Source organism: Caretta caretta, chromosome 9 (assembly GCF_965140235.1).
Source record: "Caretta caretta isolate rCarCar2 chromosome 9, rCarCar1.hap1, whole genome shotgun sequence".
NCBI classification, from domain to species: Eukaryota; Metazoa; Chordata; order Testudines; family Cheloniidae; genus Caretta; species Caretta caretta.
In genome coordinates, this window is record NC_134214.1 from 9151282 (window position 1) to 9223215 (window position 71934).

Sequence of the window (71934 nt, forward strand, 5' to 3'; positions counted from 1 at the left end):
CAGGACCGATCCCCAATTAAATCATCGCAGCCAGGGCTTTGTCAAGCCTGACCTTAAAAACTTCTAAGGAAGGAGATTCCACCACCGCCTTAGGTAACGCATTCCAGTGTTTCACCACCCTCCTACTGAAATAGTTTTTCCTAATATCCAACCTAGACCTCCCCCACTGCAAAGTGAGATCATTACTCCTTGTCCTGTCATCCGCTACCACTGAGAATAGTCTAGATCCATCCTCTTTGGAACCACCTTTCAGGTAGTTGAAAGCAGCTATCAAATCCCCCCTCATTCTTCTCTTCTGTAGACTAAACAATCCCAGTTCCCTCAGCCTCTCCTCATAAGTCATGTGTTCCAGTCCCCTAATCATCTTGCAGCTACCTACTGCTCCTGCAGTGTGTCTGACTTTCTATTCCCATCATACGCTGAGGGCTTGTTTGACTTGAAAGTTAATTCGGATTAAGATAGGGGGTGAATTTAAACTGCAATAGCTATTTCTGAATAACTCGGTATTTGGACACTTTTATACGTAGGGCCCTACCAAATTCATGGCCATGAAAAACACGTCAGAACCGTGAAATCTGGTCTCCCCCCTGTGAAATCTGGTCTTTTATGTGCTTTTACCCTGTACTATAATGATTTCATGGGGGAGACCAAAGTTTCTCAAATTGGGGGTCCAGACCCATAAGGGAGTTGCAGGGGGATCACGAGGTTGTTTTAGGGAGGGGCGGTTGAGGTATTGCCACCCTTACTTCTGCGCTGCCTTCAGAGCTGAGCAGCCGGAGAGAGGTGGCTGTTGGCCAGGCGCCCAGTTCTGAAGGCAGCTCCCCGCCAGTAGCCACCCTACCATATCATGCCACCCTTACTTCAGCGCTGCTGCCTTCAGAGCTTGGTGGCCAGACAGTGGTGGCTGCTGACTGGACTCTCCAGTGGCCAGAGTTTACGATGTTCCTTTTTATTTTCCTCACTAGGCACCTTTTTAAAGGATGCCTTTTTGCTTCTGACTGCCTCTTTTACTTTGTTATTTAGCCACGGTGGCACTTTTTTGGTTCTCTTACTATGTTTTTTAATTTTTGATATACGTTTAAAGTTGAGTCTCTATTATGGTGTCTTTAAAAAGTTTCCACGCAGCTTGCAGGGATTTCACTTTTGGCCAGGGGTGGGCAAACTTTGTGGCCTGAGGGCCACATCAGGGTTGCAAAATGGTATGGAGGGCCGGGTAGGGAAGGCTGTGCTTCCGCAAACAGCCTGGTATCCGCCCCCTCCCACTTCCCGCCCCCTGACTGCCCCCCTCAGAACCTCCAACTCATCCAACGCCCACTGCTCCTTGTCCCCTGACCGCCCCCTCCTGAGACCCCCCACCCCGGGACTCTCGCCCCCTATCCAATGCCCCCTGCTCCCTGTCCCCTGACTGCCCCAACCCCTATCCACACCCCTACCCCCTGACAGGCCCCCTGGGATCCCCAACCCATCCAATCCCCTCCCCCACTCCTTGTCCCCTGACCGCCCCCATCCCGGGACCCCCATCCCTAACTGCCCCCCATAACCCCACCCACTACCCAACCCCCCCCTGCTCCCTGTCCCCCCACTCTCAGGACCTCCCTGACCCCCAACCCCTATCCAACCCTCCCTGCTTCCTGTCTCCTGACCGCCCCCCCCCAAACCTCTACCACATCCAACCACCCCTCTGTTCCCTGACTGTCCCCCGGGACCTCCTGCCCCTTATCCAACCACACACACCCCGCCCCCTTACCATGCCATTCAGAGCGGCAGGACAGGCTTATTGGAAAGCCTTGGAGGTGGGTGGGCACAAGCTGTGCTGCCCGTGCGGCAGCATGGCTACGGGGGACGGGGACAGCGGGGGAGGGGACGGGGTCTAGCCTCCCCGTCCGGGAGCTCAGGGGCTGGGCAGGACGGTCCTGCGGGCCGTAGTTTGCCCACCTCTGCTTTTGGCACTGTACCTTTTAATTTCTGTTTAACAAACCTCCTCATTTTTGTGTAGTGCCTCTTTCCGAAATTAAATGCTACAGTGCTGGGCCTCTGTGTTGTTTTCCCTGCCACAGGGGTGTTACATTTAATGATATTATGGTCACTATTACCAAGCGGTCCAGCTATATTCACCTCTTGGACCTGATCCTGTGCTCCACTTAGGACTAAACCAAGAATTGCCTCTCCTTTGGTGGGTTCCAGGACTAGCTGTTCCAAGAAGCAGTCATTGAAGGGTCTCTAGTTCACCCATCTTATTATTTAAACTTCAGCATTGGTATATAGCACTTTAAAAACATGTCACTTTTTAGCTGTCTCCCACTACATGATGTAATTGAATGAGACTTATTTTCATTTGATCGTTTCTCATCAGATCCTACCTGCATTTTATCATCTTACATCCTCTCCTCTTTACTAGGATATAGAGAATCTCCATTAGTAGATCCTCCCCTAAGGAATGTCTCTGTCTGAACCACGTGCTCCTCCGCACCTGTCGGCTTTCTCCCAGCCCTTAGTTTAAAAACTGCTCTGCGACCTTTTTAATGGTAAACACCAGCAATCTGGTTCATTTTGCTTTAGGCGGAACCCATCCTTCCTGCATAGGCTCCCCCTTTCCCCAAAGTTTCCCCAGTTCCTAATGAATCTAAACCCCTCCTCCATACACCATCGTCTCATCCACGCATTGAGACCCTGCAGTTCTGCCTGTCTAACTGGTCATGCGCGTGGAACGGGAAGCATTTCAGAGAATGCTGCCATGGAGGTCCTGGACTTCAATTTCTTACCTAGCAGCCTAAATTTTGCCTCCAGAACCTCTTTCCTATCCCTCCCTATGTCACTGGTACCTACATGTACCACGACCACCGGTTCCTCCCCAGCACTACACATAAGTCTATCTAGATGCCTCGAGAGATCCACAACCTTCACACCGGACAGGCAAGTCACCATGCGGTTCCCAGGTCATCGCAAACCCAGCTATCTATGTTTCTAATGATCGAACCGCCCATTACTAATACCTGTCTCTTCCTAATAGCTGGAGTTCCCTCCCCCAGAGAGGTATCCTCAGTGCAAGAGGATACCACAACATTATCTGGAAGGAGGGTCCCAACTATGGGATCGTTTCCCTCTGCTCCATTGGGTGTTCTCCTTCCCTGAGGCTTTCATCTTCCTCAACAGCACAGAGGCTGTCAGACTTGGGGTGGGACCGTTCTACTATGTCCCGGAAAGTCTCATCTATGTACCTCTCTGTCTCCCTTAGCTCCTCCAGCTCAGCCACCCTGGTCTCCAAAGGCTGTACACGGTGTCTGAGGGCCAGGGGCTCCTTGCACTGAACGCACACATACGCCGCCTGTCCAAAGGGCAGGTAATCATATATGGTGCATTGGGTGCAATAAACTGGGTAGCCCCCACTCTGTTGCTGGACTTCTGCCTGCATTCTCTTTTTACTCCTGATCTTAGTTCCTTTGTTGAGGGTTTGTTTTTATCAGGGGGTGTTTTTTGCCTTAAGTTTAAAGGAGTTTAAGGAATGGTAAGTGTATCTAGCCCCCCACTCTGCCACTCCCTCGCAAAACTCCCCTGTTCGCTAGCTCCTCTGATCGCTTAGGAGCCGGCTTTTTCCAGCCCTGGTTTTCCTGAGTAGCCCCGCCCCCTGGTTAAGGGTAGATGAGTGCTAAAAGGGCTTAGGGATCAACGCCTTCTTAAGAAGCTCTCAGCTCTCAGCCTTGCCTAACAGGCAGCTAGGCTCAGCACCCAAACGGTCAACACGTGGTCCAAACAAACAGACCACACGGTATATTTCAGTCCAGCAGCAAGCACACCACAACAAACACAAACACACACACACACAACAGACAACAAACTTACCTCAGGTCACGCCAGTCGCCCCTCCTTCACCTGGAGAAGTCCCTCGCAAAACTCCCGTTAGCTGCTCCTCCTGTTAAGGTTTGCAAACACACTATGGAGAGGGAAAGTGCCAAATAAATACCTACTGTGATTATAAACAGGCTGCTCATAGTATTATAAGGCTACTTTATTACTTGGTTTACTTTTAGAGAAACAAAGTGGGCAAGGTAATATCTTTTATTGGACCAACTTCTGCTGGTAAGAGAGACACTTCCGAGCTTACACAGAGCTCTTCTTCAGCTCTTTGTTTACCTTTGACATCTCTCTAATTTGACTCTTCGGTTTACACTGGGGCTAACAAGTTGTACACTATTCACTAGCTCAGGGGTGGGCAAACTTTTTGGCCTGAGGGCCACATCGGGGTTGCAAAACTGTACGGAGGGCTGGGTAGGGAAGGCTGTGCCTCCCCAAACAGCCTGGCCCCTGCCCCTATCTGCCCCCTCCCACTTCCCGCCCCCTGATTGCCCCGCTCAGAACTCCTGACCCATCCAACATCCCCTGCTCCTTGTCCCCTGACCACCCACTCCCAGAACCCCCCCCCCCCGCCCCTAACCACCCCCCGGGACCCCATTCCCTATCCATCCCCCCGACTGCCCTGACCCCTATCCACACCCCCACCCCCTGACAGGCCCCCGGGACTCCCACCTCCTATCCAACCCCCCCTGCTCCCCGTCCCAACTTTCCTCCCAGAACTCCCGACTCATCCAACCCCCCCCCTTGCTCCCCATCCCCTGACTGCCCCCTGGAACCTCCTGCCCCTTATCTGAACACTCCCTCACCTGCCCCCGTCCCCTTACTATGCCACTCAGAGCGGCAGGACTGGCTTATTGGAAAGCTTGGGAGGTGGGCGGGCGCAAGCCATGCTCCCCACGCGGTGACATGGCTGTGGGGGAGGGGGAACAGCAGGGGAGGGGCCAGGGGCTAGTCACCCCGGCCAGGAGCTCAAGGGCCAGGCAGGATGGTCCCGCGGGCCAGATGTGGCCCGCAGGCCATAGTTTGCCCACCTCTGCACTAGCTGCTTAGGATGGATTGTGATGATGGTTTATTATTTAGATTGCGGTCACACCCAAAATGTGCTAGGGTGCTGTCTAAACACAGATGATACAGGCCCTGAGGAGAGCGCAACCTAAAAACATCTTCCATCATGTTTACTGCCTGTTCCCTACCTTTCCAGGGGACAGCAGGAAAAGTGTACTACATGGATCTGGCTGTGCTAGAAAGCAAGTATTGTACCAGGAGCCACACACCCTGGGGGGACTGTGAAGTCGGGCCTTTCGTCAAACAGTAGGATACTTTCATATATTATACACAATATACCTGTTGCTTGGATTTTGCTTTAATCCTTGATTGTTGAGGCAGAACTATTCAGGTTAGCAAAGCCACATATGATGACAGGCCTGATAGCTGGCGCTGTTTGAAATCTACACAGGATGCAGGAGGGGAGGGAATCATAAAAAGAAAAATGTTTCTCCCCCTTCCTGCACAATGGCAAATGGTCCAGGTTTATTCTTGTTGAAAGGAATGTGATGTCTCAGTCATTGCGTTGTCTAATGAGATACCAACAACATCCATCTGTCATCAGCAGCATTATTTGAAATGGCCTCTAATGACACTAGGTATATTAACACACTGACCCCTGCCCCCCTTCCCCCCAGCCCTTGGTATTTCAGAGTTCAAGTCCTGGCTTAATTACTCTGAGAAGGAATGTGATGTGGTGGATCACAGCAGTGAAGTAATAACAATCTGTGTCCGCGCTGGTTTCTTTCTTTCCGAGGGGATGCAGAAATCCTGGTAGATGGAATTCTCCCCACCCTCCCGCTGAGGATTAGCACTTCCATGGAGTGGTGCTTTACATCCCCAAAGCCCAAGTAACTCATCTATTCACCTAGCGGTCATCAGCCTGCCCCACCTCTCCCATCCTAGAGAACCAGGAAGGCAGTATTAGAAGTCAGAAGATGGACATTGACAATAGCTGGTGAACAGCCTTTTACTCTACCACCTCCACCCTTTGTTTGAAGATCTGTGGTAAGTGGTGTTAGCGACCCGGTGTTGTAAAATTAGCTTTAAATTTTTTTATTTTTCAACACTGAACACTCAGTTGTGACACTGAGGACATAATGTAAACATGCCAAGTGAGATAATGCAGGTCAATGGAAAATGTCTAGCTAAATCCCCTGTGCTACTTCAAAAGTCTTCACCCTCATCTTCCTCCTAAAGCAGGAATGGGCAAACTTTCTGGCCCGAGGGCCACATCTGGGTATGCAAATTGTATGGCGGGCCATGAATGCTCACAAAATTGGGGTTGGGGTGTGGGAGGGGCTGAGGGCTCTGGCTGGGGACACGGACCAGAAATGAGGAGTTCAGGGTGCAGGAGTGGGCTCCAGGCTGGGGCGGGGGTTAGGGCTCTGGCTGGGGGTGTGGGCTCTGGGGTGGGGCTGGGGATGAGGGGTTTGGGGTTTAGGAGTCTTCCAGGCTGGGACCAAGGGGTTTGGAGTGTGGGAGGGGGCTCCGGGCTGGGGCGGGGGATTGGGCCACAGGGTGGGTGAGGGGTCCAGCTGGGGGTGCAGGTTCTGGGGTGTAGAGGGTGCTCCATGCTGGGAACAAAAGGTTCAGAGGGCAGGAGCAGGATCAGGGCTGGGGTAGGGGGCTGGAGCACAGAAGGGGCTCAGGGGTGCAGGCTCCAGGTGGCACTTACCTCAAGCAGCTCCCAGAAGCAGCAGCATGTCTCCCATCCGGCTCCTACGCGGAGCCGTGGCCAGGTGACTCTGCATGCTGACCTGTCTGCAGGCGCTGCCCCTACAGCTCCCTTTGGCCACAGTTCCCAGCCAATGGGAGCTGCGGGAGCAGCGCTTGGGGCGGGGACAACATGTAGAGCCCCCTGGCTGCCCCTATGCATAAGAGCCAGATGGGGGACATGCCACTGCTTCTGGGAGCCTCATAGAGCCACGGCACGTGCGCACGGAGCGGCCCCTGCTCCCGCTTCCCGGCTGGAGCTTGGGAGCTGGGCAAGCCCCAGACTCCGCTCCCCAGCAGGAGCTTGAGGGCCAGATTAAATCGGCTGGATGTGGCCCCTGGGCCATAGTTTGCTCACTGCTGTGGCTTCAGGACAGAGGGGAAGGGAAGGCGGGGCCTTGGGGAGGAACATGGGCGAGGCCACAGCCTGGGTCATGGGAGGCTTAGCCTGCCCTGGCCTTTGACACCCGCCACCCATGGTACAGAAGTCTGCTGCTCCAGGCAGGAACCAGGCATTCCTCTGTATTTTGTAAAGTGTCAAGCATGCTGTAAGTGCTACATACATTGCTTATATTCCATTATTTTACAAAGCAAGTTAAAATGATGCACAAGGTTTCTGCTTGTCCTTGGTGTCACACTCAAAGTTCATTTGGAGTAAGACTGTCCATCTCTGCTTTGCACTCCAATATTCATACACAAGTGCTCATGAAAAACCTGGTCGCACAAACACAGATGCCCTTAAGGGCACAGCCTAGGCAAATGTCTCATAAATCAAGAAGCAGACAATTCCAAGTTACACAAGTCTACAACCATGCCATTATAGATACTCAGAGGCAACATGATTAGAGGTGGGTCTTCAGGAGGCATCTGAATACAGACAGGGTAATGGCCTTAGTGACATGCTCATGTGTGTTGTGTGTAAAAGGCACAGGGATGTTTGTCAGAGAACAAATGGTCTGACAAGGCATCAGTGACAGAGAGGAGGAGGTGTGTGGGGGAGGATGGGCAATGTGGACAGACAAAACAGATGAGTGCAGATGTGTGGAGTCACTTGTGGCTTTGAAGATAAGGACAGAAGCTTGAATTCAGTGATTTTGAGGAAAGGGGAATCATTCAGAGAGAGGCAGGATATGGTAACAGTGACAGGCTAGGGAGAGGAGATTAGGTGTCTGTGGTTGGTAGGGACTTGAGAAGGTCAACCCGGGTGTCAGGAGGGCCAGAAGAGGAAGTTGCAGTAATCAAAACGAGAGGCAATCAGAGGTCTGGACAAAAGAGTTATAGCTTTAGTTACAGAGTGAGAAGATATGGGGTTTAGAGATGTTTTGGAAGAAGAGGAACAGGATTTGGACATGATTTGGGGTGGGTGAGACAAGGTGAAAGAGGAATCAAAGATGGCCCCCCACAGTCACAGGCCTGGTGAGCAGAGAGGAGGATGGCACCATCAGCAGTGACATAATGGGGGGTAGGAAGATAAGGAACTCTTTTAGGGCACGTACAGTTTAAGATGACGGCCAGATATCCAAAAGGAGAGCTCGAAGGGATAGGCTAAGATGTCTATTGCCAAGCCCTTGAGCCTCACAGATGTGGCTCTGGTGATGTATTTTCTCTCATCTTATTCAGAAGCCAGTGAGCATAAAAGCAGTGGCCTACTATTGCCAGTTATGTTCATTTACACATATGCTCTCTGTCATTATAGTTGGTAGAACCTAACCACTCTCAGTTTCTGCATTTCTGGCTGAACAGTGCAGATCTCATTTACCAGATGTTACAAGATTTAACAAATTACCAATTCTGTACAACGAAAAGCAGGTGATGCCCCTCTCTTTGTACAAACGCAACAGTACATGGTGCTTCAAATCAGCCAACGGTACTAACACCTGTGTCTCCTTTTTCTGTAGGTACTAAGGAGGAGGTCACCAGTGTCCGCTCAGAGTGCCTCACGTTTATTGCTCTAGACAGCCTGGAGTTCATGTCTGCTGTTATTCGGACTCTTCATAAATTCAACATGGAAAGCAACACGTCCAATGACTTTGCTGCAACATGAGTCAGAGCTTTAAATCTGGCATGTGAATTTTCTTAGGGAATTCACTAAACAAAAAAGTCAATATGGAAATTAAAAGCTATACTAAGCAGAAAAGACTCACTTTCCCTAACCCCCAATGGACCCTAAATATTTTTTTAGACAACAAAACAATCCCCGCCCAAGGAAACTAAAATGTTCCTATAACTTTTATTCTTTTTCTTTTTTATTCTTAGTTTTTTCCAGCCAAATGGCTGAAGGGCAACCAAAAGAGCACGTGTGTGATGGAGGAGTGGGACCCACTCTGCACACTTTCCCCTCCCACTACAAAACTAACTCTGCCTGTAGTACTTTTAAACCAAAATCCCACTTGTGAGAACTGTGTAAATCTTGTACAGGGGTTTTCATTTGGGTTTATCATGTCCTGCATGTGGTTCCCCAGACTAAGGTGTTGCCTTTTTTAGGGTGGGAATCAGGAAAGAAAAAATCCAGCTTTACCATCCTTCCTGTGGCCATCCACCAGCATTGCTGTCTATCCTGTCACCGCAGACTTTAACAGGATGGGACCTCCTATCATTTGTATGTGCAGCTCTGCATGTGCAAATTGAGAAGTTTACAAAAGGGGCCCATTGTATCTAAGCAGCAACAACGTATTCTTATGAGTAGTTTATTTCACTTAATAAACTAAGGGTCAAATCCAGCCCAGCAATAAAAGTGCATTGCTCCTCCCATTGACCTCAGTGGGAATGACACCTGCTCAAACCAGGGTTGAACTTGTTTTCTGGTCTTAGCTGACAATGTGTGGTTCAATACAGTGCACTAGGTTTCCCTAACACTGTTAGTAAATTTCAGGCTTTGGCTCACTAAGGCCAAGATTATCATGTAGAATTCACCATCAGAGACTGACTGCATCATAAGACATGACGGCATCCATGTAAATTGCACATTTAAGTCTCCTGAAACTGCTTTAAGTAGAAGAATCTAACATTGTATTTTCAAGTGTCCTGAACACTAATCTTCCTCTTTCAAATGGGGAGATGAGTCAGTGATCTGTGGATAGTCATGGAGTGACAGTATGATCAATAGGCCTTATGATGAGTGGAACTTTGGAAACCTTCCATATTTTGAAACAGGGTGTTTCAATTTAAGGAGCTGCAAGTCTCTTGGGACATCACTGCAGCCAGTTTTGTTCACAAGTTGTGTGATTTTCCACATTTGAAGGTTCTCTTGCATTTTCATGGGCTGCTATGTTGTTCAGTGGGAGGGGAGGAGTGCAGTTTCATCCATGGGTTTTTGTTTGCTTAGCTGGTAGGCATGTTTAGTTTGGAGGGCTCCTTTATGTAATCTGAAGATTTGCTGGATTTGTTTCAATGCCCCCTCTGCTCTGCAATCCCTTTTAAAGTCATGTTGCATGTTACTGTACTAGACACTGGGATGGTAGGCAACTGTCAATATTGGCAACCATGAAGGCTGGAAACCCAAACTGTAGAATAAGGACTGTTGATGGTCAGCCTAAAGACTGACTTCAGCCTCAATAGGCAGACGCGTGTGTCTGCTGCCATAATTGCCACTCATCCTATTATGGATGGAACTTGCCCTCTGTCCTTCAAGTTGGACAAGCAAGACTTAATAGCACCCTGAAATACCTGCAGGGCTGATGCAATAGCCATGGTGATGGTTGCCCTACAATGTGGCATAAGTTGCATGGCAATGAATGCCTCGATGACAAGGTTGAAAAGGTTGCATTTATAGTAAGGAAACCAGAAGGACAGGACCTACATATCAGGACAGAACGTGTGGCAAGACTCAATGAGGAGTTGGAAACCCCCAAAAGAAAATATGTTATTGCTACTGGCTGCAGAATCAACACATGCCAGAGAAAATGAGGAAATGGGAAGAAAAAAGTCAAAATCAAAAACCCAAACCAGACAACCTCATATGATTTTCTCACTGGGAAAAAAAGGAGAATCGCTCAGGACAAGTGCCAATCATGTTGCTCAATGCCTTTCTGGAAGGTACTCGGATAATTCTGATGAGGGAGGGATAAGTGCAGGAATTGAATTGCTCTGCATACTTTCCTAATGTAACCAGACAAAAACCACTCCTCCCACAGAGTGACTCCTAATCATAAGGACATGTATGAAATTCTACAATTATTTTATGTATTATTTTTAAAGCTCCCAAGTCCCTCGGATCTAAAAGTGGGAAGGTGACCTCCCCACACGTCCCCACACACAGAGTTTAAACCAAAACTGCACTAGGCCGGATAAAAAGGGCCAACAGAATCTGGTAAAGAAAAAGCAGTCTCTAATGCAGGGATTGGAAGTGTTCTATAGAGCAGGAGATGGTCCAAGTAGTTGATTAACCACTTAATGCGCTGTTGTTAAACTTCTTTCTACTGTACACCTCATATTGTGTATGCCTGGTTTATAAAAAGTTACCATACTTGAGGTAGGAAGCATCACCCAATGATTCAAGCCTGGTGTCTTAAGCCTCCCTGCCCTGCCCTCTGCTTCACACAAAGTCTTCCCCTGGGCCGCTCCCTTATCTACCCTAGAACTCTACTAGGTCATATGACCAACTAGAGCCATGTGACCTTCTTCATTTTCCCCCCTTGTAGAGGAGAGCTGGCTATCATTGGTGGGACTGAGGCCCGTCTCCCGTTAAAGAACTAGCCACCCTGTGACAGGCACCTATATTGACATTTTAGAAGTTTGAAAAATAAAATAAATGGACAGTGCATTGAAGATGTAAACCACCATATGAGTGGTAGGGGCTTTATCATTTTACTTATATGGGCCCATAATATCTGAGATAATATTTTACTTCTATGGGCAGCATAATATCTGACAATTTCACAACTGTTATTGATTTTATCCTTGCAACACCCCTGAGAGAGGAACTGACACACAGAGACCAAGTGCCTAATTCCCACCTATTTCAATACCTTTACAAATCTGCCCCTAAATGACTTAGCCAAGCTCAAACAGGAGGTCTGAAGCAAAAGCAGGAACTGAAGTCAGATCTACTGAGCCCTGGTGCACGGCCTCAACCACAAGACTATCTAGTACTTCAGACACAATAGCTGTTTCAAAGGGGGTTTAGAATAATCTTTATTTTGCTGTGTGAACTATTTGTTTTATGTATCCATTTCAGTTTCTATCTGTGAACATCAAAAGGAAGGTCTGTCCCAGGTTCTTGGTGCCCAACAGAATAGCTAAAATACAATCAAACCAGGACAAAAACAGCAGTAGCTACTGTTGGGGCCTTTCTTTGCATAAAAACAAGCTGCCCCCAAACGTTTCCCCCCTCAGTTTCTACAAATGCTGGTCTCCCCATAAAAATTCCCCATCCCTATCCAGCCCCCACAAACCTCAGGCCTCCCCCAAATGCTTGCCCAAATATATGGGCTTTACAACATGCGGGAAAGGTCAGCAGATTCAAGCCATTCAGACTAAGGTGAGGCCTGAAATTCAAAGTCTAAAGGACCCTCATGGAGATGGGAAGGGGCCATGAAGAAGGGGCCTTGTCACTCAAGCACCTCCACCGATCTCCACTGTGGCAGAATCAAATGGTAGAAAGAGAGGTGTGTCATGCAGATAGCTATCAAGCCATTAAAGGGTGTATAGGTCAAAACCAATACCTTGCTTAAAGGTGACCGTCAAGAGACTGGCTGGGACCAATGCTCTGTGCAGTGCCACCCACACACTGTGATCCTCCTGGACTCAAATATTTTCCCATTTGACTGCATATTAGTTGTGATGTGAATATGTTTGCACTCTGTCTCAAAGTTTGTTTTACTAAGCTGGGTACATTCGGGGCCGGCTCCAGGATTTTTGCTACCCCAAGCAAAAAAAATTTTTGGCCGCCCCTGTTTTTTTTTTCGTGCCCCCCCCCCGCCCCCGGCTCCACCCCAACTCCGCCCCGTCCCAACCCCTTCCCCAAATCCCCGGCCCCGCCTCCTCGCCTGGGTGTGCCGCATTTCCCCCCCCCCCATTGCTTCCTGCGGCTCCCCCCCTGCAACCCCCTGCCCTAGCTCACCTCCGCTCCGCCTGCTCCCCTGAACACGCCGCTGCTCTGTTTCTCCCCCCTCCCTCTCAGGCGAGGGAGAGGCAGCGCATTCAGGGGAGCAGGCGAAGCGGAGGTGAGCAAGGGTGGGGGGGAGCACAGGAAGTAACAGAGGGGGTAGAGGAACCGCTCCCCGCCCCAGCTCACCTCCGCTTCACCACTGCCACCTCCCCTGAGCGCACCGCCACTTGGCTTCTCCTCCCTCCCTCCCAGGCTTGCCACGCGAAACAGCTGCATTCTGTATGCTAAGGAGGGAGTTGTTTAAATTCCTCCTGTTGGGCACCACAGACTATGACAGATTAACAGATATGGCAAGGTTAATTCACAAGATTCACAGATTCCAAGGCAAGAAGGGACCCCTGTGGTAGCCTAGTCTGACCTCATAAAACAGGCCATTGAACTGCCTCAGAATAATTCCATTTGAACTAAAGCACATGCTTTTTTTTAAAAAAAAAAGTCCAGTCTTGATTTAAAATTTGCCAGTGATGGAGACTATTCTTACATGACCTCTAGCCCAGTTTTACAGACCTAGCAGATTCAGCTAAGCACTCAGAGAGATTTGTCTGAAGAGAACAGAATGAAATTTTTGAACCTTTTGAAATCCACTCCTCATGTGTTTTGATTCTAAAGCTAATTAGCTAACTCCTTAAAAGGGTTTAATGGACATATAGATTATTACATTTTAAAGCCACAAGAGACCATTATGATCATCTAGTCTGACCTCCTGCATAACACAGGGCATGAAAATGCATCCAGTTATTCCTACCTCAAGCCTATAACTTTGGTTGAGCTGGAGCGCATCTTTGAGAAAGATGTCCAGCCTTGATTTAAGGAGCTCAAATCACAGAGGATCCACTACAACCTTTGGTGAATTGTTTACAAGTTTAATTATACTCACCGTTAAAAATGTCTTCCTTATTTCCAGTTTGAATTTGTCTAGCTTCACCTTTCAGTCATTGGATCTTGTACCTTTACCTGCTAATATTTTAAGAGGCCTAGTATGTCCACACCTAACCACCGTTTATGGTTTTTGTTTGCTAGAATTACGAGCCCTTTGCTGCTAGCATATAACACTCTTCAAAGAATACTTGGTTCACCTCACCACAGATAACTCCACACCCCATTTTACATCTAAAGCTATTTGTCTAGTTTATTATTCTGCACCTATTACTGTATAATCTGGGCCTCTTCCTACACTGTTGATAGTGTCGTGTTTTTGTTTGGCTTGTATATCTTGGGACTTGATCCTGCCATCCTTATATGTTTAGTCCCACTAATTTAAATGTGACTATAGATGTGAGTAATGATTCCAAGATTTTGCCCTTGGCTTGTTAGCATAGAGGAAAGGGGAACACGTCTTACTCCATGGGCCAAATCCTCAAGTCTGTATTCCTTATTCCAATAAAATTTCCACTGAAGGCACTGACTCGGGATCATAGTCTGCTTTCATTTACATCAGAGTAAATTTAGAGTAACTGTACTGAAGTCATTGGCATTATTCCAGGTTTACCACAGGATAACTGAAATCTGAATTTATTGTAATCGATAGAGTTAGGAACCTATGTACCGATTGCTACTGCCATTGAAGTCAGTGGCAAAACATACATAATAATTTAGTTCATCTCTGATTTTGACCCCATGGAACTGATTTTGATTTCATTTATGCCACGCTAACTCCACTGATCTTGTTGGACTTACTCCTGATTTACACCAGGGTGATATGAGCCTCACACCTCAGGATTTCAGTGGATTGGGCCCATATACAATACATCTGAATTCTGCAATATAACTCAGCAGTAGGACTTGTTTCTCTCATGCACTGCACTTCACGGTAAACAGAGTTCCTAAAACTGTCTTACATTTTGCTGATGCTGTCCTCTTTTTAACAGATTTTGCAATGTCCTACCTGATAAATGTACTTTGGCTAATATTAATCAGCAAGTTTCATGTTCTAACATATTTACTTTTCTTTTTTCATTGTTTGCAGTAGCTTCTTGGAACTGGGACAAATATTAATCCTGCGCTTATGCAAATTTTTGTTGTGGTATATTATATAAACGAGACTCTCCTCTAGCTTCTTCTATCTTGCCATTAGAACATTGTTCCTAGCTCTGTTATACTGAAAGGAAGCAGCTTTGCTCATTGTGCCATGAAGGTGGTAGCAGCTTTACTGTTGCTTGTTCCGCTCCTAAGCTGCAGAGCTGTACCCCTGGCTCCCTTTCATCCCCTGGACCCACGGGTCATTGACTGTGATGACCCAGAGTCTGAAGAAGCAGCTGCCATAGCTCTGAACTACATCAATGCCCATCATCCTCATGGATACAAGTACGCACTGAACATCATTGAGAAGATCAAAGTGTTGCCCAGGGTAAGTGCTACACTAAAAAAAGGAAAAAAGGTTGTCTGGGAAGTTGAATGCTTCAGACACAAAAGGCTTAGAAATGGTTGATGAGATAAATATAGGTGAGGTCCTCAGCTGGCGTAAATCGGCCTGGCCTCATTGATATCAATGGAGCTACATTGATTTACACCAGATGAGAATCAGGCCCATTATCTTTCGGATGAAATGTGTCTTTTTAAAAAGAGAGACAGGTGTTGAGTGATATTAATATAGTAATATGAGGGGCCCAATTTACAAATGTGATCTCCTTGTTAGGGCAGATTGGCCTTTAGACACATAAAATCCTCATTTATCTGCCTACTAGTGAATCTGGGCCCCCACATTGTGAGGGTTAACCTTGTGAGGTATGTAAATGTTTGGTTAAATTTATTCCTAGTGTAGCTCCACTGACATTAATGGTGTTACTCCAGGTCTGAATTTGGCCCAGTATCCTCCCTGTGCAGACAGGGAAACTGAGAATAAGCAGTTGTGGCCTGAATTTTCATTTATGTGACGGGCCTTTTACATCACTGTAGCAGTATCCACCCAGGCCGTTACTGCGCAGCAAGCTGGTGCTCTGTATCTTCACACCCTGGCTTTATACACACAATAATTCACTGGGCCGGCAGGGTCTAATTCTCCTCTCACTCATTCTCGTTTTACACCAGTATAACCCCATTGGCTGTAGGGGAATTACTCTTGGTTTACACTTGAATAAGTGAGAAAAGAATCAGGCCCCAGGTATGACCCCCAGTACCACAGATGGAGTCAGTTGGCAGAGCCAAGCTTAGAACTCAGGAATATCTGAGGCCTAGTTTTGTGCTCAGGTGACTAATGCTGTAGCTGAAAAGGTATAAGTGTAGCTGAAACAGATCCTGCAGTCCTAAGGCAATGGGGGTATCTGAGCCAATGCTCAGCAGCTGCAATTCAGCATCTCTCCATTGAAGTTAAAGGAACTGGCTCAATATTCACCGGCTGATGACATGTTCTTTTGCCTGAGTGAGGCCAGCAGGATTGAGCCTGTCCTGGCATGCAGTTTGTCTGGTACCTTGCCTAACACTATGGAATTACTCAGCTGTAGTTTTTGTGCCAGCAAAGCTGCATGTCACTTTTAAAGGACTGTCGGACAGTAGGAAACTAAATGACTCAGGAGAACTGGGTTTGGTTTCTGGTTTCTTCTCCTTACAACCCACTATATTCAGATTGGTCACTTTAGATACGTGGGGCCAATTTCTGAGCTGGTGCAAATCAGTATGGCTCCACTGATGTCCATGAACCTATGTTGATTTACACCAGCTAAAGGTCTGGCCCATCTTTCTTATAGAGTTCAACACTATGGGGCAGTACCTGATCTCAGCTACCCTAGTGAAAACCTAGAGTTATTCAACTGAAATCAGTGACAGGGACTAGAATTTAGCTCAGTGGGAGAAATCTGGTGATGTTTATGGAAGTAATGAGTGAAAATAATTTCTTTTCCTTCCAGAGGCCTTCTGGAGAGATATTTGAGCTTGAACTTGACTTATTAGAGACTGTATGCCACATCGTGAACCCCCTGCCCGCTGAAAATTGTACCGTAAGGCCACGGACAGATCATGTAAGTGTCTGAAATTATCATTAGCTCTGTGGATAAATGTGAATTGTATGTGTTGATTATAGCAGGGCAAGACAAGCTTTGACTGGGGATTTCTCTTTTTACAGGGCAAAAGTATCCTCTGAGATCACCTTTGTAAAGCTCATATTGTAAAGTTCAAAGCTGATATTCTGCTCTCCTTACATGCATAGATAATAATAATATTTGGCATTTTACTTTTCTCTAATGGCTTCCATTCAAGAAGATGGATGCACTTCTCAAATACTAATTAGTTAAACCTTCCAATACCTTTGTGAAACAGATTAATATTATCCTCATTTTACAGGTAGGGGAAACTGAGGCACAAAGAGATTAAAGTGACTTGCTGAACAACCCACAATAACTCAGTGGCAGAGCCAGGAATAGAAGTCAGTTCTTCTGCCTACAGAGCTGCCCTCCTTCCTCCAAACAAAGGGAAAAATCAATGGCAAATCCACACACATCAGAGAAAAAAACACAGCTGATTCACAAATTTGACCATAACCATGCATATCCGACAGCAGGACAGTGCCCTAAGTGAGCTAGTGCAAAATTAGAGCCCTAAGAAAGACATTTACATATATCCACATCATGACACCATGACAGAGTGAGGGAAAGCTGGCTTTCTTACTGCATGAATGGGCAGACCTCTAGTTTACTTCCCAAAGTCAGCAGCAAAAGCAGTTGATGTCCTTGTAGCGCACTGTAACCGTCCAGGGAGCCCATTCTGTGTATCTTTTGTTAAGTTCCTCACTTAAAGTAGCAACGTGGATGTTCTGGCTCAGGTTTTCAAGTCCACCCGACCCCCTAGGCTTCATGGCCCAAGCTGCAGCCTGAGCCGGAACATCCACACTGCTATTTTTAGTGCACCAGCTTAAGCCCTGCTAGCATGAGTCTGTCTAGCCAGGCTGGGAGGCTTGCTCCCAGCTACAGTATAGAGATACCCTAAGAAAACACACAGTGGCCCTATCCACCTATGGTTAAACCTGTGAACTCAACCAAAATGTTTCTAGCGCCCTTCCCCTGAAGGGCTCCCCCCTCCACACACCCCTCCATGTTATAACTGCGGAAGTGTCAAGGGGTGTGGAAGGAGGTGGAGAATAGATGGCTAAACTATAACATAGTTCTCTGGAAAGGATCTCTGTTTGCACAGGTCAGGGAGTCGGTGCTGCTGGTGCTTCTGGAATGGTTTCAACCACAGCCTGTTGCAACACTGGTGGGGAACCATGAAGGATTGCAATGCAAACATCACTTAAAAGCGTGGTGCCCTTTCTTTCTCCCAGTCATTCAAATATGAGCAATCAACCCCTTCATGCTGAGGCTACCTTCTCACCCTCCCTCACCCCCTTATAATTCCCCCCCTTGCCCCTGATTATCTCCTGGATTTCCATCTAGTCTTGTTATGCCACCTTTCAACAGGAGGGAAGGCACTAGAGTAATTTTGATAAAATACCGATCCAACCTGGGTGAAACTTTCCACATATGGCCTGTGCACATTCTAAGGCTTGCATGCGCTCAGGATTCAGCCATCAGTAAAACCCTAGTTGTAGACAAGGGAAACTGTGATTTGCACCAGTTGAGCTCACCTTCACGTGATACTAAGGTAAGCTTCACCAGTGCAAACCAAGGCTTTCCTTGGCTGCACCTGGGGCTTGTACTGGTGCAGGTGCACCTGTGGCTGGCCACCCACGGTGGAATCAGAGTAAATCCCAAGTACAGACAAGGTTAAATTCCTTAAGTAAGGCTCAATTGAATCTTAAGTGACCCTCTGCATAGGGGTGAATTTCACCTCTTATGACCATTGGGCCCAAATTAAAAACCTTTCTGAGCCAAAACACTCATACAAGTCAATGGGAGTTCTGCCTGAACGAGGGTTGAGTGGAAAACAGAGCCAGAATTTCGCTTGCTGTTTCTAGTGATGGGCCCAAGCAATACAGTTCAGGGCTGGGTCTGAATCCACAGTCAGCACATTCCGTTGCCACCATGCCATTGACCAGAAGAGGGTTATGCGACCGTTAGTGGCGGCTCTGCAGGAAGCCTTTGTTTACAAATAAGTGTGTTGAAATTAGAAAAGGAGGACTAGTGGCACCTTAGAGACTAACCAATTTATCTGAGCATGAGCTTTCGTGAGCTACAGCTCACTTCATCAAATGCATCCAGTGGAAAAAATGCATCCGATGAAGCGAGCTGTAGCTCACGAGAGCTTCTGCTCAAATAAATGGGTTCGTCTCTAAGGTGCCACAAGTCCTCCTTTTCTTTTTGCGAATACAGACGAACACGGCTGCTACTCTGAAACCTGTGTTGAAATTGTTTGCTTTCTTGGACCATTTTTATTCGAGAAAGACTTGAACTAAATTCCTGGTCCTGGAGACCTCTTAACTACCAAGAATTTTGACATCTGGATTTGGATCCAAATTTTGCAGCTCAGGGTCTACCTCTGCCTTTTATAAACCATACACCCTGGGAATGGTTTAGCAGACACTCAAGCAATCAGACTGGGTTTGCCAGGAAAACACTATGCCAAGCCTCATTCCCCTGCACTCACTAATAAAATATCTGTCCCCTTCTAATCCTGCTTCCTTTCTGAGAAGTTGTTAACTTATGTAAATGATGTAACCTTTTGCTTTTGTACCTCCAGGTTGTTGAAGGCGACTGTGAGGTTAAATTGCTCAAGTTGGAGGGAAGCTTTTCTGTATTATCTATCAAATGTCACTCAACTCCAGGTAAAGTCTTTGTTCTTTGTCAGGGTTGGGGTTGGTGATGAGGAAACAGGAATATTATCATCATAAACTCTGGGGGTATTTATGGTTCTCTAGTCCTTCTGCTTCTAAAGTGTTGCAAAGTGAGGTGTATAAGCATTCTGAGATTGAAGAACATGCCAATTAATGGGCTTCCCAAGACTGGCTATCTTAGAAGTCCTTTTTTTCCCTGACGTAAGTCCACTAGCAAGGAAGGATGGCTCAGTGGTTGGGGCACTGTCTTAGGCTGTGAAAGACCCACATTCAAGTCCTTGTTCTCCTGTGATCTTCCTGTGTGACCTCGGGCAAGTCACTAACCCTCTCTGCATCTCAGTTCCACAACTGTACAATGGGGCTGATAATGGTTCCTTACCTCAGGAGATGGGCACTGCTAGGAAAGCTTGAACTGATGCTCTATGGACGAGGTAATATCCTTTAATGGACCAACTTCTGTTGGTGATAGTTTCAATCTTACACAGAGCTCTTCTTCAGGTCCTGTGTAAGCTCCAAGGAGCTCCTACAGTGCTGCTCCCCTGTATTAGAACTGGGTGTTTTGTGAGAGGGAGAGAAGAGCTAAGAAGCTGCTCTGGAACTGGGTGTTGAGCCAGAAGGAACAGAGCAGGGTCAGAAGCAGCAACCAGAACAGCAGCAGCAGAAAAGGGAATAGAGTGGGAAAGCAAGTTGCTCCTTGATCCCACTGCCTGGGCTCCCTGTGGTGGTTCTAGTTACCTAGAGATTTTGTTGCTTTCTCAGCCAGAGGTGAACCATCTCCTGCTGCCCCATAGTGACCCACTCCTAGGTTGCAACCCACCAGCTGAACAGCACTTTCATAGGACATTCTTGGCCAAATTCTGTCCTCATGTAGACTTGTGCAACCCCAGTGAAGTCAATGGAATTGGACAGCTGTAGTTATGGACAGTATCTAGTACCTTTTTCCCCATCCACTCATTCTCCTACCCTGGCAAATTTCATAAGAGAAGCACTAATTTTAGTCGGGGAGAAACACCCCCATCCACCCAATTTCCAGTAATTTAGAATCTCATTTAATTAATCTCATTCTTTCAGCAGTAACAATGGGCTAAATGCTGAAGCCCACTCATTTTCACTTAGACAAACTCTCCCTGGTGTCACCGATAGTTTGTCTGAGTGAGGATGGATTAAACATGAGAACCTGGAGAGCTACTGAAGATCAGAAGGAATTTTTTAAAATAAAGACTTAAGGAGCTGGCATGCAAAAGCACATCCCCCCATCTGTGAAAGGTTGCCATCTCTGGGCCAGAATTCAGTGATTCTTTCCCATAACATAACAACACCAGCTGCGCAGTTTGGAACAGGGTATAAAAATAATACCGTATCCCACAGACCAGATCTACAACGCATTCAAGTATAACCTGTAATCTTGTCAAAATATAACCTGTCTTGTTTCATCTACAGATTCAGTTGAAGATATTACTCAAATCTGCCCCGACTGTCCAGTATTAGCACTTTTAAATGACACTCAGGTGATAAATGCAGTTGACCTTGCACTCAGTGAGTATAACAGAAGACCAGATGGTGCCTACGTTAAACTCCTTGAAATTGGACGAGCTCAAATTCAGGTAATTGTTGAAACTCTGATCCTTTGCTATATTACAGAACAGAACATCCCTCCTGGGTTATTATGCAACACTTATTTGCTTGTGTTTGCAAACAAGTTTGGCTTGTGCTAAACATGGTGTTATTTTCCCAAGAGTTCTGTGACCTCTAGCCATGTGATTCCCACAGACTTCAGAGGGAGACGCAGAGCTAAAACCTACATGGACCTCTTAGAAAATTCACCCCTTTATATTTCCTTGGCAGTTCTGTAGTTTCATGCTACAAAGACAATTAAATAGTATTAATGTTTTATCAGCATTTCCCGGACATTGTCTCTGTTGAGTTTGCCGTTGTTGTCACAAACTGCTCAGCAAAAGATGCCCAGGATCATGCGGATGACTGTCAGCTGCTGCCTACGGATCTAGCTGTAAGTATGCTGAGACTTTAGTCCTGATCAATCCAACTCAGAGGTTGAGATGAGCCAGCTTATATTGGACCTGATTCTGTACAGGATTAGACCCTACATGGAGATAGGGTGCAAAGGGTGTATCCAGTGGTAAGCTGGAGCCAGTTTGCACCGGTTCGCTAGAACCGGTTGTAAAATTTAGAAGCGCTTTTAGAACCGGTTGTTCCGCGAGGGAGAACTGGTTCTAAAAGGGCTTCTAAATTTAACCGGCCAAAAGCGGCACCTTAGACGCCGACTCCACGGGTGCTCCAGCCCTGGAGCACCCAAGGGGAAAATTTGGTGGGTGCAGAGCACCCACCGGCAGCTCCCCATCCCGCCCCTGGCCCCAGCTCACCTGCGCTCCGCCTCCTCCCCTGAAGGCGCCGCCCCGCTCTGCTTCTCTGCCCCCCCAGGCTTCCCGCAAATCAGCTGTTCGTGCGGGAAGCTGGGGCAGGCTGAGAAGCAGGCCGCGGCTTCCCGCTCAGGCCCAGGGAGGCGGACGTGAGCTGGGGCCGGGGGGTGCAAGGAGGGCCGCCTGCACCGCAGCAGGTAACCAGGGCCGGGGGGCGGGGAGTGCAGGGGAACCGCTCCCCGCCCCAGCTCATCTCCGCCACCCTCGGCTTGAGTATGAAGCCACGGCCTGCTTCTCAGCCCTCCCAGGCTTCCCGCCGAACAGCTGATTCGCGGGGGGCGAGGGGGCGCGGATAACCAGAGCGGGGCGGCGCATTCAGGGGCGGAGGCGGAGCTGAGGTGAGCTGGGGCCGGGCGCGGGGTGTGGAGCTGCCGGTGGGTGCTCTGCACCCACCAATTTTCCCCGTGGGTGCTCCAGCCCCGGAGCACCCAGGGAGTCGGTGCCTAAGGCACCACTTTTGATGTGATCAGTGGGGGAGCGGCCGCTCCTCCTGCTCCCCCCCAGCTACGCTCCCCCACCCCTACGAGCCAGAGGGACCTGCCAGATGCTTCCTGGGAGCTGCCCCAGGTAAGCACTGCTAGGTCTCCCCACCTCGCCCCCTGGCAGGTCCCTCTGGCTCTTAGGGGCGGGGTGGGCACCCACTACGGTGGCCCACAAGACCCTCCTGCCCAGTTCTGGGGGCAGTCAGGGGACAGGGGAGAGGGGTGGATGGGGCAGGGATCCTGGGGGCAGGGGCGTCAAGGAACGCGGGGGGGTTGGATGGGGCAGGAGTCCCGGGGGGCGGGAGTGGGCAACGACCCCCTCGTGGGGTGAGGAGGGAACCAGTTGTTAAGATTTTGGCAGCTCATCACTGGGCATATCCTGTCCGTGACATGATTTCCAAGACCACGTCAAATCTTTACCTCCCTTTATCGTACAGGAGTTATACGTTGATGTACTCTAGTGGAGACATTTTCAAAGGGTGAGGCCAGGGGATCATTCGCACGGAACATTTTATTGAACATGGTGCATGTTATCCTTTCTTAGCTGTACTGCACGAGCACCTGGAGACCCAGCCCTGTTGTGCTCAGGCCCTGTACAAACACACAACAAAAGAACAGTCCCTACCATAGGTGCCGACTCCGGGGTGCTTCGGGGCTGGAGCACCCATGTGAAAAAAACAGTGGGTGCTCAGCACCGCCCCCCCAGCCACCCGCCGATCAGCTGCTTGGCGGTGGCTGGGAGGCACTGAAAGGGGAAGGAGGGAGCGGGTCGGGGGGGGGGAAAGGAAGGGGCACAGCAAGGGCAGGACGCACTCGTGGGAGGGGGAGGAGCATGGGAGGGAAGAGGCGGAGCGAGGGAGGGGCCTTGCAGGAAGGGGCGGCGTGGGGGCAGGGCCTCGGGGCAGGGCGGGGGTGGAGCACCCACCCGGAAAGAAGAAAGTCGGCACCTGTGGTCCCTACCCTGAAGTGCTTCAGATTAAGTGTTGTTAGTGCACTTTATTTTGATACCTAAGCTCCCTAGCACCTTAGGATCAACTACTGTGTGTACTCAGCTCTTCATCTTTCTCATCTGTATCAATTAACTGCAGTTTTACAGTGTGGATCTTTTAGCTGGCTGTCCATGCAACCTTCCTTGCATGCACACACGGACAGTTGGGCACCGCACTGGAAGAGCGCTAACAGGGTGTTAACACATACTCACTGAGGCCTGGTCTACACTGGGGGGTGGAGGGGTGGGAGGGGGCGAGCTAAGTCGGTCTAAGTTATGCAACTTCAGCTACGAAAATAGCGTAGCTGAAGTCGACGTACTTAGAGCTACTCACCGCTGTGTCTTCACTGAGGTAGGTCGACTGCTGACGCTCCCCCGTTGACTCCACCTACGCTTCTCGCTCCGGTGGAGTACCAGAGTCGACGGGAGAGCGCTCGGCGGTCGATTTATCGCGTCTTCACTTGACGCGATAAATCGACCACCGCTGGATAGATCACTCTGGAGGTAAGTGTAGACATGCCCTGATTGTACATTTAAAGACAATTATGCCATTCACTTCGATCGGAGCAGAACCGGCCTCAAAAGTAAGCATTTTACAGCTTAAATATGTAAATAATGTTTAGGTGTTAGGTGTTTTTTGCAGACTGTACTATCCCTTTGGTATTGTAATGCAACTATCTTCCACTTTCTAACTATGGATTCTTTAACTAATTGTCTTCTAATTTTGACAGCAATTTGGCTTCTGCAATGCAGCAGTTTTAACCAAAAACAACATCACAGTGTCCTGTGCAATTTATGAACATCAGGTACCAACTCTAAATACATTCTTTATTTTCAGACTATTTCCACAATCTTAAAACTATTTGGAGCACCTGTCCAGGAGCGAGCTCTTCCTCCATTGATTGCACTAGTTTCTAGGTGCAACACCAGGGGTTAACTTTAATCTATTAAGCTTAGTCTGAGTTCCTTCCCAGCTGCCTTAAGGTGTTCTGTGCTGGAAATTGAGCCACATTTGTCACCTGACATCAAACATAGTTTCACTTTGGTCCCCTTCACTGTGATTGAATATGGTTATAATTATGTGCAAACTGGACCAACCTGTGCTTAAGGTCCATTGTTAAAAAGCATGATCAGTCCCTCATTCTAACAGGTGTCTATCACACTCTCTGAATTAGTTGTTAAATACTCTTTGGTCCTGTCCATACCAGTGGACAAATTGAGTTCAACTAGAGTTGAGGCGTGACTAGCAGTAAACCATATTTGACATTAAAAGGGCCATGAGATTGACACTTCTACTTGGAACCATCTCGGGAGATGAGATCAGCTGGGATGCTTTTGCTAACAGTCCCTAGATTTGGTTGAATAAAATCTATATTAGATATTTTCTTAAATTTTACCATCACTGCTACCACAGGTGCAGCTTCACTGATAGTAATAGCGAGAGTGCCCATGTAGACTGGGGCTCAAGCGTCTTCTTGTGTTTTAGCCACATTGTTGCTCTGAGCAGGGTTAAATGACATGGCGGTCAAAATGCTGGTCTCTGGCCTCGTATCCCCATCATTGATACCAGCAGTAGAGCTGTACCAGTGGTAGCAATGGCAGATGTTTTATGGGGAGGGGTGGGGAGGGGAGGGGAGGGGGGGAAGTAACGTGCAGGTTAGGGCAGCATCTGGATCTGAGTATTTCACTGACTTCATAGGAATTGCTCAGGATTTATTCTGATGCAACTGCAAGTAGACCCCACAGAGCTACTGATTATTAAAGAATGTGCAATACCAGGTCCCATCTTTGCGTTCGAATCTGGAGTCAACCTTTTCCAAAGTTCAGGGATGTTTTGGATCTGGGGCTTTGCTTCTGGGTTCATCTCTAGTCAAAACCATAGTACCCATATATGATAAACTCCAAGGCACAGAGCACACAAACAGGACAGATGGGTTTCTTTTCCAGCCTGGAGTGACCCACCATCAGCTGATTCACAATCACTTGGGAGGACAGCTTCCCACCCTGGTACAAGGCTTCAAGCATCATGACCTCAGGCATTTCTACCATGGCTCAGTCGATGATACATCAGAGTCCAGCTCTGCAGAAGCTTCTGTTAGTCCACAACCAGCAATTCCTGTGGTCAAAAGAGCAGTTGAGGCTGTTCTTGATCCAACCGTCCCTCCTTCCCCTGTAGGTTCAGGTCCTACACACCCTCTGTGTCCCGGGAGGATACGACATTTCCAAGTGTAGGATAAGGTACATTAGCCAGCTGATAAAGGGGTAGCTGGTGGCATAACCCACTTTCAGAACACACTGCCAAGAATAAGTGTCTGAGTGCACTCAAATCCCTGAGCTCCAATGGGTTTCAACCCGATATATGAAAGTGATTGAAAGCTCACAATAATCTGCTCTGAAAAGTAGGTGACCACATACTGTGGCTGCTGTAAAACCCATAACTTCATGATACGAAAACCAAACAAAGGTGTTTTACAAATAAAACTTTAAACATAAATGCCTCTTTGCCTTCTTTCTATCCATATGCATTATCTACATCGCCTCTCTTAATTGCTCAGTAACCTGCTTTGGGGGGTGATGAGTCATATATTGGGCTTGATTTTCAAAGGCGCTGAGCACCTGCAGCTCCAATTGACTTCAGTGGGATATGTGGGTGCTCAGCACGTCTGAAAATCAGGCCAATACAGCTCTGAATCCACAGGCAGAAAAGACTCTGGGGAAAATGGGAAGTGTGGTCTTCCGCTTTCCCTCCCATCCTTTGTCTATTTTAGTTCACAGGTTCTTTGAGGCATGTGCCTGCCTTTAATATTTGTTTAAAGCACCTAAATTATTTTTGGGCATGACATCATGAGTGATGACATCCGTGTTCGTTTACAAAGACAAAGAGATGGACTCTGTAGCCGAATGCACTTAATGTAACAATAAGATGGCCAGGCTTCCTCCTGTTCCCTAGTTAAATAAATAAAAATGCAAGGCCTTGAGTCTCTTAGACACACCTTGCATTTGCTGCAGGCTGCTCTGCAGTAGTGCCACGTGCTGGCAGCATCTGCAGTTCAGGAACAGGCACACCTGATGGTGCTCGCTCTCCTGGCAGGAGATTATGATGTGCTGTGTCTGTGCAGGTATGCGAGGGGATATCTATTTAAAGTAAATGCTATCTGCAGGCAGCCCCGTGTGACCGTAACAGGATCGTGCCTGCCATTTACTGTTGTGCTAATAGACAAGGGGTATGTCTACACTACGGAATAAGGTCGAATTTATAGAAGTCGGTTTTTTAGAAATCAGTTTTATATAGTCGAGTGTGTGTGTCCCCACAGAAAATGCTCTAAGTGCATTAAGTGCATTAACTCGGCGGAGCGCTTCCACAGTACCGAGGCTAGAGTCGACTTCCGGAGCGTTGCACTGTGGGTAGCTATCCCACAGTTCCCGCAGTCTCCGCTGCCCTTTGGAATTCTGGGTTGAGATCCCAGTGCCTGATGGGGCTAAAACATTGTCGCGGGTGGTTCTGGGTACATATCGTCAGGCCCCCGTTCCCTCCCTCCCTCCGTGAAAGCAAGGGCAGACAATCGTTTCGCGCCTTTTTTCCTGAGTTACCTGTGCAGACGCCATACCACGGCAAGCATGGAGCCCGCTCAGGTAACCGTCACCCTATGTCTCCTGGGTGCTGGCAGACGCGGTACGGCATTGCTACACAGTAGCAGCAACCCCTTGCCTTGTGGCAGCAGACGGTACAGTACGACTGGTAGCCATCATCGTCATGTCCGAGGTGCTCCTGGCCACGTCGGCTGGGAGCGCCTGGACAGACATGGGCGCAGGGACTAAATTTGGAGTGACTTGACCACGTCATTCTCTTTAGTCCTGCAGTCAGTCCTATTGAACCGTCTTATGGTGAGCAGGCAGGCGATACGGATTGCTAGCAGTTGTACTGTACCATCTTCTGCCGGGCAGGCAAGAGATGAGGATTGCTAGCAGTCGTATTGTACCATCTTCTGCCAGGCAGGCAAGAGATGAGGATGGCTAGCAGTCGTACTGTACCATCTTCTGCCGAGCAGCCATGAGATGTGGATGGCATGCAGTCCTTCTGCACCGTCTGCTGCCAGCCAAAGATGCAAAAGATAGATGGAGTGGGTCAAAACAAGAAATAGACCAGATTTGTTTTGTACTCATTTGCCTCCTCCCCTGTCTAGGGGACTCATTCCTCTGGGTCACACTGCAGTCACTCACAGAGAAGGTGCAGCGAGGTAAATCTAGCCATGTATCAATCAGAGGCCAGGCTAACCTCCTCGTTCCAATAAGAACAATAACTTAGGTGCACCATTTCTTATTGGAACCCTCCGTGAAGTCCTGCCTGAAATACTCCTTGATGTAAAGACACCCCCTTTGTTGATTTTAGCTCCCTGAAGCCAACCCTGTAAGCCCTGTCGTCAGTCGCCCCTCCCTCCATCAGAGCAACGGCAGACAATCGTTCCGCACCTTTTTTTCTGTGCGGACGCCATACCAAGGCAAGCATGGAGGCCACTCAGCTCACTTTGGCAATTAGGAGCACATTAAACACCACACGCATTATCCAGCAGTATATGCAGCACCAGAACCGGGCAAAGCGATACCGGGCAAGGAGGCGACGTCAGCGCGGTCACGTGAGTGATCAGGACATGGACACAGATTTCTCTGAAAGCATGGGCCCTGCCAATGCATGCATCATGGTGCTAATGGGGCAGGTTCATGCTGTGGAACGCCGATTCTGGGCTCGGGAAACAAGCACAGACTGGTGGGACCGCATAGTGTTGCAGGTCTGGGACGATTCCCAGTGGCTGCGAAACTTTCGCATACGTAAGGGAACTTTCATGGAACTTTGTGACTTGCTTTCCCCTGCCCTGAGGCGCAAGAATACCAAGATGAGAGCAGCCTTCACAGTTGAGAAGCAAGTGGCGATAGCCCTGTGGAAGCTTGCAACGCCAGAGAGCTACCGGTCAGTCGGGAATCAATTTGGAGTGGGCAACTCTACTGTGGGGGCTGCTGTGATGCAAGTAGCCCACGCAATCAAAGATCTGCTGATATCAAGGGTAGTGACCCTGGGAAATGTGCAGGTCATAGTGGATGGCTTTGCTGCAATGGGATTCCCTAACTGTGGTGGGGCCATAGACGGAACCCATATCTCTATCTTGGCACTGGAGCACCAAGCCGCCGAGTACATAAACCGCAAGGGGTACTTTTCGATAGTGCTGCAAGCTCTGGTGGATCACAAGGGATGTTTCAACAACATCAACTTGGGATGGCCGGGAAAGGTACATGACGCTCGCATCTTCAGGAACTCTGGTCTGTTTCAAAAGCAGCAGGAAGGGACTTTATTCCCAGACCAGAAAATAACTGTTGGGGATGTTGTAATGCCTATAGTTATCCTTGGGGACCCAGCCTACCCCTTAATGCCATGGCTCATGAAGCCGTACACAGGCAGCCTGGACAGTAGTCAGGAGCTGTTCAACTACAGGCTGAGCAAGTGCAGAATGGTGGTAGAATGTGCATTTGGACGTTTAAAGGCGCGCTGGCGCAGTTTACTGACTCGCTTAGACCTCAGCGAAACCAATATTCCCACTGTTATTACTGCTTGCTGTGTGCTCCACAATATCTGTGAGAGTAAGGGGGAGACATTTATGGCGGGGTGGGAGGTTGAGGCAAATCGCCTGGCTGCTGGTTACGCGCAGCCAGACACCAGGGCGGTTAGAAGAGCACAGGAGGGCGCGGTACGCATCAGAGAAGCTTTGAAAACCAGTTTCATGACTGGCCAGGCTACGGTATGAAAGTTCTGTTTGTTTCTCCTTGATGAAACCCCCCGCCCCTTGGTTCACTCTACTTCCCTGTAAGCTAACCACCCGCCCCTCCTCCCTTCAATCACCGCTTGCAGAGGCAATAAAGTCATTGTTGCTTCACATTCATGCATTCTTTATTCATTCATCACACAAATCGGGGGATAACTACCAAGGTAGCCCAGGAGTTGTGGTGGAGGAGGGAAGGAAAATGCCACACAGCACTTTAAGCACAGCACTTTAAAAGTTTACAACTTTAAAATTTATTGAATGACAGCCTTCTTTTTTTTGGGCAATCCTCTGTGGTGGAGTGGCTGGTTGGCCGGAGGCCCCCCCACCGCGTTCTTGGGCGTCTGGGTGTGGAGGCTATGGAACTTGGGGAGGAGGGCGGTTGGTTACAGAGGGGCTGCAGTGGCAGTCTGTGCTCCAGCTGCCTTTGCTGCAGCTCAACCATACACTGGAGCATACTGGTTTGGTCCTCCAGCAGCCTCAGCATTGAATCCTGCCTCCTCTCATCACGCTGCCACCACATTTGAGCTTCAGCCCTCTCTTCAGCCCGCCACTTACTCTCTTCAGCCCGCCACCTCTCCTCAAGGTCATTTTGTACTTTCCTGCACTCTGACATTATTTGCCTCCATGCATTCATCTGTGCTCTGTCAGTGTGGGAGGACAGCATGAGCTCGGAGAACATTTCATCGCAAGTGCGTTTTTTTTTCTTTCTAAGCTTCATTAGCCTCTGGGAAGGAGAAGATCCTGTGATCATTGAAACACATGCAGCTGGTGGAGAAAAAAAAAGGGACAGCGGTATTTAAAAAGACACATTTTCTAGAACAGTGGCTACACTCTTTCAGGGTAAACCTTGCTGTTAACATTACATACATAGCACACGTGCTTTCGTTACAAGGTCTCATTTTGCCTCCCCCCACCGCGTGGCTACCCCCTCAACCCTCCCCCCTCCCAGTGGCTAACAGCAGGGAACATTTCTGTTTAGCCACAGGCAAACAGCCCAGCAGGAATGGGCTCCTCTGAGTGTCCCCTGAAGAAAAGCACTCTATTTCAACCAGGTGACCATAAATTATATCTCACTCTCCTGAGGATAACACAGAGAGATAAAAAACGGATGTTGTTTGAATGCCAGCAAACATACACTGCAATGCTTTGTTCTACAATGATTCCCGAGTACGTGTTACTGGCCTGGAGTGGTAAAGTGTCCTACCATGGTGGATGGAATAAGGCTGCCCTCCCCAGAAACCTTTTGCAAAGGCTTTGGGAGTACATCCAGGAGAACCGCGAATGCCAGGACAAAGTAATCCTTTCACATGCTTTCTTTTAAACCATGTATAGTATTTTAAAAGGTACACTCACCAGAGGTCCCTTCTCCGCCTGCTGGGTCCAGGAGGCAGCCTTGGGTGGGTTCGGGGGGTACTGGCTCCAGGTCCAGGGTGAGAAACAGTTCCTGGCTGTCGGGAAAACCGGTTTCTCCGCTTGCTTGCTATGAGCTATCTACAACCTCATCATCATCATCATCTTCTTCATCCCCAAAACCTGCTTCCGTATTGCCTCCATCTCCATTGAAGGAGTCAAACAACATGGCTGGGGTAGTGGTGGCTGAACCCCCTAAAATGGCATGCAGCTCATCATAGAAGCAGCATGTTTGGGGCTCTGACCCGGAGCGGCCGTTCGCCTCTCTGGTTTTCTGGTAGGCTTGCCTCAGCTCCTTCAGTTTCACGCGGCACTGCTTCGGGTCCCTGTTATGGCCTCTGTCCTTCATGCCCTGGGAGATTTTGACAAAGGTTTTGGCATTTCGAAAACTGGAATGGAGTTCTGATAGCACGGATTCCTCTCCCCAAACAGCGATCAGATCCCGTACCTCCCGTTCGGTCCATGCTGGAGCTCTTTTGCGATTCTGGGACTCCATCATGGCCACCTCTGCTGATGAGCTCTGCATGGTCACCTGCAGCTTGCCACGCAGGCCAAACAGGAAATGAGATTCAAAAGTTCGTGGTTCTTTTCCTGTCTACCTGGCCAGTGCATCTGAGTTGAGAGTGCTGTCCAGAGCGGTCACAATGGAGCACTCTGGGATAGCTCCCGGAGGCCAATACCGTCGAATTGTGTCCACAGTACCCCAAATTCGAGCCGGCAAGGCCGATTTAAGCACTAATCCACTTGTCGGGGTGGAGTAAGGAAATCGATTTTAAGAGCCCTTTAAGTCGAAATAAAGGGCTTCATCGTGTGGACGGGTGCAGGTTTACATCGATTTAACGCTGCTAAATTCAACCTAAAGTCCTAGTGTCGACCAGGGCAAGGTCTCTCTCTGCCTCTCTCGCATATATGAGGGCTAAATTATACCCTGCCTAATGCAGTGACGATGATCAGAGAAAATGGCCAGTGTGCCATTTTCTGTAGGAATCCTGCCAACCAGGCCAGGGTTCCAGAGGCCTGGGGGGGGGAACGTGCAGGGCACACACTGGTGCCTCTCAGAAGAGGAGTGGCACTGGCTGCAGCGTACGTGCTAACCAGCTGGACGTGCTGCCAAATCTGCAGACCACATGTCTATTCCATTCTATACTTTGCTCAGAGTCATTGCCTTAGTAGCTGAGCACCGTCTAGTAGTGCATTAAGCAACACAGCTAACACCTGTCCTTGGTGACCTGGTGCACTAGTGAGTGCACCAGATAACCATATCTCCTGCTATTTCCTTCCAAGAGATTCTGCCCTGCTGGTTTTTGGGGGTGGGGGGATTCCATATGCCTTCGTCACACCCACTCATTTCTTGCACATCAGTACAACACAGTGCAGGCCCTATCTAGATTGTTACTGTTTTATTTACATTCACATAACCTCAGCACCAGGACTATATTATTATATTTTTACATTCTGGATTTCTCTTCACTAAACTCCAATGAGGAGTCCTGAGTAGGGTGACCAGATAGCAACTGTGAAAAAACAGGACAGGGAGGGAGGGGTAATAGGAGCCTATATAAGAAAAAGTCCCCAAAAACGGGACTGTCCCTATAAAAACGGGACATCTGGTCACCGTAGTCCTGAGCATAGTGCAGCGTGTATTACCCTACCGAGGGCACATATAATGCTCCCTGTGCTCGGGAAAAGCTTCCCTTCCTTAGCAGGACTGAGCATGTGTTTGTAGCTGGAATCTCTGCAGGTCCCTATGCAATCATATGGTAGCAGGAATCATTTTCTTACTGCATTTTCTTAGTAGCACAACAAGGGCACAAAGCAGATTTGCTGCTTCCAGGCTCTGAACTGCTCCCCTCCTCCTCCTGACGTACACACTCACTCTCCTTCCTATCAGTAAAATGGAAGAATCAGAAAATGGTTTGTGTTGATCTAATGCTGCAATTAATAACCACAACTTCTCTCCCCTCTCCTTGACATCTGCCCCCTTTGTAAACCACTGGCTTTAAACACTGTTATTCTCTCCCTCTTCAGCATATAGTCCTGCGTGTACGCACCCCAACTGCTTCTAGCTGATGCCCTTGTGCTTAGCATCACGTTATGGTGATGAGTGATCTAGAAACGACAATTAACAAATCAACCAAAACTTTTTCCCTTTCTTTGAATAACAGAGCGAACAGCTGTGTCAGATCTGCATCATTAACTCACTGCACTTTTCACCAGTTTCAATTGCCAGGCTGCTTTGTTACTGCCTGGGTATTCTGTGTGAATTCCAGCAGGAGGTGCTGAGCTTTGCTATGTCTGTGTTTCTGTTGGTGTGCTAAGATCAGCTACTTAACAGTAAGGAAAAAGCTGTTTATACCCAGTTAAGTTTATACCTAGCTAAGTTCATTGAGGATAGGTCCATCAATGGCTATTAGCCAGGATGGGCAAGGATGCAAAACCATGTTCTGAAGCGTTTCTAGTCTCTGTTTGCCAGAAGTTGGGAATGGGCGACAGGGGATGGATCACTTGATGATAACCTGTTCTGTTCATTCCCTCTGAACCACCTGGCATTGGCCACTGTTGGAAGACAGGATACTGGACTAGATGGACCTTTGGTCTGACCCAGTATGGTCGTTCTGATGTTCTGTTGGGAGGGAATGAGAACAGAGCCAAGAATGTAACTATTCCCCACCATAAGAGCCAAGAGCACAGCCAGCACTAATTGGCAACCCTGTCGGCAGTGTCAGCAGAGAGGCCAAGAAATTCATGGAAACAGAGAGTGAATTATCACCCTTTGCCCATGAGGGAGGACTGTCCAGGACAGGGTGGAAGCAAGATGGCAGGAGGCAGCGTAAGGGAGTTTGCAACGCTGCTGCTGCCTTCACTTGCCGGGACCGTTTCTCTGGCACTTTTCACCTGCACCAAAATCATTTTTAAAACACGTTACCATTTTTGTCTTTCCCCTTTCATAGCACCCTTCCTTCCCAGGATCTTACAAACATAAGGCTGGCCACACTGGGTCAGATCCATGGTCCATCTAGCCCTCTCCAACAGTGCAGCAATGTAAGGGCTAACCACAGTCGACTCCTTGGTCATTTCAAACCAGTTTTGCTTTGGAAAGAATTTCTGTCACCTTCTTCTGTTTGTATTTTGAAACTCACCTGAGAGCTAATAAGTAACTAGTGAGCAACTTCTGAGGCTGATGGATAAACCTCAAAAATCAGTAACGGGGGAAACAAGCCCGTAAGTTTTTATCTGAGTGTTATTGCAAAGCCAGTGCATTGATCCGTGCTGACACTTAAAACTAAAGTAGTACCATGGCAACAGCAATCTACCTGATCCCCTGGCTTGTAGTCTTATAAACACCACAAAGCTGTGATATTCCTTTTGCATCCTGCAGCCTAAACTGGGATAGGCAGTGTCAGTGCCTGGGCAGAGGGGAGAGAGGTAGTGGTCTTTCCTGGGAGCCAGTCTGCTGATGGTGTTAGGGGGGCAATCATGCTGTCGTTGAACACCAAACCTGGTGTCAGGAGCTGCCACTGCTATTTGGCCTGTGGGCCAAATTTAGTGGGGACATAAACGGCAGTGGTAAATTGGTCAGAAAATGAGTGAAAGTGCAAAAGTCATGTTTGTTGCACCAAGACGGCATTAAATGAGCATGTAACACAAGTGTAATTTTCACAGGCACCAAGGGGGTGTGTTAGCAGGATGCCACTGCCTAAAGGCTGTAAGATAAAGCAACCCCTCCCTCTAGTTTATCCTGTGCTCTCCTATTAGTTGATTTTTCTGCTAGCTCCACCCCAGCAATCCCTGGGCATGGAAGTTTACATTCATCAATGCCAGTTAGACAGTTTACCATGTACACCCTGTTTCTGACCAGCTCACACCTGATGTGTAATTTATAGCCGTATCAGCACTGGGTTTGGCCCATGGTTAACAGAAATCTCGCTGTGTTTTTATTAGTATAGGGGTTATCTGGTGTCCTGCTAATAGGCACCTGCCTCCACCTCAGCACCACAATGAGACAATTCCAGGTGCCTGTTCACATGTGGGGAGCGGAGAGGAGGAAATGGGAGCAGTCTTCACAATCAGCAGTAATGTGGAGGGGCGGGGAACTTGTGCTGATTGTCAGGGGTAGGTACGGCATGTTTGCAGGACGAATTGCCTGGGGTGGTCACTGGAGTGAGGGTGGAGAGTGGGATGGCAGGAGAGGACGGGGTAAAGCTGGAGGTTTTCATAGTGAGGAGAGGTGATTGGATGCTGACAGAGAGAATGAGGGATAAGCAGGGAAGGCCAGGTAGTGGGGTGGGTGTCAGTGAAGAAGGATGTGTGGTCTGACTAAGAGGGCAACAGCCCCAGGAAGGGGATATTAGTGAGTTGGGGAGAAGTTGCTTTGTATGTGTTTTGTAACAAGACATGTAACCGCATGACCTTATTTGGGTAACCTTTGTCCACCCATCTTCCTATCTTCTCCCACCTATGGTAGTAGCTCTCATTGTGCGTCATGTCTACCACTAGTATTTCAGTTTGTTGGGGCAGGGACTGTGTCCGTCTATATGTTTGGGAAGCACTTGGCACTTCAGGCTCACTGCAATGAATTATCATCATAACTCCCCACTGAAGTCAGTGGAGAGTTCTGCTTAAAAGCAAGCAACATGGTATGGCCCATAGGTCTTTTTAGGCCAGTGGCTCTCAAACATTTTTACTGGTGACCCCTTTCACATAGCAAACCTCTGAGTGCGACCCTCCTTATAAATTAAAAACACTTTTTTATATATTTAACACCATTATAAATGCTGAAGGCAAAGCGGGATTTGGGCTGGAGATTGACAGCTCGCGAACCCCCATGTAATAACCTCGTGACCCCCTGAGGAGTCCCGACCCACAGTTTGAGAACCCCTGTTTTAGGCCATATCCCTATTATTATATTAACTCTTACTGTGAGGCAGGTCTGCATTCTCCATTGCAAACACACATGGCTCTGTACGTTTTATGAAGGCTTGTTATTTTATTTTTTCTATATATATTTAATTTATAAAATAAAAAGTGTAAATTCAGTTACCCAAACTTTGGTCCTGATCCTGATTCTGTTAAAGTCAACTGGAGTTTGGTCCTTCGTTTTATAACAGATCTTGCTCTCAGAGTACAGCATACAGACCAATTTTAATCAGCGAGGTTAAATGTGTGTGGACTGCCCAGTGAAATCCACCTTGGACATGTGAAACCAAGAGCAAAATTTGGCCTTGGTCTATAAGCAGCTGCACTGAATGTACAACCTTCTAATCATTTACTTGGTGTTTGCAATTGCCATGTATGCAGGTTTAAAGGTGATGGTCAGTGTGTTGTTTGAGGAGACAACAAAGTATATAAAGAGTCCTGATTCCACTTCAAAAGTTTATTCTTGCAGGCTGGCCCTGGCCTCTCTCTTGTGGCTTCCCAGAGGTTATAGCATTTCCAATCTGCCTAACTGGTTTACTTAGCAGAATGACCCTGCTCGTTTTGCTTCTCTTTGGCATTCAGTTGCTATGCTCCTGGGCTGTCTCTCCTCCAGTCACGGAACCACCATCTCTGTTACGTTCCCCTGCGTGTAATGACTCTGCAATAGAGGCAGCTGCAGATCTGGCTCTGTGCCAGATCAATGCCAACCAAAGAGAAGGCTACGTGCTTGGTCTCTATCGAATTTTCAGCATCCAAGAACATCCCCAGGTAATGAACCCTCTCATTCTGGTAGCGTTTGTCCTGGGGAGGGGGGTGTACTTTGTACATACTGTCCAGTTGCCCTAGCAATGGGGGTTTGAACCAAGGAATGCTCAGAAAGACATTTCAGAAAGGCTGGGAATTCATTCTGATGTGTAGAAAACGTGAAAAGCTAAATTTTCCTAGGACTCTCAGGGCAGTGGCAACTTCACCCACAAATGAATGGAAATAATTTCACAATAGCAATTTAAAGCAAGTAGGACAATTGGAAGCAGGAGGATCTGATTCTCTCTGGCCATGCACCTGGTACCATCATTGGCATCTGTCCAGTGGGAGTGAAACACCATCATTGTCATTTAATAACATTGTGTACCCACTTGGTTCAGAAATACTTGCTTATACAAGGTGCAAAGCAATAGCGTATTGGGCCCAGGGAATTTTTTCACATACAATTGGGCACCTCATTGAAGACTGACTTGCCAAGAGAGCTTTGAAACCAGGTCAGAGTTAAAAATAAATTTAGATCTAAGGGGAAAGTATATCTCTGTGTGTGACTATTTTATTTATTATTGTTTGAATTGCAATAACGTGAAGGAGGCACAGCCAAGATCAGTGTGCCAGGCCCCAATATGTAAGCCACTGTATAACCATGGGAGTAACACCCCCTTCCTCTACTGCACACTGATATAATCGTATCTGTGCACTCATTTGCATTGTTTAATGGCTATAGTGCTGTAACTGAACAGAAATTCCATTGCCAGATATTTAAAGATCTCCCACATCTACTAGGACTTGTCACTATTTCCTACCCACCAAGACTCCAGCAACTCACACAGGAAAATGCCATGGTTAAATTTATCTGCCAGAGATCAGGAATTGGGTCAATAAAGTTGCACACATGTTCCACTGCTCTTTGAGCCACGTTCTCTACCCTTTGCACTGCTCAGGTGGCTCAAAGTGACCAGAAAGCAACCAGATCAGGTCAGTTGAGAGTTTCCCACATGGAGTCAGTCTCATCTGGCATAGAATCAGCACAGCTATTACCCTGAACTGACTCCATCACAATGGATATATCAGAGGTATGTTGTAGGTATGGCCAGAGCACAGTGTGCTCTGGCAATCCCCAGCTAGAGAATGGTCCACTGGGACCTACTGCCAGATGACATGAATGAGAGCAGCCCCTAGGCTACTCTATTTTATGATAGGGCTGCTGCAGATGTGCCATCAGGCACTTGCTCCCTGATGGGTCCATCCACCTCCTCCTGTGCAAGGCATGTCTCAGCACAGGGGAGAATCTGGGCCTCTTTTTTAATATTGGCTCTCATCACTTCCATTGCCTCTTCACTCTTTACCTTTAAGGAGTAGCTTGTGTCCTGGTTTGTTTGGTTATTTTACTGATTATTACTCTTTTATTTCTAAAAAATGTGCAAAACCACAGCATATAACAGCAAATAGATCAACTAAACCCAGCAGCTGAGCCAAAAGCACAAACAGGACTAATGAGACTGTATCACATTTGTGCCTCTGTGAAAATGGAACATACAGAGTGCATTCAAATAGGTCATGTTATTCAAAAATGTTAATAGATCCCACTGACACCTTTGTTCCTCAGAAAGGGTTGAGAAACTTACTCTTTGCCTGTGATTTAAATCAGTGGAAAAGCCATACCCTCTCTTTCCCCCTCATGTTTGTGATCACCACCTGTGATGAAAACATTTTCACTTTGCCTTCAGATTCAAATCTGCCCCTACCTGATCTGTGGCTTGATCCTACTTTAAGACTTTTGCCATTGACTCAAATGGGAGTAGGACAGGGCCCTTCATTCCCAAGAAATGATGATCAATGTACTTCAGTAACAGGTTTTTAACTAGATCTTAAGTAATCATTAGATACTGGAACATATTTACCTTCTTCTTTTACTGTTTTTAACAGGTCCCCCCACCCCCGCAAAGAGTTGCTGACCTGTGGTTGCCAACTCCCTTCTGGCTCCAAGACTTGCCAGCATGCATGGGACTGGTCATGTTAGTGTCAGCAGAATCAAAGCAAGGGATATGCCTGTGTAGAAAACAGAAATCAGGCTTTATCCAAAACTAAACAGATCTCAAAAGGTTCCCTCTTAATAACCTTATTTATGAGATAAAAAATTAGGGTAATGAAATGCTCTGTGATCTGCTCGCCACTGAATAAATCCTGAACTAGCCTTTCCCCACTGGAGGCTGATGCATCTGAAAGTCAGTACATAAAACTGACATGGACTGTACAGTATACTCATAGCCCTTCTGCCTGCTAGAACTGGCCCAGGCAGGTAAAACAAGGATTTTGGTTCAGTTTGATTGTATTTAAGCACTTAAATATTCTTGAATTCACCCAACCTTCAAAACCAGTCTGTGTGATTCAGCAGAATAGACATATCTGACATTGAACATGTGTTTGATCGCAAATACACCTGTTTGATGCAGAATGTGTGTGCTCCAAATACTTGGGTGACTAATTTGGAAGCTCAGATACCAACTTCAGATTCTCTGTACATCCCTCCATTCCTATCTGCTCACCTGTGATATTCAGAAGAATGTTTTTCTAAGACAAGATATATTCAAAAATAATGAGTCTGGCTCCCAAGTGTGGCACGCAGAGACAAAAAACACTGAAATTTTCAGAACTTGACAAATACTCTTTGACTGGTTCTACTGTTTGTCTAATCCAGTGGTTCTCAACCTGCAGCCCAAACAGCACACAGCTGCGGCCCATGTGACATTCTCAGGGCCATACAGGTAATATATATATTCAGTGGATGCGGCCCACATAACACATAGAGAGCTGGATATGTGGCCCACAATGGTAAATAGGTTGAGAACCACTGATCTAATCTGTAATCTAAATTAGCCACTAGCCATTACATTTTAAAGACATGTGTCACTGCAGTACCTCGGTGCCTTGCACATTAGTAAAAGTCACATCTGATTTCATCCGCAGAAGGACCAGCATTCTCTAACCCACTTGCACTACATCTATTGTCCTGAGGTGGACCATTGAGACGGTTTTCTTCCAGTGGAACATTTCTAGCAGCAAATAAACATGATATTGTATCTGTACAGTGATGGCAAAGCATGGGAGATGCCTGCGATGCCTCTTTCCATAATAATACCTCGCTCTCATACAGCACTTTCCTTCAATAGATCTCAAAAGCACTTTACCAGGGAAGATCAGTATCAATATCACATTTTACAGATGGGGAAACTTGGGCACAGAGGCGGGAAATGACTTGTCCAAGGTCACCCAGCAGGCCAATGGCCAAGCGAGGAATAGAACCTAGGTCTCCTGAGTCCCAGTCCAGTGCTCTATCCCATAGAATGCTTCTGAGTCATATGCCGCATGCATGCTCGGAAACTTCAGCAATATACGTTCTTTATTTACTGACACAACATACCCATAGATAATTCTTTTGTTTTCACTAAAATTAGAACAGACCTAAATTTCAACCAAACCATAAAGTTCTGTTAACTATTTTTAAAACAATTTCCCATTACCATGGTTCATCCTCATTCTTGGGTTCTGGCTGGCACCTGAACAGGAAGGGGGAAAATAACTCAAAGAAAGGCTGTTCTTGCAATAATTCTGACCTCACTGAGGGCTGGAAGTGTTAGAAATATTTCAAGACAGCATGTTCTTACAGGCCAGATCCTCAGCTGGCATATGCTGATTTACCCTAGCTGAAGATTTGGCCCACAACATTTCCAGCTTTTTTGCAGGTGCTTGTATGAACTTTATGACATTTGTCCATCACTCATTGTTATTCCCTTTTCTTTGTGATGGGTGAAATTGTGACATAACCCCTTTTATGTTGTGTTTAGAAAATCACTGGTTCTGTCTTCTATCTCACCTTGGATGTGGTAGAAACCGAATGCCACGTACTCAGCAGAAGGTTGTGGAAGGATTGTAAGAACAGAGCTATACATGAAATGGTAAGGATTTATTTTATTTATTTATTTTTAGATTTAAGTGTACATGGGAGTGTATGGCTCAGCTATTACTGAAGGAAGCAAAGATCCTTGCACAGATGGTTCTTACAAGCAGTTGGCTGGTTAAAAATTTGAAACTTGTTAATAAAAAATATTTTTAAAACATTTCCATGAAAATATTTCACTGTTTTCCAACCAGTTTATAAGAGTTTTCAAATTCAAAATGTCAACATTTTTTCCCCAACCAGATCTAATAAGCAGCTCCTGGTAAATATGCAAGTTAAGCAGTGTTTAGAATCCCTGTACGGGTTTCTCTGAAAATAGCCTGACAAAGGAAGAATGAAAGAGACTCACTTTATTCATCTTAATGCTTATTCTTTGTTCTGACAATCTAACGAACTAGAGGCCTGAAAAAGTAAAGAGAAAGAACAAACAACAAGCTAAGCCTCACGGATGCAGCAAGCAACCTGGGCTCACTGCTAGAGCCAGTCAATACTTTCTTGACAAAATATTTTCATGGGAAAGGAATTTTGCATGAAAGACTGTTTTAGCATCTGATGAAAATATTCAGGTTTTGGTTAAAAACAAACAAACAAAATGTTTGGCTTTTGTCAAGCAATTTTTATTTTTTTTAAACAAAAGCCTGAAATTCAAAAATAAAAATTTCCTGACCATCACAGCAGCTCCTTCGGCGGTTAGAAGGAACTGATGGGCGGTTGGATTCCACATCTTTTATACCTCTGGAGCCCTCCACAAAGCAAGAAACAGTGAAGGTTGAGTGGCCCCAATGGACACTGTCCATCAGAAGATTTCTGAAGCCCCCAGCACAGGTGCCTTGATCCCACAAGGGGAAATACTCAAGAGGCCGCCTGAGCATTAACATTTAAAGTCACTGATAGCATGAACATATTGGGTGAGATTCTTTTACAACTGCTAGTATAAACTCATGCTAAGCCAGCATAATCAACCCAGGCTCACTGTAGCATGAGGGTGATCCTCCAGAGCCATACAGCTGATGTACGGACTTTTATGCCATTCTCCCTCCTTGCTGCCAACATAGCATGGAAAAGGGTCAGACTCATGGCTGGAAGATAGCGGGAGTGGGTAGGACATTTCCACTGGGCTGCGCTCCAGCTGTTTTCAGATGGTTGGGCTCTGTGTATACATCCCTCAAGGTCCCCAATAGAGGGGGCAAAGCCAGGAAAAAGGAAACGTGCCAGTGCACCCCAGCAATCCCCAGTTGCCAGAAGAACTGCGGGGGAGGCTGGGCAGCTAACTGGCAATGCGCAAATGTAGCACCAGCCCTATGATCAGGGAGCCAAACCCATCTCCTTTGTGCTCCCCCTTCTCAGCCGTACTTAGTGGCCAACTGAGAATCTGAACCTACTAGTCAGATTCTAAACTGGCATAAATGGGCATAGCTCCACTGAAGTCAACAGAATGAAGTTGATTTATACCACCTGAGGATCTGGCTTTTTATTTCTGAAAGGTCTTTTCAGGAGATAAACTTGCTTAATTCTTAGCTGAACACTAATTCAGAATCTTTCTTTGTAAAGAATGATATAAATGTATGAAGAAGAATGCACTGTTTAGAGGCTCTATGGCTACTGACAGGTTCCAAAACTAAATTCCGCCTACATTCACAGCACATATTTATATTCCTTTAGAGTTTTGGGCAGTGCAAAGCAATCCTCTACATTAACAAGCCAAGGAGAATTGTTCACCTGCATAGCTATGAGTGCACTTTACAGCCAGGTATGTTATTCTTAATATGTTTCTTACAATAAAAGATTGGGGGAGCATGGAAGGATTGCATGGAAACTTTTTAAAGACACCATAATAGAGGCTCAACTTAAATGTACACCCCAAATTAAAAAACATAGTAAGAGAAAGAGCCACCGTGGCTAAACAACAAATTAAGAGAAGCAATGAGAGGCAAAAAGGCATTCTTTAAAAAGTGGAAGTTAAATCCTAGTGAGGAAAATAGAAAGGAGCATAAACTCTGGCAAATGAAGTGTAAAAATACAATTAGGAAGGCCAAAAAAGAATTTGAAATACAGCTAGCCAAAGACTCAAAAAGTAATACCAATTTTTTTTTAAAGTACATCAGAAGCAGAAAGCCTGCTTTACAATCAGTGAGGCCACTGGACGATTGAGATGCTAAAGGAACACTCAAGGACAATAAGGCCATTGCGGAGAAACTAAATGAATTCTTTGCACCGGTCTTCACGGTAGAGGATGTGAGGGAGATTCCCAAACCTGAGCCATTTTTTTAGGTGACAAATCTGAGGAACTGTCCCAGACTGAGATGACATTAGAGGAGGTTTTGGAACAAATTGATAAACTAAACAGTAATAAGTCACCAGGACCAGATGGTATTCACCCAAGAGTTCTGAAGGAACTCAAATGTGAAATTGCAGGACTACTAACTGTAGCCTGTAACCTATCTTTTAAATCAGTTTCTGTACCAAATGACTGGAGGATAGCTAATGTGATGCCAATTTTTAAAAAGGGTTCCAGAGGTGACCCCGGCTATTACAGGCCGGTGAACTTGACTTCAGTACCGGGCAAACTGGTTGAAACTATAGTAAAGAACAAAATTGCCAGACACATGGATAAACATAATTTGTTGGGGAAGAGTCAACATGTTTTTGGTAGCGGGAAATCATGCCTCACCAATCTATTAGAATTCTTTGAGGGGGTCAACAAGCATGTGGACAAGGGGGATGCAGTGGGTATAGTCTATTTAGATTTTCAGAAAGCCTTTGACAAGGTCCCTCACCAAAGGCTCTTAAGCAAAGTAAGCAGTCATGGGATAAGGGAACGTTCTTTCATGGATTGGTGATTGGTTAAAAGATAGGAAACAAAGGATAGGAATAAATGGTCAGTTTTCAGAAAGGAGAGCGGTAAATAGTGGTGTCCCCCAGGGGTCTGTGCTGGGATGAGTCCTATTTAACATATTCATAAATGATCTGGAAAAACGCATAAACAGTAAGGTGACAAAATTCACAGATGATACAAACTACTCAAGATATTTAAGTCCCATGCAGACTGTGAAGAGTTACAAACGGATCTCTCAAAACTGGGTGACTGGGCAACAAAATGGCAGATGAAATTCAATGTTGATAAATGCAAAGTAATGCACATTGGAAAACATAATCCCAACTATACATATAAAATGATGGGGTCTAAATTAGCTGTTACCACTCAAGAAAGAGATATTGGAATCATTGTGGATAGTTCTCTAAAACATCCCCTCAGTGTGCAGCGGCAGTCAAAAAAGCGAACAGAATGTTGGGAATCATTAAGAAAGGGATAGATAATAAAACAGAAAATATCATATTGCCTCTATATAAATCCATGGTATGCCCACATCTTGAATACTGCATGCAGATGTGGTCGCCCCATCTCAAAAAAGATATATTGGAATTGGAAAAGGTTCAGAAAAGGGCAACAAAAATTATTAGGGGTATGGAACGGCTGCCGTATGAGGAGAGATTAATAAAACTGGGATTTTTCATCTTGGAAAAGAGATGACTAAGGGGAGATATGATAGAGGTCTATAAAATTATGAGTGGTGTGGAGAAAGTAAACAAGGAAGTGTTATTTACTCCTTCTCATAACACAAGAACTAGGGGCCACCAAATGAAATTAATAGGCAGTTCTTATGTTCTTAATGCTTAAAGATAGAGCCCAGCAAATCCACGGCTATCCAGGGACCATTCTTGTGGATCATGGATCAGATGCAGATACAAATTTTGTATCTGTGCAGGGCTCTACTTAAAGTGTGGCTCTACTCTGAGAAGTGACTGTAAAAATGGCATCATGGTGTTTCATATTATTTTTCTCTCAATGGCATCTGCCCTACCTCACTTTCTCAGGGCAGAAGGATACAAGCTGTTGATCTTGAGGACTTTTAGGACCAATATGGGTACACATCATAACTAGAAAGGTCCTGACTTTGAACTGAAAAGAGGATGAAAGACTTTTTACATGTGTGTTTGGCATGGCACTTTGAATATAATGCAATTCATTTGCATCTACACAGCTCCTTTCATCCAAGGACCTCCAAATGCTTTACGAAAGCAGCTAAATATCATAATCCCAATTTTACCATTAGGGAAAGAGACTAAACAGAGAGACAAAGCAATTTATATAAGATCCTATGGTGACAGAGTTGGGAGTAGAACCCTTTTCTCCTCACTCTCAGTTTCCTGCTTTAACCACTAGATGCGTTGCTTCTCATATTTCAATATGAGATTATTGAATATTTCTGCAAAGCACCTCGCGTGCTGCAGAAATATGAAATGCATTATTATTATTTCCAGCATGTATCCTCTGGTAATCAATATGGCCTGGGACAGCAATGGACATGGGATAGCAAACCCTCCCAAAATTATTAATGTTATTTCTCTTCATTCCTTTTGGAGCATCTGCCCTAATAGACTTTTCACACTAAAGATGAGTCCAAACCAAACCACAGATATAAACACTCCTGATCTTTGCCAGTGTCTGTATCTAGATCTGACCTTCACGGCTGACTCCTAGGTCTATAATGAGCTGAACCAAACACCCAGATTGGAACATTATGGTTTGGGCTCATCTATTGACACCTCTCAATAAGTTCCAAAATCTGGGTTTGATTTGCCCCCATTGATGCAGGGGGTGCAAACTGCCAGCAGGGATAGGGTGACCAGATATCCCGATTTTATAGCGACAGTCCCGATATTTGGGGCTTTTTCTTATATAGGCTCCTACTACCCCCCACCCCCGTCCCGATTTTTCACACTTGCTGTCTGGTCACCCTAAGCAGGGACCACAGCCCTCTGTGAGGAGGGGATGGTGTGTACATGTGGGGCGCATGGGAGGCATCCCCGAGGGAAATGCAAGGGCTGTTGCACCACTATCTTCTCTGCGGTTTCCAAGAGGAGAAATAAACTTTAAAGTGCATCTGGTGCTCTAAGGGACCCTTGCTGATGGAGACTTCCCACTAGATCCATGATCCACCCCCACAAATAGTGGTTCTCAACCCACGGGCTGCTTGCGGCCTAATCAGCACAGAGCTGCAGACCATGTGACATCCTCAGGCCCATACTGGCAGTATATATATTGTGTGGATGCAGTCCACATAACACATAGAGAGCTGCAAATGTGACCCACAATGGTAAATAGGTTGAGAATTGCTGCTCCACAGTGAGCCAAGCCCTCTATTGTTTATTTGGTAGTGTTTGGGGAGGGGGCGAGCTGATGAGGTGGATTTGTGGAGGTGGATTAGTGGGTGGGGGGGTGTCCCATGACAGTTCAATTGCTACATCAGTGGCGATAACCTTTGTATCAAATATTGTTGTTTGAAATTGTGTGAAATGCCAAGGGCATGTGTGGGGCTGGGGCTTGAAACCCTAAAGAAATAAATAAGAATGAAATATGCACACCAACCTACTTACCTACCTATATCTGTCAATGGGACTGTAGTGTTTTGACATCTGTCTTATCAGCGTGTATTTGTTATTTTCTACAAAGTTCCATCAAGCTCATTTTTACGGATTTGCCCTGACTGTCCAGTCCCTGACTGTCCAACGGAGCCCAAGTACCTGGAAACTGCTGCTGTGAGCCTGGCCAAATTCAACAAGGAAAGTGAGCAAGCTCATCATTTCTCTGTCCTTAACGTTACCAAAGCTTCAATGCAGGTAAGGCTGCGATTCACACAGGCCGCTTTGGGCCCTGGAAAGCATTGATACAACTGCTGCACTTTTTACAAATTACTCTATAAGGTGCAAAGATGGGCTTGGGCACCAACAGTTGGTTCAGGATAGGATTCTGAACCCTTCAAAGTTTGAGGCTGTGTAGATCTGTGGCTTTGATTCATCTTATTATAGAGATAAGAGACAGCTGCAAAATTCAGATCTAGATTTGAAGCTCCATAGTTCATTGTCCCTGCTGGCAATTTGCACCCCCTGGGCTTTTGATTCAGACCTACCTCTAACAAAAGGCACAGATGATAAAGTATTTAGTGTAGCATAGAGGTCCGTTTCTGTGCACACCTGCAACTCACCAAATTAGCTTAAACATATCATTGCACAGTAAGGAGGTGCTAATTATCAGTGTCCTGGATAATTCCATGTGTTCCTCACAATTATATCTTGACTCCCTAAAATTCGTTTCAAATGGATAGTCTTCACTCTCTGTCTATAACAGTTGTGTAGTGTTACTCATAGACTTTAAGGTCAGAAGGGACCATCATGATCATCTTAGTCTGACCTTGTGCATATTGCAGGACACACTGTGTGCTGTTTACATTTTTCCATTTTCCAACCCAGAAGTGGCTGCATTTCAGGACAGAGTCAAGTGATACCTATAGATAGAAAAAAGAAAAGGAGTACTTGTGGCACCTTAGAGACTAACCAATTTATTTGAGCATGAGCTTTCGTGAGCTGTAGCTTTAGCTGTAGCTGTAGCTTTCATGAGCTTTTGTGAGCTCTTTGGTGCCACAAGTCCTCCTTTTCTTTTTGCGAATACAGACTAACACGGTTGCTACTCTGAAACCTACAGATAGAAAGTTGGTTGAGCCACAATGAGGATCTTTGGATGAAAGTCTCTGTGTAAATATCAATTATTAATAGTATTTAAAAGAAAAAAGCATTTTAATCTAGTTCCATCTTTGACTGATGCATGAGCTAGAGTGATACTTCAAGGGGAATTCTGTATAAAAGGTAAGGATCAGGCTATCGGGCAGCATTCGGAGAATATGGAAAATATATTCTCCTGCAATACAGCTAACAAACTCAGAAGTCTAACCCTACTCCCTCTGTTGTTCATGGGAGTTTCGCATTCAATGCAAAAGGTGCAGGATTGGGATTATGAATTTCTTTTCCTCTTCCTGGCAAATTTGCAAATGCTAAAAATAACGGTCAATGCTCTCTCTCTCTCTTTTCATACAAAACTTTGACAGTGGGTCGTTGGTCCTTCACACTTTGTAGAGTTTACAATCCAGGAGACATCCTGCTCCAAAAATGAATCCATTGCTGATGTCTCCAAGTGCAAGCCCCTCCCATCTGAACTGGCTGTAAGTAATTCTGCTTGCAAAAATACGTAACTTTGTGGATATTATAATTTTTGCATTAAGCATTTTGCCTATCTTTTTCTGTTTTTCTTTATGAACATGATCCAAAGCCCACTGAAGTCAATGGGAGTCTTTTCATTGACTTCACTGGACTTTGGATCAAGCCCTATATATGATTATTATTTATTATTTATATTAATGTAGTACCTCAGAGCTCCAGTCATGGATTAGGATCCCATTGTGCCAGGGGCTTGACAAACACAGAACTGAAAACAGTTTCTGCCTCAAATTGTTTACAATCTAAGACGAGTATCCCAGACAAAGTTCTGGATAACTGTTCAGAAGTGCATGAACGTAAATGGCACAGACAAATACAGTACAGAATGAGCAGAGGAGCTAGTGTTACCTGAAATTGGGCCAGCTGGTAAGCTTAGGGAGGACTAATGACTCACCAGAGTCTGGCAGAAAGCAGCACGTTTATTATACTGATAGCTAAGCTCAAAAGAAGAGGGGTGGGGGGGTCACACTCACACTCGCATACTTATGCTCCCAGGACAGGCACGCACTGGAGATGTCAGGATTCTTCAAGGTAAGTGTCCTACAGCGCCGCGATGAACGCTGTGATGAAGGTAAGTCTTCCTGAGGCAATGGGGTGAAAAACCACTGGCCAGGCGGTCTAGGTGAAGGGCCTTCACGGGAGGTACAAGCTTGTGAGTGCACTCCTGAGCACGTGGCCCCTTCCCCTTTTAAGGACCTGCTCCTCATGGCCTGTGTCTCGAGATGACTTGGCCACGTCTGGTTGGTCACACTCCACCTCAGACAATGTCCATGCATTGGGTGTGTAATCGCTGCCTAATTAGAGTCCCAGACACCTTGTCTACCTGGGAGCTCTTCTGATCTTCTGGCTGTTCAACCAGCCCATTCATCCCACAAGCCTTCCAGGAGGGAGGGGGAGGGGGAAAGCCACTTCACAGGTATTCAAAGAGGGAGAGAAGACAAAAGGGGAGTGGGGGAAAAGTGTAACAGACCTTTTGAGCAGACAGGTTATACATAGCATAGTCATACAGAGCATACAGATCACTGCTGCTCCTACAACAGCTACTACTTTGCAAAAGTTATTAGTTCTCAAGGGCTTCTTCTGTACAAGCAGCCGCAAATACACACACAATATATGTACATTGTGCTCAAGAAGTCAAATATAGAAAACCTTCAGAAATTAGAGGAAGGAACCTGAAGACATCTGAAAGGTTAAATTAGCACATTAGCCAATCGATTCTGTTCTCTTAACCTCAGCCTGCACTGAGATTAGAACTGTGCTACCTACCAGCATGTATAAATTCTACGGCTTGTCTACATGATACTGGAATTCAGACTACAGGGGATGTGCATTGTAGAGAGCTCTAATGCGTTGCGATCTCATTGCCCCATGTAGACCCTGCTGGCGTGAACTAAAAGGCAGCTAGTTTGCACTGATGTAGTCCCATACCAAACAGGACTACATTCTCACACACTAGGTACCTTTTAGTTCACACCCAGCGGCGTCCACGTGAGGAAGTTAGAGAACAGCACGTTAGAACTCTCTACAGTTCAGACCCCTGTAGTCGGGACTGTGGCACCATGTAGACGCGCCCCACTGCTGTTACTATCAGTATTCTACCAAGGTTTCCTTGATCAGTGTGAAGAGAGATTTTTTTCTCTGAGAACCGTAATCTAATACTCTTTTATAGGCCTGGCCGCTAATGGCATTTTCTGAAAATGTCCCCTATCACCAAAGCAGTTCCACACTGGTAATAACAACAGAGTTAGTGTAGATCGTGCACAGGCAGCTCCAGCATTTTTACCATCATGTCATCTAATCCTTCTCAGAGATTAAAAAATTAATCTGGGAAATCTGTCCTCCTAGGTAACTTTGCCAGCACAAAAACCAAAAGTTTGCACTAGCTATACATCTATGCAAATGTATTTATGGAGCTAAATCTGTTTGGACTTTCATAATAAGACTGGGACTTTTCAGCTTGAAAAAAAGATGGCTCAGGGGAGATATGATTGAGGTCTATAAAATCATGACTGGTGTAGAGAAAGTGTAGATAAGGAAGCGTTGTTTACTTCTTCTCAAACACAAGAACTAGGGGTCACCAAATGAAATTAATAGGCAGCAGGTTTAAAACAAACAAAAGGAAGTATTTCTTCACACAACACACAGTCAACCTGTGGAACTCCTTGCCGAAGGATGTTGTAAAGGCCAAGACCATAACAGGGTTCAAAAGAGTACTAGATAAATTCATGGAGGATAGGTCCATCAATGGCTATTAGCCAGAATGGGCAGGAATGGTGTCCCTAGCCTCTGTCGGCCAGAAGCTGGAAATGAGCGACAGGGGATGGATCACTTGATGATTACCTGTTCTGTTCATTCCCTCTGGGGCACCTGGCACTGGCCACTGTCAGAAGGCAGAATACTGGGCTAGATGGACCTTTGGTCTGACCCAGTAGGGCCATTCTTATGTTTCTTATAATCTCCTATTTTACAATGTTGAAATCTAAATATTAGTGATACATTGTGGTTTGATGCTCACTTCTCCTAATTAGCCATTTCTTTTTCCAGCATACTGGTTTGTGCAAAGGCTCTGTAATAAACAGTCAAATTGATCATCATCAGTTTGTCAGCATATCCTGCGAAATCTACAATCCACAGGTATTTTTCCATCTAACTAAAAGTTTGCAAAAAGGTCCTTTATAAAATAAAATTGGAATGAATAAAGTGTGATCATTTTGTGTTAGGATTATTCACAAAGTAATGGACTGCATGCATAAGGAAAATGCATCGGCCAAATCAGAAAGAAACTTGTGATAAGAGGATCTTTGCCAGATGGTGAAAAAAGGCAATACAATACAATACAGGGTCCTGAGCAGGTTTATACAGTCCATGTGCCCATGACTTCACTGCGATTGTTATTTGAGCTAGCTAGATCAAAGTTAGCTCAGATATGTTTACCTGTGCTGCACTCACACTTCAGATTGCATGGTAGGCATACCCATAGTCATTAAATCAAGCTGTATCCCAAACAATTTACAAGGCATTTGAAAATAATACAGTTACAGAACTAAAGCAACAATCATAATAATAACACAGGGAGAGTGAAATTAATAAATAGCTGAATTACCCCACTTCCAAGCAAGGGTAATCTCCCCCGGGTACTGCAGTTGCTTTGCTTGTCTACCATAGGAGTTTGCACCAGTGCATCTACATCAATGGCTGGCATTACTGCTGGAATTTGGACTGATCCTGAGTACAGACTAGGTCTGAGCCTTTCTTTATATCAGAGAAATGTTTTTAAGTAGCTTTAATATATGCATGTGTTTGCTGTTTGCCAATTTAGGCTCCTGCCCTTGGAGAACGGGAGCAGCACCCTGGCGGTAGATCTCAAAAACCTGATCAAGATGACGATGAAAGGCATGAACATCCTCACCACCGTGGAAGGAAGGAGAACCACCACCCCCACAAGCACCCCGACAACCATGAGCATAAGCAAGAGCACAGCCGTGAGCATCAGCATCCTTCCCCTTCTGAAGCCAGCCACTTCTCCCCACATCTGGAAAAAACAGTGGGTTGGGTTAAAGTTCTCCCTGCTAAAGAGGAGACTGTGTCTCTCCACACCTTACCAGAAAATCAGAGTGAACATATAGATGGAAAGCCTGTTCCCCCGGAGAAGGCAAAGCCAGTGCCAGCCCTTCCAGACACACATGGTGTCACTGATGTGACCGGCAGGTCAGAAGGAAAGCCAGGCTTGACCAAGCCTGCTACTGGCCCAGCCATTCTCCCTTTCCCTGAAGATCCTTTGCAATCAGATGCGTGCCCAGGAGAGCCCAAGTTTGTTAATCCCATCATTCTCCCTCTGCTTCCCAGAAACCCCGTCAAAATAGAAGTATCACCACGACAAACTGTGACTGAATAAAGTTCATGTTTCCCATTGGCATGTAAGAACTTTCAATTAATAAAATGTTCTTTATAGTTATGGTCTCTGGTGTTGTGTTGGCTTAAAGTGATCTTAGGGACTGGTTATGATAAGGAATTTTATTAGGCATTTTCCAGCCAGAGAATTTGGGGTCAAACTCTGGCTTTTCCCAACAGGGGAGAGCGTTAGTGAAGGGCAGCTGCAGAGCAGTGACCAAGGCATGGGAGCCTGAAGAAGGCAGAATGCTGGACAGACACAGTCCAAATGCCTCAGGGGAGAGCATACTAAGTAGCAACGTCTATTGCCACCTTGAAAAGGTGCAGGTTGAGGTCCCCTAACATCTGTTGAGGTCCCCTAACATCTGTTAGTGGATGCTAGCAGGAGTCCAAGTTGGACGGCACCCCTGGCTAGTCTCAACATTACTGCTCACAGACCTTTGAGAATGTGAAACCTGGGCATGCTAGCTATTCAGCATTCCAGAAGCACCAGTGGTAGAACACTGGCTGAGTATGGCAACAGTGTGTAAATAGGGAAGAAGATCCTGTTATCTGGTGCTAAAAACTAGGGTTCTTTTGATGATTTCCAGCTTAACTCCTTAATAATAACACAGGGAGACCACATTGAGAGATTCAAAGCAATCTAAGAGATTTAGATGCACATTTTCTATTATTTTCAATGGAAGAGATGTGCCTAAATCCCGTAGACTGCTTTGAAACTCATAACCCCAATTCTCCATTGCCTGGCATCTTGTGCCATCACTTACACTTGGGCAAAAGGGTGTAAAATGTTAACTTCGCACAGATGTCAAGACACAAGGTTCAAGTTGGTGGAGGATCAGGCCCTAGTTGTTCAAAACCTTTGTGCTTTACTAACTTTGTCATGCAGAAAAAACGGTCTGTTAATCAATTTCACCAAAGTCAGACACAGCCAAGACACAGACAATGGACAAATATAAATGAAAGAGAAGACAGGAGAAAGAAAAGGAAAAATAAAAGACATAGAACTCTTGTTGTGGCCAGGTAGAAGGACGATGGTTCTGACTGTTACTAGATAACACTAAAGCCACAGTTTCTTTCTCTAGTTATAAGCAGACCTTTGCGTATTTCCCAGAAAAAGCAAAAATAGCAATATTTTACCTTTTCCCCAATTTTGCAGGCTGCTGAGTCACCAGCACTCCTCAAACCTAAGGGTATGTCTACACTACGAAATTAGGTCGAATTTATAGAAGTCGGTTTTGTAGAAAGCGTTTTTATACAGTCGATTGTGTGTATCCCCACACAAATGCTCTAAGTGCATGTAGTCGGCGGAGTGTGTCCACAGTACCGAGGCAACCATCGACTTCTGGAGCGTTGCACTGTGGGTAGCTATCCCACAGTTCCCGCTGTCTCCACCGCCCATTTGAATTCTGGGTAGAAATCCCAGTGCCTGATGGGGCTAAAACATTGTTGCGGGTGGTTCTGGGTACATATCGTCAGGCCCCCCTTCCCTCCCTACCTCCGTGAAAGCAAGGGCAGACAATCATTTTATGCCTTTTTTCTTGAGCTACCTGTACAGACGCCATACCACGGCAAGCATGGAGCCCGCTCAGCAAACCGTCACCATATGTCTCCTGGGTGCTGGCAGACGCGGTACTGCATTGCTACACAGCAACAGTTTATTGCCTTTTGGCAGCAGACAGTGCAGTATGACTGGTAGCCGTCGTCGACATAGTCCAGGGTGCTCTTTTAACTGACCTCAATGAGGTCGGGGCACCTGGGCAAACATGGGAGTGACTCAGCCAGGTCATTTCCCTTTTAAGTTTTGTCTCATGGCAATTCAGTCCTACCGGCAGTGCACTGTCTTTTAATCTACAGCCAGCAGAAGACAATGGCCAGCAGTCGTAGTGCACCGTCTTCTGCCGGGAACCCAGGAGATGATGATGGCTAGTGGTCGTACTGAACAGTCTGCTGCCAGCAAGATGTATAAAGATAGATGAAGTGGATCAAAACAATAAATAGACCAGATTTGTTTTGTATTCATTTTCTCCTCCCTCCCTCCGTGAAATCAATGGCCTGCTAAACCCAGTTTTGAGTTCTATCCTTGAGGGGGCCATTCTGTTTCTCGTAAAGCCACCCCCTGTGTTGATTTTAATTACCTGTAAGCCAACCCTGTAAGCCATGTCGTCAGTCGCCCCTCCCTCCGTCAGAGCAATGGCAGACAATCGTTCTGCACCTTTTTTCTGTGCAGACGCCATACCACAGCAAGCATGGAGCCCACTCAGATCACTTTGGCAATTAGGAGCACATTAAACACCACACGCATTATCCAGCAGTATATGCAGCACCAGAACCTGGCAAAGCGATACCGGGCGAGGAGGCGACGTCAGCGCGGTGACAAGAGTGATGAGGACATGGACACAGACTTCTCTCAAAGCACGGGCCCTGGCAATGTGGGCATCATGGTGCTAATGGGGCAGGTTCATGTGGTGGAACGCCGATTCTGGGCTTGAGAAACAAGCACAGACTGGTGGGACCGCATAGTGTTGCAGGTCTGGGACAATTCCCAGTGGCTGCGAAACTTTCGCATGCGTAAGGGAACTTTCGTGGAACTTTGTGACTTGCTTTCCCCTGCCCTGAGGCGCAAGAATACCAAGATGAGAGCAGCCCTCACAGTTGAGAAGCGAGTGGCAATAGCCCTGTGGAAACTTGCAATGCCAGACAGCTACCGGTCAGTCGGGAATCAATTTGGAGTGGGCAAATCTACTGTGGGGGCTGCTGTGATGCAAGTAGCCAACGCAATCAAAGATCTGCTGATATCAAGGGTAGTGACCCTGGGAAATGTGCAGGTCATAGTGGATGGCTTTGCTGCAATGGGATTCCCTAACTGTGGTGGGGCCATAGACGGAACCCATATCCCTATCTTGGCACCGGAGCACCAAGCCGTCGAGTACATAAACCGCAAGGGGTACTTTTCAATAGTGCTGCAAGCTCTGGTGGATCACAAGGGACGTTTCACCAACATCTACGTGGGATGGCCGGGAAAGGTACATGATGTTCGCATCTTCAGGAACTCTGGTCTGTTTCAAAAGCTGCAGGAAGGGACTTTATTCCCAGACCAGAAAATATCTGTTGGGGATGTTGAAATGCCTATAGTTATCCTTGGGGACCCAGCCTACCCCTTAATGCCATGGCTCATGAAGCCGTACACAGGCAGCCTGGACAGTAGTCAGGAGCTGTTCAACTACAGGCTGAGCAAGTGCAGAATGGTAATAAAATATGCATTTGGACGTTTAAAAGCATGCTGGTGCAGTTTACTGACTCAGTTAGACCTCAGCGAAACCAATATTCCCACTATTATTACTGCTTGCTGTGTGCTCCACAATATCTGTGAGAGTATGGGGGGAGACGATTATGGCCGTGTGGGAGGTTGAGGCAAATCGCCTGGCTGCTGGTTACGCACAGCCAGACACCAGGGCAGTTAGAAGAGCACAGGAGGGCGCGGTGCACATCAGTGAAGCTTTGAAAACCAGTTTCATGACTGGCCAGGCTACGGTGTGAAAGTTCTGTTTGTTTCTCCTTGATGAAACCCTCCGCCCCTTGGTTCACTCTACTTCCCTGTAAGCTAACCACCCTCCCCTCCTCCCTTCGATCACCGCTTGCAGAGGCAATAAAGTCATTGTTGCTTCACATTCATGCGTTCTTTATTCATTCATCACACAAATAGGGGGATAACTACCAAGGTAGCCCAGGAGGGGTGGTGGAGGAGAGAAGCACCAGGAGGGGTGGTGGAGGAGGGAAGGACAAGGCCACACAGCACTTTAAATGTTTAAAACTTTAAAACGTATTGAATGCCAGCCTTCTGTTTCTTGGGCAATCCTCTGGGGTGGAGTGGCTGAGTGGCCAGAGGCCCCCCCACTGCGTTCTTGGGCGTCTGGATGAGGAGGCTATGGAACCTGGGGAGGAGGGCGGTTGGTTACACAAGGGCTGTAGCGGCGGTCTGTGCTCCTGCTGCCTTTTCTGCAGCTCAACCATATGCTGGAGCATATTAGTTTGATCCTCCAGCAGCCTCAGCATTGAATCCTGCCTCCTCTCATCACGCTGCCGTCACCTTTCAGCTTCAGCCCTCTCTTCAGCCCGCCACTTACTCTCTTCAGCCCGCCACCTCTCCTCCTGGTCATTTTGTGCTTTCCTGCACTCTGACATTGTCTGCCTCCACGCATTCGTCTGTGCTCTGTCAGTGTGGGAGGACACCATGAGCTCAGAGAACATTTCATCGCAAGTGCGTTTTTTTCACCTTCTAATCTTCGCTAGCCTCTGGGAAGGAGAAGATCCTATGATCCTTGAAAAACATGCAGCTGGTGGAGAAAAAAAAAGGGACAGTGGTATTTAAAATACACATTTTCTAGAACAGTGGCTACACTCTTTCAGGGTAAACCTTGCTGTTAACATTACATACATAGCACATGTGCTTTCGTTACAAGGTCTCATTTTGCCTCCCCCTAACCCCGTGGCTAGCCCCTCATCCCTCCCCCCTTCCTGTGGCTAACAGCGAGGAACATTTCTGTTCAGCTACAGACAAACAGCCCAGCATGAATGGGCACCTCTGAATGTCCCCTTAAGAAAAGAACCCTATTTCAACCAGGTGACCATGAATGATATCACTCTCCTGAGGATAACACAGAGAGATAAAAAACAGATGTTATTTGAACGCCAGCAAACATACACTGCAATGCTTTGTTCTATAATGATTCCCGAGTACGTGCTACTGGCCTGGAGTGGTAAAGTGTCCTACCATGGTGGATGGAATAAGGCTGCCCTCCCCAGAAATCTTTTGCAAAGGCTTTGGGAGTACATCCAGGAGAGCTGCAAATGCCAGGGCAAATTAATCATTAAACACACTTGCTTTTAAACCATGTATAGCATTTTAAAAGGTACACTCACCAGAGGTCCCTTCTCCACCTGGCAGGTCCGGGAGGCAGCCTTGGGTGGGTTCGGGGGGGTACTGGCTCCAGGTCCAGGGGGAGGAACAGTTCCTGGCTGTCGGGAAAACTGGTTTCTCCATTTGCTTGCTGTGAGCTATCTACAACCTCATCATCATCATCTTCCTCATCCCAAAACCTGCTTCCGTGTTGCCTCCATCTCCATTGAAGGAGTCAAACAGCACGGCTGGGGTAGTGGTGGCTGAACCCCCTAAAATGGCATGCAGCTCATCATAGAAGCAGCATGTTTGGGCTCTGACCCGGAGCGGCCATTCGCCTCTCTGGTTTTCTGGTTGGCTTGCCTCAGCTCCTTAAATTTCACACGGTACTGCTTCGGGTCCCTGTTATGGCCTCTGTCCTTCATGCCCTGGGAGATTTTGACAAATGTTTTGGCATTTCGAAAACTGGAACGGAGTTCTGATAGCACGGATTCCTTTCCCCATACAGCAATCAGATCCCATACCTCCCGTTCGGTCCATGCTGGAGCTCTTTTGCGATTCTGGGACTCCATCATGGCCACCTCTGCTGATGAGCTCTGCATGGTCACCTCTGCTGATGAGCTCTGCATGGTCACCTGCAGCTTGCCACGCTGGCCAAACAGGAAATTGAAATTCAAAAGTTCACAGGCCTTTTCCTGTCTACCTGGCCAGTGCATCTGAGTTGAGAGTGCTGTCCAGAGCGGTCACAATGGAGCACTCTGGGATAGCTCCCGGAGGCCAATACCGTCCAATTGTGTCCACAGTACCCCAAATTCGACCCGGCAAGACCGATTTCAGCGCTAATCCCCGTATCGGGGGTGGAGTAAGGAAATCGATTTTAAGAGCCCTTTAAGTCGAAAAAAAGGATTTCGTCATGTGGACGGGTGCAGGGTTAAATCGATTTAATGCTGCTAAATTCGACCTCAACTCCTAGTGTAGACCAAGGCTAAGTTGTTTTGCTATTTCCCTTTTCCCTGAATCATCAGGCATTGGCAGCGTTTTTTTCTCATTGGTTTTCAAGTTGATCAACATGATTTATCCAATTTACAAGTTGATCAGTTTGTTCTATTAAAGTGTGTAAAGGTCACTCTCCTGAGTAGGGACTGCAAGATTAGGCTCTGGACTCTGACGATGTGAGGATTCAGTGCATGTCCTCAAACAGAACTCTGTGAGCTCCTGGGAAGAGCTCGCCAGCTTTGCTGAACCAAAGGACGATGGCAGTGGAACAGCAGCCTGTGATGGGGACAGTAGTTTGCAAAAGGGTTTTTCTTCCCTCCTCCCTATTCTTCCTTATATCATTTCACTTTTGCTATTTTTAGGATGTAGCCTATTTCAGGAAACATTTCATCAGTTGAATGCCTAAGGCCTGATTCAAATCTGAACAGAAACAAGGACTCTCAATTGAGTCCAGTCACTTCTGTCTTTAAACACTAGACAGGAGGATTAAATGGTGTCAAGGCCTCTTGAGGCAGCAGTAACACGATCAGCTAAGAACACCTTTCCCCATCCCCTCTCATTTTCACTGGGATTTAGCCTGGTTAGCAAATGAGGTTCAGGTTAAGGATGACTCTGTTAGTCTAGAAGGTTCCATAGGATTCTTTGCTGCTTTTACAGATCCAGACTAACACGGCTACCCTTCTGATACTTGTCTCTCAATCAGAGCATGCTAAGTACAGTTCTGCTGCTCATTACTCATACAATACAAATAACATCTCATTACCGCTGCATTCAATATAAAGTGAATCGTAACCCAAAAACCAGCCAAAACTGATCCCTTTGGCAAAGCAGCTCTGTCTGCTGAACACCATTAGAGTAGGTGTGTCTGCACAAATACCGAGAAAAGTTTCAGGATCTCAGTTCATCGCTAGATGTCGGGGGGAAGCTCATTCAGACCCTGCTTAGAGCTGTAAAAACATCACAAGTGTAAACACCAGGGATGGTGAAGAGCTATTTAAGCTAAAGGACAATGTTGGCATAAGAAATAAAAGGCTGTAAATGAGCCATGAATAAATTAAGGCTGGAAATTAGAAGGTTTCCAACCTTCAGAGGAGTGAAATTCTGGAACAGTTGTCCAATAGGACTTCTGGGGCAAACAACCTAACTAGTTTTAAGATGCAGCTTGATATGTTTATGAACAGGATAATATGATGGAGTTACCTGCAATAGAAGACTAGACTTGATAACCCAGGAAGGCCCTTCCAGTCCTTTGCCTTATGTGGTAAGGTGTTTTGACTGTATATGCTCTTTTGGATAAACAGACAGGAAACACTCACGTTCCTCTCATTACAACATCAGCCACAGCCCACAGAAGAACGTGTTCCTGCAGCAGCTCAAATAGGATGGGGTTACTGACTGGATTGAACTCTACCTTGCATACCTGTCTCTGGAGGTTAAGTGGGGTTTTGCAGAAATGCAGAAGGGTGACAGGGAGGGCTATTTATTTATGTTCTTGGTTGGCCTGCAGCTTTGTTCCAGTAATCCCTTTACTAAATGTCATGTTGACAGTTGATATATCCATCTTTCTTTAACCTATTTGAGAAAGCTGAAAAACCATAGAAATCAGAGCTGGAAAAGGCGTGTTAAAAAACCTGGCCCATCCTATTGTACCGGATGTTACAAGTGTTTTAATCAGTCTAATTTTAAAATGGCCAAAGCAACGGAGCATTCCACTACATTTCACATTGAGTCTGATTTTGTTTAGATGTTTTTAATTGTAAGTTTCTTCATGAGAGATGGCCCCAAACCAAAACCCCAGAATCAAACATGGTGGAAGTTTGGATCCAAGATTCTAAACTTTGCAACTCCACAAATATGAAGCTACATCAGGGCTGTCTGTGGTGAGGCCCTATGCCCTGAAGCTGTCTCCAGGGCCTATGTCTCCTTGTTGTCTCAAGAGCAATGTGGCTCCAACAGTCTCAGCACCATGAGCCCTCCTGTCACCACTCGCCATATAATCCCCCTTGAAGGGATCCAAAGCACCAAGTATGAGCAAGCCAAAGTAAATGATTCCATGAGTATTAACTTTGGGGTAAAAATCATAGAATCATAGAATCATAGAATATAAGGGTTGGAAGGGACCCCAGAAGGTCATCTAGTCCAACCCCCTGCTCGAAGCAGGACCAATTCCCAGTTAAATCATCCCAGCCAGGGCTTTGTCAAGCCTGACCTTAAAAACCTCTAAGGAAGGAGATTCTACCACCTCCCTAGGTAACGCATTCCAGTGTTTCACCACCCTCTTAGTGAAAAATCCTTAGTGAGAAATCCTGTGGGTTTGAGGGGAATAACACACAGAGAGCTACCACCCATGTACAAATGCCTGCCTTCAGAATGGTCATGTGGAGTGCACAAGAAGCCATGAATAATGCCACTGTGGCAGCTGCCTCTTTTTCATGTCTCCTAAGAGAAGATCCATCAAACTTTCATCCAAATTACTAACTGATATAACATTTTTTCTCCCTATAGTGGTTGGAGCTTTCTGGTCATTTGGATCATTGCATTGTGTTCCTTCGCCAGGTAAATCATTCTAAAGATTTAAAGTGTCTCTGTCACATGTATTAATACAAGTACTTGTAAAATACAGTAAAGTATAGTAAAGCACTTTTTAGATTAAAAAAACTCCTATTATTTTGCACAGTGTGGCCAATGTTTTAAAAAGTGAACTCTGTATCTGGGTGCCTGGTTTTCCACAGATTCATAGTATTAAAGCCAGATGGGACCATGAAGATAATCTAGTCTGACCTCATGCATAACACAGGCCAGAGAATTTCATCTATCAATTCCTGCATCAAGACCACAACTTCTGGTTGAGCAAGATCATATATTTTAAAAAGACATCCAATCTCGATTTAAAGTCTTTATGAGATGGAGAATCCACCACATTCCTTGGCAAGATATTCCAATGGTTAATTACTAAGGCTGTCAATTAATCACAATTAATTCATGCAATTAACTCAAAACAATTCATCACAATTAAAAAAATTAATCGCAATTAATCGCACTGTTAAACAATAGAATACCAACTGAAATTTAAATATTTTTGGTTGTTTTTCCACATTTTCAAATATATTGATTTCAATTACAACACAGAATATGAAGTGTACAGTGATCACTTTATATTATTTTTATTACAAATATTTGCACTGTAAAAATGATAAACAAAAGAAATAGTATTTTTCAATTCATCTCATACAAGTAATGTAGCGCAATCTCTTTGTCCTGAAAGTGCAACCTACAAATGTAGATTTTTTTTTGTTACATAACTACACTCAAAAACAAAACAATGTAAAACTTTAGAGCCTACGAGTCCACTCATTCCTACTTCTTGTTCAGCCAATGGTTGTGAGAAACAAGTTTGTTTACATTTATGGGAGATAATGCTGCCCTCTTCTTAATTACAATGTCACCTGAAAGTGAGAACAGGCATTTGCATGACACTGTTGTAGCTGGCATCACAAAATATTTACGGGCCAGATGCGCTAAAGATTCATATGCCTCTTCGTGCTTCAGCGATCATTCCAGAGTACATGCTTCCATGCTGATGATGCTTGTTAAAAAAAACAATGCGCTAATTAAATTTGTGACTGAACTCCTTGTGGGAGAATTGTATGTCTCCTGCTCTGTTTTACCCACATTCTGCCATATATTTCATGTTATAGCAGTCTCAGATGATGACCCAGCACATGTTGTTCGTTTTAAGAACACTTTCACTGCAACTTTGACAAAATGCAAAGAAGGTTCGACTCTGAAATTTCTAGACAGCTACAACACTCAATCCAAGATTTAAGAATCTGAAGTGCCTTCCAAAATCTGAGGGGGATGAGGTGTGGAGCATGCTTTCAGGAGTCTCAAAAGAGCAACACTCTGATGCGGAAACTACAGAACCCAAACCACCAAAAAAGAAAAGCAACCTTTGCTGGTGGCATTTGACTCAGATGATGAAAATGCACATGCGTCGGTGCGCACTGCTTTGGATTGTTATCAAGCAGAACCTGCCATCAGCATGGAAGCATGTCCTCTGGAATGGTGGTTGAAGCATGAAGGGACATATGAATCTTTAGTGCATCTGGCAAGTAAATATCTTACGTAGCTACAACAGTGCCATGCAAACGCCTGTTCTCACTTTCAGGTGACATTGTAAACAAGAAGCGGGCAGCATTATCTTCTGCAAATGTAAACAAACTTGTTTGTCTGAGCGATTGGCTGAACAAGAAGTAGGACTGATTGAACTTGTAGGCTCTAAAGTTTTATATTGTTTTATTTTTGAATGCATGGGTTTTTTTACATAATTCTACATTTGTAAGTTCAACTTTCACAATAAAGAGATTGCACTACAGTACTTGTATTAGGTGAATTGAAAAATACTATTTCTTTTGTTTTTTACAGTGCAAATATTTGTAATAAAAAATATAAAGTGAGCACTGTACACTTTGTATTCTGTAAAAAGAAAAGGAGTACTTGCGGCACCTTAGAGACTAACCAATTTATTTGAGCATGAGCTTTCGTGAGCTACAGCTCACTTCATCAGATGTATACCGTGGAAACTTCTGCTGCAGTTTCCACGGTATACATCTGATGAAGTGAGCTGTAGCTCACGAAAGCTCATGCTCAAATAAATTGGTTAGTCTCTAAGGTGCCACAAGTACTCCTTTTCTTTTTGCGAATACAGACTAACACGGCTGTTCCTCTGAAACCTTTGTATTCTGTGTTGTAATTGAAATCAATATATTTGAAAATGTAGAAAACATCCAAAAATATTTAAATAAATGGTATTTTATTATTAACACTACGATTAAACTTCACATTCACCTTTTGTTGCTTCAGTGATGACTTGATGAAGAAAACTGTCACCCATCACATCCAGAAATAAGTGGGTCCTGCCACTATTATTAGCATTTATTCTCCAGACTATAGCTGGGAAGCTAAAGTCTCCCATTCTTACACAATTCTCAAAAGCATTTATTTCTCTAATAATATTAAAGAGATCACTATCCATATCCAAGTCTGACCCTGGGGGGGTCTATGGCAGACCCCTAATACTATTCCAGCTGAACCTCTTTTTACAATCCTTTCCCAAAGTGATTTTGACCCAGACAGATTCTGTTTTGTCCATACTGTCACTTCGTATTTCTTTGAAGTTTACCACTTCCATGATGTACAGTGGTACCCCATCACCTTAAGCTGTATTCCTACCTCTACTAAACCACTTGGATTTGTGAGGGCTCAGCACCTCTGAAAATCAGTTCCAAGATGTTTCTAGTTGGGTACCCAAAATCAGAGGTTACTTTTGAAAATTTTGGCCTATGCTGTAAAATTCAATCATATGAAAGAATTTTGCTATTAAATCCCCAAAATTGCATTCTTAATTACATATTAATGTCATATTAACATGATGAATAGCTAGTGGTTTATTACTGTTTTTAAAAGGATTTTTATTATTAATGTCTGAAAAATGTTTCTGTTTAAAATAAGCCCAAGAATGTATTTTACAGTCATGGGCAAGGATTAGGTCCTGTGTTTTTGATTTTTCATATCTCCTTATAGACAAATCCAGAATTATCTTTGTCAGATCTATCCAGCTACCTATCTATTTTAAGGTTTCACATAGTGTCCATGAACACAGTATTTCATAGACAAATATACTATAGCAATTCTAATAATTAATAGCCACCTTTTTTCCTTCTAAATTTGTTCAGGCGTAAGATGCCATCCATCTAATTTTCTATGGAAATTTGCAAATGGATGGCTAAAATAATGTCCATCCAATTTTGCCCAAATATTATTAAAGGTATGCAAAACTGCAAGTTGTCCCAAGCACTTTGCTACCACCTGTGATGTTAGGAACTATCAGCTAAGAAGTGGGGTGAGATCACAAGCTCTTTTCATGTATGTCATAAGAACATAAGAACAGTCATACTGGCTCAGACCAAAGGTCCATCTAGCCCAGTATCCTGTCTTCCGACAGTGGCCAGTGCCAGGTGCCCCAGAGGGTATGAACAGAACAGGTAATCATCAAGTGATCCATCCCCTGTTGCTCATTTCCAGCTTCTGGCCAACAGAGGCTAGGGACACCATTCCTGCCCATCCTGGCTAATAGCCATTGATGGGATCTATTCTCCATGATTTCAATTTGCAAGTGACACAAAAAATCCTGATTCACTTGAGATATCCTGTGAAATCTACCGTCCCTGGGTATGTAGTCAATTATCTTAACGTTACAGAAATGTCCCTGGCAACTTGCAAATGCACGCTCCTTAGGCTTCATGGAAAGAAGCATACTGAATAGGCCCAGACTGACTGCTGCAGTCGACAAGTGCACTTGGGAGAAGAGTGAAAGGGTGGTTGTACACCACTTCTGTGTTCTTCCCTACGGCACCTGTGTACCAGGCCGCTCCCCTGGAATAAATTAAGCAGACTGAGGGCTGCTCTGAATTATGCTTGGTGCCAACAGCTCCAAGGAATTTACATGGCAGCCAAGGATCACCAGCGTACAAGGAAGCCCGGCTATGCTCCCTTTCTCTCAGTCCTGCCCCCTTCCCTGGCTCTATGACACCTGAGGGATCCATCTAAACTGGAATGACCCACCCATGGCCAGCTATGCCATCACATCTTTTCTGACAACTGCAATATACAATTTGTTATAATGAACAGAAAACCAAAATCACATACTGTAACCAGACATGAAAGGGGTGTGCAGTGCAACCCTGATCTTTGATATAATGCAAAGCTCAATAGTAGATTGTAAGTAGGTGACAGGAGTACAAGTCTATATTCTAAATGTAAAAAGTAAACATTAAATCATAATTAACCCTTAGGACAAGAATATTCATGCAAGGCAGGCTGCGCTGAGCTATCGAGGAAGAAAATATAGTCTTCCCCCTTCTCTACCCCACAAAATGAACCCACCCATCACTTCTGTTTCCTTCACCTTCATAATGAGACACTTCCCACAAACACCCATGTGAATGCCAGAAAGTTACCCCCAGTAAATGGGCAGATAACCTATAGCTTACATGCATTTATCCTCTGGCTGAGTGAGCTACCTTCATGAAGCAGCCACAGACTCCATGCCAGAAGCCTGATCTCAGCAGATGCTGCGCTTTGCCTATCTCCTGCTGTTTCCTGACGTGAGTGCAGATGTTAGACCTAGTATGGGGGTAAGCAGAGTATGGTGAAGGGGCAGGAATGTGTGATTCCCAGAAAGCAAGCAGCAGTGACAATGATGACTCACTGCATGCAAGGGTTCCAATCTGACTCTGCCTCCCAACAGACTCCCTTACTCCATGCTATACCAATTGCTAGAATATACACATGCACAACCTGGAAATTAGTCTCCTCCTGGTGACAACCATTTAGGGATTAGCTAGTTTCCTGAGTGCTAAAAGACCCGAATCATAGAATCATAGGACTGAAAGGGATCTTGAGAGGTCATCTAGTCCAGTTCCCTGAACTCATGGCAGGACTAAGTATTATCTAGACCATCCCTGACATGTTTATCTAACCTGCTCTTAAAGATCGCCAGTGATGGAGATTCCACAACCTCCCTAGGCAATTTATTCCAGGGCTTAACCGCCCTGAGAGTTAGGAAGTTTTTCCTAACGTCCAACCTAAACAGTACTTGCTACAATTTAAACCCATTGCTTCTTGTCCTACCCTCAGAGGTTAAGGACAACAATTTTTCTCCCTTCTTGTAACCTTTTACGTACTTGAAAACTGTTATCATGTCCTCTCTCAGTCTTCTCTTCTCTAGACTAAACAAAACCAGTTTTTTTCAATCTTCCCTCACAGGTCATGTTTTCTAGACCTTTAATCATTTCTGTTGTTCTTCTCTGGACTTTCTCCAATTTGTCCACATCTCTCCTGAAATGTGGCACCTAGAACTGGATGCAATACTCCAGTTGAGGCCTACTCATTGTGGAGTAGAGCAGAAGAATTACTTCTTGTGTCTTGCTTACAATACTCCTGCTAATACATCCCAGAAGTATATTTACTTTTTTTGCAAGAGTGTTACACTGTTGACTCATATTTAGCTTGTGGTCCACTATGACCCCCAGATCCCTTTCTGTAGTACTCCTTCCTAGGCAGTCAGTTCCCATTTTGTATGTGAGGAACTGATTGTTCCTTCCTAAGTGGAATACTTTGCATTTGTCCTTATTGAGTTAACTGGAGTTACCCCAAACATGAATTTGTCACATACTGTTTAATAAATATGTAATAAGGGAAAAGATTTTCAGTCCAAATAAGCATAAGAGATACAGCAGCCTGTAGAAGACCTAATAAGATAAAGAAATAGAAATAATGGGCCTGATTCTCATTAACATCAAGGCACCTTTACACTGCTAATTACATTGACATCCACTGTAAGACACCATTACCTGCCAGAGTGGTGTAAAGGGTCTTACTGTAAATGAGACTCAGGCCTAGCACGTGGAGCGATTTGGTAGCCTATTATTGAGATGTACCACAGATAAAATCTTCAGGAACAGAGCAGAGCAAACTAGTTGTAATGAAGAAATGAATGAATAAATTTTGCCTTTTTTCTTTTTCTTCTCATTATTGCTACTTATTTTCTGATCGCACTCAGAGGTGTCAATCAGGATCTGGGTCCCTTGTGCTAGGTGCTGCATAAATACATATGGAGGCATGGCCCTTCCGCCATGCACAAGTAAAATTTGGCTAATTTTGTTTTTGTAATTATTTTGCAAAAAGCTGTTTATGAAAATTTTGGCTAATTGATTGTTTAATTTCATTGCTTTGTTGTTTGTTATTTCTAGTTGCCTCCAGGTAATACAGATTGGTCACTTGGCATCTTATGGTATTTCCACTTCTGCACCTCTATTATGGTCCTATGTTTGAAACTTATAGGTGTTAGTGAAAGCCTTGTAAATAACTCCTCTTATTGCTTTCTCTCTCTTTGTGTGTGTGCGTGTTTGTGACATGAACATCTTTGATGACTATTTACACTGGTTTGGTCACGGAAAGTGTGACGGACCTCCTTTCCACCATCACCCCCACTCCGGAAAACATCATCACCACCACCACTTCTCTAGGCAAGGACATCCCCCTGTAGGGCCATCACACAGACATCATCATCATCATCACCACAGCTTTGGCCATGGACATCCTAAGAGACATTACCATAGATGCCTACCACCTCCTGAAAATAGGATCGTCTACCCTGAAGGATCTGAGCATCATCACAATTTCTCTCCAGAGGAACACCAGCATGGGCCTCCTCATCTTCCTCCATCAGGTCCTCATTATCCTCCCCCACCCCCTAGCAGACCACATCATCATCACGGCTTTGACCATGGACATCCTAAGAGACATTACCATAGATGCCCACCACCTCCTGAAAATAGGGTCATCCACCCTGAAGGATCTCAGCATCATCACAATTTCTCTTCAGAGGAACACCAGCATGGGCCTCCTATTATCCTCGCCCTCCTTATGGTTGCAAACACAGCCATAGACATATGCATCTACACCGTCAGGGGTCTAGCAATTCTTCCCAGGAAAGAGGAGACGAGGGCAGTTCCTTAGAAGAGCACATTTCATCCCAAACACCTCATCCTTTCCGTAAAAGACAGGTTGGATCCATCCATCACATTCCAGTTTTAAATCAGCATGATGTGCTCCCAGCTCCTGCTGCAAACTTCCCTGACCATCCGCCAGCTCCCCATGATCCATTTTGCAAATGTTGAAGTGAGAAGCCAGCAATTCAGCCTTTTCCACAAGTCCCTTCAGAATCTACAGCATGCCCAGGAAAACCCATGTATGATCTGCCAGACCTTTTGCCTTTATTTCCACCTAGATCTACACAGTGAACGTTTTTCTTTTAATTGAAATGCTCATCATTCCAAGCCCTCAATCAGTGTAAACTCGTCTTGTTCCATTGATTTCAGCGGTGCTATACCAATTTATACATAGCCCCAAAGATGTAACACGGAGAAAGAAAATATCCTAACAATGAATATTAAACTACAATTTTTCATAGTGAAGATTAGAATACATGCTTCTATATACATATGTATGGTATACCGCGTATGACGAATGCACCTATTGCAAATTCATGCCCATAAAGCTCTGCACTTCATCATCCAGTCTCTCTCTGTCTTTCATAGGCGCCGACTCCGTGGGAAAAATTAGTGGGTGCTTAGCACCCACTGGCAGCCAAGCTTCCCTCCCTCCCGCCCCAGCACCTCCCACCCACTGGCGGCCCTCTGATGAACTCCTCCCTCTTCCTCCCAGCGCCTCTCACCTGCCACAGATCAGCTGTTCTGCAGCATGCAGGAGGCACTGGGAGGGAGGGGGAGGAGCAGGGATGGGATGTGCTTGGGGACAGGGTAGAATGGGGCAGAAAGAGGTGGGACGGGGTGGAGTGGGGGCAGGAAGAGGCGGGCAGGGGTGGGCCTTGGGGGAAGAGGTGGAGTGGAGGCAGGAAGAGGCCGATCAGGGTAGGGGTTTAAGAGATGTGAGGAAGGGAACAGAATGGAAGTTGGGGGGAGATTGGGGCTTGGATAGTGAGCTCGGAGGGAGAGATCTGAGCAAGGAGACTGGGACTAACGAATGACAATTGGGACCAGATAGGCAAGGAGAATGAAACTGGGACAAGGAGCCAGGGGTTGGGGAGAGACAGGACTGAGATGGGGGAAGAGCACAGAAGGGGTCACACTTGTGCGGGGACAGGCAGAAGAGTCTGTGCCCTCTAGAGAATAGTCCCTTTTAGTGCCTGGAATGTAATTCAAGATTCTTGTGTCTCATCACTCCTCTGCAGTCACCAGATATCTATGAACCCACTGGCACCATGTTTGTCTTAACCCGTCTCATGCTGGTCTACAGAGAAGATGACGGTGTACTATTGCTATCAGTTACTGTTAGTTCAAGGGGGACAGGTCTGTGCAATAGAACTAAAGGTTCCAGTCCTGAGGATGACCCAAGCGGATGTAATTATGATGCCACATGATGGACTTTCTCTTTTTTCAGTTTGCTTTTATTTAAACCTCGGAAATTACAACAAAAAAACTGAGTTAAAAGAACATTAGGTTGAGTAAGTCACTTCACTTCTCTGTGCCTCATTTTCAGCATATGCTTAATAAGGCTTATCTAGGGCACCAGGGAGTTGTGAGCACTGATTTGTTTATGGCCCAGACACAGGATCCACAGAGTTGCAAGGGTCGGCACTAGCAGTTCCAACTGCAAGACAAGTGCCAATGATTGTAAAGCACAATTTAAATGTTAAGTGTTATTAGTCAGTTATGCACATTTGTGCAGAGTCATTTTTGAAACGTGGGCTGACTTCCTAGAACTCTTGCACCTTATTAGTAAACAGATCCCTGAAGATCATATTGCCACTGTCCAGAACCAGCACTTGTTGTCTCTGGGACATGCCATGACCTTTTTGGGTGTTTTTATAAGCCTTATATAATAATTCATTCAGAGTGGGAGTTTTTATGTCAAAAAGTAACCAGGAGCGAGAGGGCTACCAAATGTTCTGAGATTTCTCCTGTGCTCAGGGCCCTATGCTGCTGATGCTGGGGATCTAATCCTGTGACTCTAATGTGCAGAGGCTTATCCTGTTGTCCTGATGGCAGGTGGACAACCTTGGTGTCATTAAAGTGACTGCACAACGTTTGTTTGGATAAACCCAAAGGGTTGTTTGCTAGACAAACAGGATATGATGAGAGTCCACCAACCCCCATTGCCCACATACTCTGTTTACTTGCCGACTGCTTCTGAAAAAAAACAAGAGGTTATTAAATCCCTACCAGGGGGTTCCTTTTGCATTTGTATTTGGAAGAGTCCCCCAATTTCAGAGGGGGCTGCTTTGTCCAGTTATGAAACTTTCCACTGTGCTAGTTCTCTGCTGCAGTTTTTTCTCTAGCAGAGCCAGCCCTCTACCAACCCAGGATGCAGACTGTGATGACCCTGATGTCTTTGAAGCTGTGGACAGAGCACTGAGAAAATATAATGGAGACAAAACAGATGGCAACCAGTTTGCTCTGTACATGGTGATGGAAGACAAGAGAATAGTAAGTAAACTTTGCAAAACGCATCTTTGGATTTTCTTTTTTTTTTTTTTTACTTATGGCCAGATTCTGCCCATCTCCCTCATGTGGAATCACACCTTGGTCTGCATGATGTCCCAATGAAATCAAAGGAACTAGTTGCAGAGTAAGGTACTAAGTATCAGGGAGTAGCTGTGTTAATCTGTATCCACAAAAACAACAAGGAGTCCGGTGGCACCTTAAAGACTAACAAATTTATTTGGGCATAAGCTTTCATGAGTAAAAAACCCATACATCTGAAAGAAGTGGGTTTTTTACCCACGAAAGCTTATGCCCAAATAAATTTGTTAGTCTTTAAGGTGCCACCCCTATCCTCCATTAATTTATCTAGTTCTTTTTTGAACCCTGTTATGGTCTTGGCCTTCACAACATCCCCTGGCAAGGAGTTCCACAGGTTAACTGCATTGTGTGAAGAAATACTTCCTTTTATTTGTTTTAAACCTGCTGCCTATTAATTTCATTTGGTGACCCCTAGTTCTTGTGTTATGAGAAGTAGTAAACAACACTTCCTTATCTACTTTCGCTACACCAGTCATGATTTTATAGACCTCAATCATATCTCCCCTTAGCCGTCTCTTTTCCAAGCTGAAAAGTCCCAGTCTTATTAATCTCTCCTCATACAGAAGCCGGTCCATACCCTTAATCGTTTTTGTTGCCCTTTTCTATCTATGTATCATCTATATATCTATATGCAGTCCTGATGTTATAATCACTTATAACCACAAATCTGGGATGGAAGTGAAGTGATTACCTAGAGGAAAAGGGCCATTACCCTTATCTCTCTGGCCCAGTTCCTCTCTTGCCGTAAAGGTCACCTGCTAACTAGGATCAAGGCTCCTAAGAGCCAGCCAACATCAGTCCTCATGAGAGCTCCTCAATATTAATAGCACTGCATTATACAACCCTTGCCATAAGAGCCAGCAAAATTAGTCCCTTTGGCCGCTGTACTTTTGCTTTTGTTCTATTTGCAGCCCACACATTGACAATTCTACCCTGTGCAACACCCATTATTTCAACAATACTGTTTAGCCTAGGATTTCTCAACCCCTTGGGGTCGACAGAATATTTCAAAGCCAAGCCCAGCCAGCCCCACAGCACAACAACTGCAGGAGCACCCACTGTGGGGTGAGTGCCGGGCAGGACCCAACATCAGCTGGGTGCAGGATCCAACCGAAACCACCCCAGGGCCTCTAACCCCAGATTATTTACTGAGTCATAGAATCATAGGATTGGAAGGGACCTTGAGAGGTCATCTAGTCCAGTCCCCTGCACTCATGGCAGGGCTAAGTATTATTAGACTGTCTCTGACAGGTGTTTGCCTAGGAAGGATGTGGAATCTCCATGATTGGAGATTTTTAAGAGCAGGTTTGAGTTTGAGTTTTGGAGAGTTCCTTCTGGTTCAGACTGCCGAACATTATATTATAGAAAAGACTGATTTGTCCATATACAAGTAATTCTTGCCATTCATCCAATGGAATTCCATAAACGCAATGTGGAAGAGTAAGATATTTCTGATCCTGATGGTCTCCCCTGCTTCCCTCCCTTTGGCTTTATCTTCCCACCTGCATTTTCCCAACATCATTGGCACCTTCTAATTATTGGGGTTTATAGGCTAAACATTAAAATCAAATCAAACCTTAGAAGGAGAGTGAGCTTGTGATTCATGTACAGGACTGACAATTAAGAAATCTGTGTTCTGTTCCTGATTATCACAGACTCTGACCTTGCGCAAGTTATCTAACCTCAGTTTTCCCATCTGTAAAAAAGAGATAATAATACTTGCCCTCTACACAGGTGTTCTGTGAAGCTAAACTGGTGTTTGCAAAGTACATTAACACTTTTGGATGGAAGGTACTATAGAAGTAAAAGTGTTAGTTTAACTTTCGCTGCACTAGTGGACATCACAATAATAAAGAGTTATTCTGTTACACTGCAGCAATTCTTCATTAAAGATTCACTTCAGATTGTTTCAGTGGACCAGTAATAACTAGTAACACGTCATGCTACCACACAAGGAACGTGGTTTCAATCTCGATTCCAGACTTCTCCAGGCCAGCACAGATTAGACGCATTGCAGAGTCCAGGTTCTTGATTTTGGAGGAGTGACTGCACTTCTGTAGCAGCCCTTCTCAGATAATCTGGGTAGGAAATATTGCTCAGATGGGAGGTCTGGTTACTGACTTCAGCAAGAACTGATGTATCTGTAGCATGGGCCAGATACAGTAAAGAATGTCGATATTTATGTTCGAGGGACAATGTGTTGTTGGCTAAAAATCAAAAGGAATAAAATGCAACAACCCCCATTCTCACTCACCTATACCCTGGATCCTTGTCAGCCCAGGCAAGCCCATAACAAGGAGTCTGGGAAGACCAACTGAGGGATAAGGGGTAATCCAAATATAAAAAAATAATTAGATTGCCTCCTTCACAACAAACTTGTCACATACAAACGTACTTTGTCTGCTCTTTTTTTCCAGGGGAATTCATCAGTCCTTTATTTGACTCTGGATGTGCTGGAAACCCAGTGCTCTCTATTATCTAGGAGACATTGGGAGGCCTGTAAACTCCCACAGCACAATGAAACGGCAAGTAAGAGTATCTCTCCATAGCTATATGTCAATCACGTCTCAACACAAACACCTCCTCCATGTGAACCTCTGGGCAATCTTATCATATTCTACTGTAAATCTTTGTGGAAACCAAGCATTAATGTCTGCCTATAGTAGAATAATACC

At 45.7% G+C, this 71934-nt stretch overlaps 2 protein-coding genes across 2 annotated transcripts; both read left to right on the forward strand.

The window, feature by feature from the left end:
* The first annotated feature begins 14800 nt into the window (after positions 1-14800).
* AHSG (alpha 2-HS glycoprotein) lies at positions 14801-25823 on the forward strand. The gene is made up of 7 exons (XM_048863092.2): positions 14801-15068; positions 16564-16674; positions 19328-19412; positions 20862-21025; positions 21319-21429; positions 24061-24135; positions 25277-25823. Exons 1-7 carry the CDS (start codon positions 14850-14852, stop codon positions 25559-25561), a joined length of 1050 nt encoding a protein of 349 aa, XP_048719049.2. The 5' UTR covers positions 14801-14849; the 3' UTR covers positions 25562-25823.
* A 10141-nt stretch (positions 25824-35964) lies between these two features.
* Positions 35965-51260, forward strand: LOC125642175 (fetuin-B). Its single transcript, XM_048863083.2, has 7 exons — positions 35965-36237; positions 40080-40190; positions 41855-41942; positions 45708-45874; positions 47137-47250; positions 49850-49939; positions 50625-51260. The coding sequence occupies exons 1-7, from the start codon at positions 36016-36018 to the stop codon at positions 51198-51200; spliced, it is 1368 nt and encodes a 455-aa protein (XP_048719040.2). The 5' UTR covers positions 35965-36015; the 3' UTR covers positions 51201-51260.
* The last annotated feature ends 20674 nt before the right edge of the window (positions 51261-71934 follow it).

Coding starts and splice junctions, on each gene's coding strand:
- LOC125642175 (XM_048863083.2), top strand. CDS start 36,016: ATGACCCTGCTCGTTTTGCTTCTCTTTGGCATTCAGTTGCTATGCTCC. Junction 40,191..41,854: donor ACAGAGCTATACATGAAATG/GTAAGGATTTAT, acceptor ATATTCCTTTAG/AGTTTTGGGCAGTGCAAAGC. Junction 41,943..45,707: donor TGAGTGCACTTTACAGCCAG/GTATGTTATTCT, acceptor TTTTCTACAAAG/TTCCATCAAGCTCATTTTTA.
- AHSG (XM_048863092.2), top strand. CDS start 14,850: ATGAAGGTGGTAGCAGCTTTACTGTTGCTTGTTCCGCTCCTAAGCTGC. Junction 16,675..19,327: donor TAAGGCCACGGACAGATCAT/GTAAGTGTCTGA, acceptor TTGTACCTCCAG/GTTGTTGAAGGCGACTGTGA. Junction 19,413..20,861: donor CAAATGTCACTCAACTCCAG/GTAAAGTCTTTG, acceptor TTTCATCTACAG/ATTCAGTTGAAGATATTACT.